We start from the raw sequence: 53,886 nt of genomic DNA, 5'->3' as shown, positions 1-53,886 counted from the left end.
GTGAGATAAAAAGTCAAAAATGTGAAATAAAAAATTTAAAATGTGAGATAAAAAGTCAAAAATGTGAAATGAAAAGTCAAAAGTGTGAAATAAAAAATTTAAAATGTGAGATAAAAAGTCAAAAATGTGAAATAAAAAATTAAAATGTGAGATAAAAAGTCAAAAATGTGAAATGAAAAGTCAAAAGTGTGAAATAAAAAGCTAAAAGTGTGAGATAGAAAGTAAAAAATCATAAGGAGGAATTGATAGTAGTTTATCGTACCACATTGATATTGTAGGAGGATGTACATCAAGCCAAACCTTCAGGATCGAAAGGCGTGCAGCATACGACATGATATTTTACAGTTCGACCAGACGAGGACATGGGGCTGATGCCCAAAATACAGTTTAGGATCCATTACTATTGTAATGCCAAGGAAGTTCTCTATCTGTGTTTGAACAGTAGACCAGGATATTTTAATCAATGGACATTGTCCATATGAAATGAAAATAAGTGCCTAGTTGTTTTTGACACTTCCTGCATGCTGCAGAACATGAGTCATATTTACTACGTATTTCAGGAGTCACATGCAGTTTATTAATTGTATTTTTATTGTGTTTCATGTGATTTGTCCGATCTAGTAATTTTCTTGGCATTATACAAAACTTTGCACCAGGTGCAAGAGGTGCTAAAAATGCAGTCCAAAATGTTTATGTATGCTATTCAAAGACTTGCATTTATTTGTAGCTATAAAATTATCCTTCTTCTTGATTTGTAACTTCCTGGAACATACAAAAGGAAGGTCTGACATCAATTCATTATCTAGACCTATACTTCCCAGATCTGTAAAGGAAAACTAACTTTTACCCAGTCTGTGACAAATCTCATTTGTGAGGCCCAGTGATGATAAGTGATTAGGTAAGGCTAATCCACCCTTTCTTATTTTTTACATTTTAAGATTGCAATATCTTCTAGAAGTTATTTTTCTGGACTAAAAGCATGTTTGGCTAAACCAACGACTAATACAAGAAATAACTAAAATCCAATATACGCAAGTTCTGCTGAATTGCAACATCACAATGACAATGCAACCAGAGATATTAAAGAAATGGTCACATTGGTAGGGACTGCAAAATCTCTTCTGGTTAAAATGTTTGTCTGCCACAGCAGTTTCTTTTTCCTCCACATTAAAATGAAGTGTGGTTCGTGGAAACCTCAACCAGAGTCACTCCAGACAGATGTAAACTGCCATTTGTTAGAACTGTAGTTAAACAATCTGGATATGAGATACTAGGTGAGAACACACTTTACCTGCTAAATTAACAGCTTTACCAGCATAATTTCAGTAATTATATATGCAAATTATATATACACACACGTATGACAGTTTCAATACATTAAATTTACAAATGACCAATTTCATAAGAGCTTTATTTGAAACATTACACATATAAAAACTACATACAATTTATCCCACATTGGGTGAACATTTCCCAACAACATGATTAAAAGCACATTTAAAAACCGAAAACATGGAATGGCACTGCACTGAATGTCCATGGCTGTCACTTAGTGACACAGTTGAAAGCCAGCTTATTCAAAAAGGAATGATTGCCTGAAACGTCAGGATCTGTGGAACCGAGTCTTGTTGGGAAGGTAACCGGGGGACTAATCAGTGACCTCCATCTTCTCTTGTTTGATGTTCTCTGGAGGGAAAAATAAAACGTGTGTAAGGCTTTATGCATATTTAAGTATAAAATGTAACACAGAAGAGCACAATTCAGAGAGATTAGTCACCTGATGCTTTTTCTCCCTTCATTCTCTCCAAGACGCACTTCTTAATCTCCATGCCTATGGCCCTGGAGAGTGGAGGGGGCACAGCATTTCCAACCTGGCAGAAACAGGAAGAAACAATTACATAATCTGTTACAGTGTGTCATTTGAACTGTGATGTACTTCAGACTTCGCAGAGCAGCCATGTTGATATCGTTTGTAACTTCAGTATTAATGTACTTTATTCAAAATAAGTTGTTTTTTGGCCACTTGAGGGCAGCAGACGCACGTGTTAAAACATCAGTTTCTAAGTTGATATGGTAAATTTGTTAGGGAACAGTTGCCTAATCACACACAGAGCAATATGAGCATTCATGTGAAGGGGTGTTTCCAGCAAAGTCTAATATTCACTTTAAGTCTGTTTTTGGAAAATATCTGAATTTTGAGCTGTTAAATGATCTACTATATTCAAAAGATAGTCACCAAATTTTGTCTCTTAAGTTTGGTACAGTGCAGCTATGAAAATGATGAGTTTAAACCAAGTTGCACACGAAAAAGCAAAGCAATGAGCTCATGGATAAATATTTGGCAATCTGTCCTGTGACCCAAACAGTGACAGACCCCAAAATCTGCCATTGTCACGCACCATATTTTGTAACCAAAAGATTTAAAAGATTCTACCTGTCTGTGTTTGTCCAGGATGTTTCCAAAGAAGCGGTAGGTGTCAGGGAATCCCTGAGAGCGTGCACACTCCCTCACACTGACCACTCTGTGCTGCTCGGGATGCAGAACACGGCCCTGAAATTAAAATGCTTGGATTAAGACTCAAAAGTGAAGTAATCTGTTACAGGATATAATAAGGTCAAGCAATTTTGTGTTCATTTTGAAACATTTTAAGTGTTTTTGATTTAAAAATGCATATTTATAGAAAGTTGATGTACCTGCTTGCCCATGGGTTCAGGGTTAGTGACCGTTGTGCTGAAGAAGCCGTCCCACTCCAATCTGCCATAGAGTCCGGCCCAGTGATTGTGGCGGTTGCCAGTGTGGGGCAGACACCAAGGGATCAGGGTATTGAACTGCCTGTCTGCGGGGTCACATGGCTTCCCTAAAACCACAAACATAAATCAGAGATGCCTCCACACTAGAACTATAAGCTCTCTTAGTTTCTATTATTTCAGTATACACCGACATACCTCCTGCACAAGTGCAAACACCTCGGAGTGCACCAGTGCTGCTGCGTCCATTCTTTTTGTCAGGGTGTGTGTAACGCAGTTTCTTGGTCATAGTGCCATCTCTCAGCCGAACCTCAAGGTTGGGCAGATCCCTCCAGTCAGAGCCTGGAGCGAGGGGGATGTGACGCATCCGACCTTCAACCAGAGCACTCATGTCCTAAAAACACAATAGATATATTTTGTTGTTAGAAACTTAACTTTTACCATCAATTACAGAGGTGAGCACAATAACACAGTACAGCTATATTATGTTAATGTTACTACCAAGACAAAAAAGTCCAAGTGAGACAGCTCACCTTGCAGATATGATCTCTGAGGATTGGCTGGTATTGTGTGCCTCTGATCTGCCTCTGGAACCAAGACTGAGGCTCCCCGTTGTAGGAAATCTCCAACCCAGCTGCACCATTGCGAATCTCTGGCAGGTCAGACATGGTGTCTCTGACAGTGATGGTTCGGTAGATTCCTCCATTGCCTCTGTTGGACAGAAAATTTAGTCTTGTGTACACACTGAGCTATATGGGTTTGTGATCCACAATGATGGATCAATAAATAGTAGAATAGGAAATGTTTATATTACCGTGTGACATTACTGACGTATTTCTTTTCGTCCACTACCACGCTCAGAGAGCAAGCTCTGGGGGCAAACACATGCAGAGGCTCAGGATAACGAGGCAGCTCCTCACCCGGAGCAGCAGCCAGGATGATTGCCCTGCGGCGGGTCTGGGCAACACCGTACTGACCGGCCTGATGAGGAGGGCAGCATTCAGCATGTTAGTGGTGTAAAGGTGATCACCATAAAATACCCCTTGCATGTGCGACAGTGAAAAGGGGGCAGGTTGTGTCAGAATTCTAATTTCAATTACATTAATTAAAATAAAAAATATGGAGGTTTTATATCCCCTCCCTCCGAATTTGAGATAGCCAATTCAGTTTCACGCTGCCGTGTCTGACACTGCCAACCGCTATTGGTGGATCTGGGGGAGGGCACATACAATAATAAAGATAACGAGCTTTACCGGGCGAGTTTCAAACATGCCAAAGTTAATGCTATTCCTCCGGATAACAAGCCAAAGCACAAAACTGGTCAGACACGACAGACAAAAGTCACATTAGTCAGACCTACCTGCAGGACACCAAAAGTGCACTGGTAGCCCATGCGCACAAGACAGCGTAGAGTCAACTTCAGGACCATGGAGCTTTTGAATGACACAAAGTTCCTCACGTTCTCAAGCAGGAAGAATTTGGGTCTGTAGTAATCACAGTAACTGCGAGAGAGGAAAAACATCTTGTAAATGTCAGTGTTTGGTCACTAAATCTTTAGAGGTTCATGATCACAATCTGCTCTTTACAGACACCGACCTGAGATAGGAGACCACGAGGGAGTTCTTGAATGCAGAGTAAGTGCGGGAGTTGAAGCGGTTCATCCCACTGAACCCTTGGCAAGGAGGTCCTCCACACAACATCTCCACGTCACCTTTCTGAGGCAGCTTCTGGCCAAGAGAATTTGTCTTCTCTCCAGACATGACCAACTTCAGCAAAACGTTGCAGTCCTCAGTGAAGACTGTGGTGCCAGGGTTGTTGAGCCTGAAGGCCTGTGCTGCCGGCTCCCACATCTCTATGGCCCACAGAGTCTCAGAGACACCTAAAGAAAGCAATGACTCGTATTTTCAGCAATGAAAAATAAAACTGTAGTGCCCAGACATATGTATGTAAACATTTGTGGATTCGAGAACACATTTCATGAGTGGCACTGAAAAAGGATTTACCAGCCTGGTGGAAGCCTTCAGAAAGTCCACCGCAGCCAGAGAACACATCCAGCGTGCGATATTTGGGCATTTTAAGTGTCTGTGGTTCAGTCTGAGAGTCCTGTGGTTCCTGTACAGCAGAAGCCTTTCCTTTGCCTTTACCTTGAAGAGAATAAAAGGATAATTAGATTAAGATTTCAGTAAGCCTAAAACCAGATTTATTGAATTTTCTTATGCCTGCATTTTTACCTTTCCCTTTGCCCTTTCCTTTGCCTTTATGCACAACTGAGCGAGCGTGATTTGGAGGGTCTTCAAAGCTTTTTGACTTTGCACTATAGGCCTGTGAGAGGAAGGTCAAAAGAACAAACATTTACACAATACTGAAGATTTCAAGTTTAGGCATAAGTCTTCCCAATTTAGCTCAACATTTGATCTTTTGATGCACTCTTTAAAAAAAAATGCCAGTATGCTAATCAACTGAAAAGTGATCTAAACTGAATTTCCAGAAAGTATACCAACTGTACCTCCAGGAAATAGAAGCGGTCAGGTCCACCGCTGGAATAGTCCTGGACCGATTCATTCAAGTCTTCGCCATATTCTACTTGACAGCGGCCGAGCACCTCGGCCATGTCGACGGTCACTTCTTCATCACTCCAGTAGAGCTGGTTGATGTCTGTGTGGTAACTGGCTTTGACACCTTTGTGAGTGTTCTCAGGCCTGGTAGTTGAGACAAAAGCCAGTTAACTCTTTACAAATAAATTGTTGTCATTCAGGGTTTAGTCTGTAAACAATAATTCTAGTGTATTTTTACCTGTAGAACTTGTAGAGTCGCAGTTTGACCTCTGAGGCGTCAGGCTTCCCATTGCTACGCCTGTGACAGAAGATCTCCTTGATGCGCCCGATGCGGAAAGGCTCGGGAGCATCCAGGTTTGATCCCTTGATGTAGTCTGAGGACTTCCTGTAATATTCTGGATACAGCTCCTCATCCACATCTTCCTTCCTATGGGAGCGCTTCACTGGACTAGCTGGCTTCACACTGAGAGCAGGAAAACAATGCAACGAGTCTCAGACATATTCCTTATTATACAAGTTTGAAGAAGTTCCACATTTTTAATCAAGTTCCTCACCCGAAATTAAATGCATCAGGAGGCAGGTAGACACCGTCTCCCACTTTAAACTGCAACCCCTTAAAGCAGGCCAGATTATACAGAACCTTTGAGTCGTGGTCTTTGTCCGGCAGGGGCTCAGATGCACGAGGCATTTCCTGTTCCTTCCTTTCATTAGTCCTCACACAGCTGCTACAGTACCTGGAAGCACAAAAATACACACTGTTTAAAAAAACAAAAACAAGAACACATATAGAGTACAGTTTAAATACATGTGTGGATGGTGCTTACTTGAACTTGCAGTCTTCAGATGGAGTGGTCTTGGGAGGCATCACAAAGCGGGCGAACTCTGTGTCGTACCAGAACTGATAGAAGAAACTCTTCCCATCATCATCAATCACTTTGATTTCATTGTCCATGCCGCCCTATAAAACAAAAATAACCACAGCATCAAGAAAAATGTGTGAGAAAATGCAAATTCACCTTCTGTCAAGTAAACTCACCTCCATAAACCAGTTGTTAGATGGGGCTTTATACGTGACGTTAACTTTGCCTTGCACATAATTGAGCTGCATGTCTTCACACTCATCAACAAGGACGAGCTCGAGCGGATCAGAACACTCTCCCAGCACTGTGTGGATCCCACGAAAGAACCAGTGGGCATGGAACATCTTTCCGTGGTTGTCTTCCCACAGTGACGTGATCCTGAGAGGGAATAAGTCATTAGAATCATGCAAACCACCAGTGTTACCAAAATGTTATTAAAGCGTCTAAACACTCTCACCTTGCCAGATACAGAGGAATGGATGGATCCTCTGATGACACTGAGACACAGTCTCCCACCTCTAGCACTTCATCATTCAGACAGACCTTGCTGTAGTACTGCCTCTTCCCCTCAGTCTGAAGGGGGTGGAGACAAACATACATTATGTATACACACACAGCTGGGTACTAAGGCATGACGAGAAAACTTCATCATAACCACCAAGGACGAGGAAAACAAATACCTGGATAGGCTCTCCGATCCATGTCAGGCTGCACAGGGTCTGCTTCTTCCTCTTAGCTTGAGAAACCTTTTTGGCCTTTTCAACTGGAACATCTTCCTCTTCAATGTTCTCATCATCTTCAGCCTCCTTAACTGCCAGATTTGGGCATCTAAATAAAAGTTTTGTGTTGAAAAAAAGGAATTAAGGACTATGGACCTTCATGTACCATGACCTTGTTACAGCACATAAAAGCATCATTTTTGAAAGTTTGTTTCTGATGTAGAAGAAGCCTAGTACAAATGTTTACTGTGACAAAGTAATTACACATTAAGAAACTAAACCTCCACCAACATACATTCATAAGGCTGCAGATTGAACAACTCAGAGATACACTAACCTTCTTTGCTTACAAGCCTGCTTGCTTTTGCCACTTCCTCCAAATTTGATCATGTCCTTGCAAGCTGCACACTTGCCGCAATCAGGGGATTGGCAAACCTGAAAACAGGGAAAAAAATATATGGATTTCAACTGTTAGGAATTACAGAGGACATCTAAATGCACACCACATGCTGCTGAAATAGTGGGGTCTCACTTTCATAACCACTCACCTCACAGACACCACAGCGCTGTCTTTTGGCCCCAGTACTCTCTTTATCATTCTGTTCTATCTGATCAGAGAAGAAGGTATCAAAGATCTGGTACACCAGCGTGGTAGTGGTGGCTTTAGTCGGACCCTTGCTGTCCTTCTCAATCTTAGTTGGGTGACGAATGGCCTGTCTTCTGGCAGCTCTCCTGTCAATAGAATAAAGCTCCTGTTCAGAGGAGAGATCTACTTGGTTTTGCACAAACACCTGATGATATGTGGAGCGATGGCATTATGAAGCCCCTGGCCGTCAACACACCACAGCATCAGGCCATGCAACATAAGAAACGAGCAAACAAAACCAAACAGACACAGTAAAGATGTACAATGCAGAGTTCCTGTTGGATGCAAATGGCCGATTAAGGCTGTCACAAACATTCAGGCCTGCAGAGAGTTACGACTTTGCTCTTATGTGGCAACCAGTGTTATTTTCCCTCTCAATTAAAAGATAAAATGTTTCAACACAGGGTTGACCAAGGCCAAACCTCTGTGTTCCAAAAAGAGTTAATGTAGTTTGTCTCCCTAAATGACACAGACAAGAAACGCAGCCTAAAAGGTAGCCCAGGTGTAACTTAACTTGTGAACAGTTTATAAAACCCATATGGTTCACATCAGAAATCACAACACTGGGGATATCCCATGTTCTAACTCTTAATCGTTACACGACCATCAGCTTATTGTAGCTTGGATTAAGTGCCATGAGAAAACTCTCCAGGAGACGTGGCTTACGTTAGAGGCTTCAACTGATTTTCCTTTTGAGAAAAAAAAAAAAAAAAGAAAGAAAGAAATGGAAATAAAGTTTCAACCGGAAAACTGCTTCCCTTGTCTATCAATTACTTTTAGGGATAATTCCAGCCAATTTGACATACATACTCCTTGAATTAATAGATGTCTAAAGTACCAGAAGAGAGTTTGCATGACTGCAACGTAGAACGAAAAGGAAAGCAAATTTGCATATTTGAACAATTACAAAATTTCATGATTGTTAAATCAAGTTTCTTACACTTAAAAACTTACTTGAGTCCATTTTGTACATTATATACTTACACTTCATATGACAAGTTTTAAGTTGTTTTGTTTTTTTTGTTTTATTTTAAAATACTACCAGACATTATATATTGTTTATAATTAATTTGTATTGATTGTGACTGACCAAGATACTTCTTGGCCAGAATTCAAATATGCCAGATAAAATAAACCACAATGTAAAAGCAAAATACAAAATAAAATTATAGATTAAAAAATTACAGCATGAACTCTGGAATAATGCCGTTTTTGTCCATATAGCCTCTAAATGCTTCACACTAACACACCACCATACAAGCTAAGGATGCATTCACAACAAGGCCTACCTACCAGTACAGCAGCATGCTGCATTAGGAAATGTCAAAGGAATGTTAGACATCAGGGAGAACAAGGAGGGAGGAGCAGAAATACAGGAATACAAGCAAATAAATAAAATTAACTTCACATCTTGAAGCATGTGTGTTGCAAAGGAGCTGCTGCTAATAAACCTGGGTGAAGCTGGAAATGGGGAGTCTTCATTTAAGTATTATATATAGCATGTACACTGCCAATGTTTCACTTAAAGCGGTGATTGCATGCACCGAGGGGCCAAGAATCTGCAGCTTCACATTTAAAAAAAGAAAAAAAGCATGACACCCCTCCTACCCCTTTCGATTGCTGTTTAAATTAAGTATAAACCTACATACTATCCCTTTAAAAAGGCTCAGGAATCAAAGCCAATTCTTTATGGTAAGAAGGAACCAAATCATAATCATCTTTCAGCTGTACCTTTTCCCCAGAGTGACTCCGGCAAGCTTGATCAGGTCTCTCATGCAGGGAGTGACAATGATGGGCTGCTCGTCCGAGTCACCGGCCTCATCGTAGCTCTCCACCTGCTCCACCACAAACTGAGCGTGGCGCAGCAGTGTGTCTTCAGTGAAGCAGTTGAAGTTCAGCCCTGCAGGAGGCACAGTTGTCTGAGGGCCAAAGAAACAGAAGTTGGTCAGGGGTCACATTTTCCTTTATCTCAGAAATGTTACACTCACAAAACGTCAAATGTATGGGCGTGACTGGCCTAATGTTCATACAGCTCCCTCTTAAAGCAGCAAAATGTAACTGCGTGGAGAAAGATGGTAGATTGTCGAGTCTCATATAGTCAAATACTGACGCTTTTGGTCAACAGCTCAGATCCGCTGCCGTCACAAGAAAGCAAAGTCTCTTCACATTGCAAATTTTGTCTAAATTGTTCATCCTCCCATGCCAGAGGCTTTAACAATTTACCGCTGACATTAACTTTAAAAAAAAAAAAAAAGGGATTGGACAAATAGTTAATGGTAGACTTTCTGACAATCAATTGAAACATGATGACTGAACTTTTCTGTGAGTGATCGTCTCTTCTCTTTGTTTCTGTTTATATATTGAGTTCAGCACTTCTGGGACATGCCACTAACATCTTGCCATCAATGTGATATAAAACACTATCTCTTCTGTAGCAGCGACCACTGATGACCCCGGAAAAAAACAAAACAAAAACAGAACCATGTTGAATAGAGACAACATTATTTAATTCCCAAAAGATCGAAAAAGACAAAGATGTTGTGGTCAACAAGTCCTCACCTCGATCTTGTTGAGAAGGTCCTCATAAGTAGCATCACGATTCTTCTGGAGAAATTCCACCACAATCTTGCTCATATAGATCTTCTCCTGCATCACTGCAAAGATGGGTGCGTACTCCTCACTTGACTGCATCAGGATGTAATCAGCAAAAGCTGGATAATGAAGATGGAGCAACCATTAGTGCATCATACAAGGTATAATACATACAAATCTGGAGCAGAAAGTTTAAAAAAAAAAAAAAAAATTTTTTTTCCTCAATGTCTACCTGTAGTGAAACCAATAAGTGCTTTTTCTCCACCATCAAAACCAGTGATCCACCAGGCATTGATGGGTCCAAGCTTCTTGGCAGGAACACCACCTGAAAAGAAAATAATAAATAAACACCACACACATAAGCTAAGGTGAATCCGCTTGGTTGTAATGGATAAGAAGGGTAAAAATACATTTACAATCCACATTAAGTTTTCATTTTGAAAATGTGAGTTTTCATACCATCCAAGCAGGGGTTGTCATCATAGATGGGTTTAACAACACAGCTGAAGTAGAGCTCAACATTCTTCTCAATCAGTCCAGAGTCAAATGGACAAAGATGGCCACGCTTGTCATATACACTGCAAGACATAAGCATCAATGCGATCACAAACAAAATCTCACTCGCTGCTTCCATCAATTCAAGTATTGTTTTTTTTCCTTAACTGGGTAAACTGGCCAAGTATCACCTAAAACACTGAAGACGGTTGGAGAATCACTTACCTGAAGTTTGTAATCTTGTGTTGTGGGAGATCCTCATAGCTCTCAAACCCATCCTCATTTGAGTCAAACAGGGAGAGGCGCTCATCTGTTAACATTTCTGGTTCATCCAGCTGAAGATGGAAAGCACAGAATTGTTTCAGCTTTATAGTACTTCAAGTCAAAATAAAAACATTACACATACACCATTACAACAACCTAAAAAGACTGAAAAAAAATAAATGACGGGTTTCATGTGATAAACTCTAATTATTAGTGTGAAAATGTACATGAAAAATGTAGCTCATTCAAAACATATTGGAGCTTTACAAACAACACACACAATAAAGCCACTACTTGAATGACAAACTCTTACCGCATTATCAGGATCCCCCTGAAAGAACTTGAGGTCTGTGTCATCCAAATACTGTCTGCAGTCTGGACATTTGGGAGGTGGTGTCTGAAAACAAATCCAAAAAACATTTAGTACATGTCAGTACAAAGCATTAATGATTAAAAAAGGTTTCCAGCTATGAGACCGAGGTGAAAGACCCAATTCATTACCTTTGCAGCAGAAACAGGCTTAACCATCTCGCTCTTCGACTCCTCTGGAGCAGCACTGCATAACGAAAAGTATTAGTACGTTCACTATTGTGTGAGCTCCATCACCATAATTAACGTTTGGAGTGTAAAAGACATACCTTTCATCCGAGTCAACTTTGAGACGCTTCTCCTCCCGAGTCTACAATAGATTTTAAAGTATGGGCAATGTTAGATACCAAACTTTGAGATGGTCACTTACTCTTGATATTTAAATATCACTGACATGCATTTAAAAATACTTCACCTCTTCTACAGTATCTTCCTCTTTCTTCACTTCAGTTTGTCCATTAGTGGCTTCTCCATTCAAGTCTTCAGACTTACGCTTTTGACTGTAAAACATATTTATATTTTTTAAAAAAAAGGGGAAAAAATACTTGAATACTTGAACAAGGCATGACAAAACTTGAGGGTTTTTTTTGCTGAAAATGAGTGGAGTGAATGACAAAACTAATATACGCACACTTTGGAGAACATTGACAAGATGGTTGGCTGTTTCCCACTGTTTCTTGTAACTCTGGTACTGGCTGGAGACTCTACAAAGAAGAAAAACAAGATTGCATTTTTTATATACCATTGTTTCAAACCATTTGATTTGGGGGTCATCACCACCTTTAATTGCACCTATTACATCATAAATATCAATAAGAAGTTTCAAACTTGCTTTTGGGGTCAGAATTTGCCTTGCTCCTGCGTCCACCCTTTCCCTTGGGAGCAGTAGGTGACTTGACAGCCTCCTCTTCCTCCTGTACATCCATGGTAACATCTTCACTGTCCTCATCTTTGTGGGAGCCATTTGTGAAGCCATTTGTCTTTCCATTCTGCTCCGTGCCATCAGCATGTGAGCCATTTTCAAGATGAAGCTCTTTCCCCAGCAAAGTCTTTACTTTAGAGATGTACACCTCCTGTGGAAAGTGCATGGAATAGATTACACATCACAGGACAATAACGAGCAGTAAATTTCAACAAGCAGTAATGATTCCTATAACTTAAGAGTCACTAACCATTGAGATCTCTGAACTTTTCATCTTTTCCTCCAGGCTGGTAAGCTGGTCCTGAGCATCAACATGCAGGAAGTCCTGCACCAACTTGAGCTTCTCTTTCACATGATCCTGGAAGGGCATTTTTATAAAAAAAGTATCACGTCAGAAAAGCCAAGTTGAACTTGAGGATACAAAACAAATGAACAGTGAATTTATGATGCATTTTTAAGAATACTATCATAACAGAATCAGAAAGGCTACTTGCAGCAGGTAAACTTAACAAAATGATACCGACACTAGGTTACCTAATTAATGCTTAATGATACAAACTCATTCATAATTGTGCTATCTAAAGTGTTAAAGTCTGAGATTAACCGTCTGAACTGCAAATGCTTTACATAAAAAAAAAAATCCTTAACTTGAAGATGACATCATCAAGTCTGGTACTGATTATCTCTTCATCACACTTTGGGGAGTGATAGTGTTCAAGATATTAAATCCAAATTAATTTTCTAACATGCAGGGCACCTGAGGAGCAGCCCCGGGATTCGTTTCTATATACCATCATCCGCAAAGTTCACCTTTCTGCTTTAAATCGTATGGAGGGACTCCTTCAAAGTCATTAATTATAATTGAATGAGACATTATTAAAGATTTAGATAAGTGAAATCCTACTGAGGGTAATGCTTCCCATTAATGTGGAAGTATACCGTTAACCTACAATCATGTTGAATGGTCTCGGGAGCTACAAACATAGCACTCATCATCAGCACCAAATAGTGACCAGCTGCAGTCACACTTGTTGAGATTACTTGCAGGCTTTTACTGATAGCAGGGAGACACAGAACCCACCTCGTCTGAAGATCCATCCTCATCCAGCACCTCCAGCCTGAACAAGACACAACGAACATGTCAAAACATCGCTACGGCGACTGTTATGTTAATTATCGTGCGACAATGTGTAAATCATCTGCGACCACATTTCCCACCAAGCTTTTAGCAATAAAACCGGAGTGACGGGGAGCTAGCAGAAACATACATAGCAAAACTTCCTGAGTGGCGCCAAATCCCTCACGCTGCTCCATCCATTGACAGGCTATGATGCTAACTGGCTGACGTTAACAGGGGGCTAATGTTAACTCAGTATGCGGCATCAACCCTGACTGTCAAGTGGCAACAAGCTAACGCTAGCTGCGGCTGCTACTACAAACAAAAAGGTAAAGTAGTGGCCCCGGTCACGACAACCAAGGCACGCCTGAAGCAGATAGTTATGTGGTTTTCACTGTTGTTGTTGTTGTTGTGGCTTTTGAACCAAGACAACAAGCTACATGCATGCTACATCACCAGGGCATTATTAGCATTCACGTTACTAATGTTACCGTACCTTTTCCTGACATCCTCTGGCAGAGACAGTGAAGTCCTGGATGGCATGGTATACAGCTAGCTAAACGTAAAAGACAAAAGAGATAAAATCGCTTTAAAATCCGTTAAAACAATGTTCAAACCCGCCGTTGGCGACTACAGTGCGGCTCCACAGTGACTGCCTGTTGTGAGCTGATTCTTGCAATGGATGCTATAAGCAATTCGGGCGCGCGGGCCGTCTTTTCGCGCGGAAACCCGGGTGTTGTGGACTGTACCACTGCAGTGATCTGCGGGTAAATCACTTGAGCGAGGGACGTAATATTTCCTCGCTGTGTGAATCTTTTGGGCGCAAAACACATTTTCTGACGACATATACGATATGCAACACAATCGTGATTGTCATGTGGCTGTGTTTGTCAAAGAAATAATTTTTCATGACATCAACGACCAACTCGACCTTCCCCTACTGTTTGCCTGATGGTGTGGACAACTGACCAAGCGGAAGCAATCTGAACGTTGTTTATTAATGAGCAATAATAGCAATAAATCTGAGATTTGAGATGGTATGTATCTATAGTTTTGAATGGACGCATTTATTAGATAACACCGTGCTTGTAGTGAATAATTGAGTAGTTGCATTAGTGCAGGGTAAAAGCTGTGGAAGAATTTCCTGTTTTACTGTAATGTAACCTTGTGATTATGCTTTCGATCCGGACTGGGCTTCTCCTCGTCTCTCTCTGTTATGAGTAAATATAACGCCAGACATACATTTGAGCGACTTCTATTTTATTTGGCAGATTTGCCGTTTTTAAAAAAAAGAGCATGGAGAAAACATCTTTCAAGTGTTGTTTGCTATATGACAATTTTACCACAAGGTGGCACTGTGTCATTGCAGATGGATTCTTTTACAACGTAGGAGTCTGTGGTTTTTTTTGTGGCTGTCAAGTTAAACCTATAGACCTACATTTATTGAGCAGTGATCCATTTTTTCATACAAGTCATCTTAGGCCACATATATATGGAGTAGGCAGTTGTGTATGTGTACTATATTTACGTAATCTACTGGAAATGATTCACGAGTACGTTAAGGATTTTTTGTACACGTTTTGTTTCTCAGTATGAACTGTAAACTGCTGCAAACTATTTGCAGGGACAACCCCACTTCAGTCTTGTGTGCAGACTTAAATGTTTTTGTGTACACAACTTCACCTACAGGTTTCTCAGTCTGATGTCATATCCTGCAGGGCACTGGAAAGACTTGGCAGACATCCCAGCAGTGCAGCCTCCTGGGGCTGATTCAGCCAATGTTCCCACCCAGGAATCCTGGACGTCTGACAGGAAACAGGCCCAACTCTCCCAAGGCCACTATAAGTCAGCCTCTCCCCTCAACCCCATGTCTCCCCCTTACCCAAAAACCTCTCCCGGGACCTTTCTTTATGTTTCTCTCAGACAAACTATCTTACAAATAGACATTCTTCTTCACCACACCCCATTTTCACCCTCTCTGCCCTCTACCCAGCTTCCCATCATAGCCCTGTCTTGCTTTAGCCTTCAAGCAACTGAGCAATTTTATTAGCTAAGAGAGCCATGATTAATAGCCAAGCAGTATTTGCATGTACAACTTCATGCTTTCATGTTGAAGCTAGTGTTTTCCTGACCTTGTCAGAGCATGTTTGGATTAAATGCAGCATATTGAATACTTCTCAGATGTAGGCACAATGGGAAGGCGTCTCTGGACCTGCAGGAGATCTACCACTGCAATTAAATTTCAGCTCAGAATTAAACTTGAACACACAAAATGGATTCTTTCAGTATTTGATTTATTTTATAAAAAAAAAAAGGAATGCAGTTAACAAAATGTTTATGTACCTACATTAGTGTTTCAGATTGTACCAATTTAACACAGGCAGCGTGCTACTGGACACACAAGGCTATTGCACACGAGACATTTCATACAACACAAATCATACATACTGTACAAAGATACATACATACATACATACATACAAACATACATAGTTAGTCATGTATTTTATCATAAAAAAGTCATCATAGTGAGGCAACACAATGAAGTGATTGGTACACAGATTTAAACACCTCTCCATCTGGAAAAAAAAAATAACTGGGGGAAAGCAAACATCACTGAAGCTGCCAAAGTGCTTTTCACCATTTCTGCTTGGCCATCTAAATGTAAAGGTCAATTTTTTTTAAAAAAACACGGAGAGAGAAGAGTTTTAAATGTGTCTACAGGAAGAAGGTTAGTCTAACCCTGAACAACAGGAACCGGACAATGAAAAACAGGACTTCCTATGGCTGAAGGAAGTTACACGTTGTAGGATGTCAGAGAATGAGGATGAAGCTGACCTCCCAAGAGGGCAGATCTCCCCTGTGTGCTGGAAACCGGATCTTCTCCTATTTTATAGGGGAGGTGTGGATCTTTGGAAAGATGAGACGTGTGTGCATCTTTAGTTGCACAAGACATATGGCTAGCAAATTAGACCAGAATGTTCATAAGAAATATTTGTTCATGGTGCTATTTCAGACTTCACAGTGAGAGTGACCTAACCTGTTCATCCCACTCTCTGCTCGTCAATGACTTGGTAATTCAAAATGATAATCAATAATACTGTCAACAGTGGAGCTCCTGCCCCAAACACTTCATACATACATTCAGCCTAATTTCCCCTTGAGGAAGGCACAAACAGAGACAGCACATTGCTGCTGCGTTGCTACAACACTGTCAGGACGTCGGTCCCATTAGTCAAAGCTGCTGGACAGCTGTCATCGAGTAAGATTCATCAGTGCCAGTTCACTGACGGAAATGTGCTTTCTGATTAGGCCTTCCTCGACGGAAACTGTTAAGATACAAAAGACAGCAGTGAAAGCAAGAGGGACAGATTATTAGGACAGATGGGGGAAGAGGTGTTAGTGATGGAAGCTGGAGCTGGAATATATCATACACATCAGCGCTTACAAATAAGTTAGAATTTCATGCATTAAATGTATGCAGATTATGTAAGTTTGTTGTAGTTAATCAAATGGTTTAAGCAAGGTTATATAGGGAATATATAGCCCTGGTTTTGTTGAGGGATCACTAGTGGTAATTTGGCTTCTGTGGAGCGGAGTGCTGAGTGAGACTGATCACTGCCTCCAGCTCTTTAAAAGTGAGTGATGAGTCTGTAGGCCTAATATATACATATCTATCAATAACGGGAGTAATGTGGTTCAACCTTACGAAGGACAACAATCTCTGAAGTAATCTACAAAGTGCAACTTTGCAAGTTTGCATTGATGCAGTTCTTGAAAGGCCAAAACGACTCACCATAACTATGATATCATGCATGTTGTGTTTCTATTTTTGGCTTTTAATAGGGGTTTACATGTTTAGAAACAAAAACAAGATGACAGCATAAACAGTACATGAAACTCCATAATAATTACTGAGTACCCATGAAAAAGCTTTTTTCACATTTCTGAAAGTTCTCACCTACGAAATCTGCGTTTTTACACCTGCTGCATGGGTGAATCGATTGAAAGCTGATTGTGAATTCACACAATTTTGATTGTAACAAGAAAGAAAGTTTACATTGCAGATGGCTGTGTCTCAGCCGTGCCTGGCAGGTCAGTCCAGGGTGTGCTTGTTTGTTTTTTTAATGTCTCTCCGTCTCATCACAAGCTTTACTTGATCTCATACACACATACACACAACCACACGCACTCTGATGTGTTTGCGCCCTATCAGACACAGGTGGTACAGTCTTGCATGATGGGTGTGGTCTGGTGTTCGTGTTTGTGGGTGCAGTGTTCGAGAGAGCTGGAGCTCTTTAGAGGGACCAGACAACGCTCAGAAGGCCGCCCGCTTTGCAGCACCCCCCAGCAGCACAACACACGCAGAAACTCCTTTCTCATGTCCTTGCTGCGCAGTGTGTAAATTACTGGGTTAAGCGCTGAGTTCAGAGTGGCAAAGCCAAAAAATATGTCTGCATTGTAGAGGATGGGGCAGAATTGTATTCCGCAGAATGAATCTAGGAGGAGGATGGTAAAAGCTGGCAGCCAGCACATGATGAAAACACCCAGTACGATCGTGACAGTTTTCAAAAGGGCATAGGCTGCTGTGTTGGTCGCTTCCTGGTGGCTGTGGCGTACAATCAAATAGATTTTCACATAGAGGATGACAATAGAGAGCAGTATGATGCCCAAAATGGTCACGACAAAGAGGATGTACTTCTTTGCATAGAGAGGCAAAACAGCTGAACATTCATTGAGGTCGTTGATGCAGTTCCAGCCGATGATGGGAAGTCCTCCGAGCAGGATGGCGGTGACCCAACAAGCTCCTATTAAAAGAAACATGCGGCACGTTTTGGTGGAGCCATACACCTTGACCTTGGTGATAGCTAGATAGCGTTCCATAGCTATCGCCAGCAAGCTAAAGACTGAAGCTGCCAGAGCAATGAAAGCTGTACCCTCCCGGATGAACCACTGTATAGGCATCAGGTCAAAGGTCCTTGACCCTGATAGAAAAATGTTGGCTATGTAAGCCGAGCCTGCCAGCAAGTCCGAGAATGCCAGGTTGCCGATAAAGAAGAACATGGCAGAGTGAAACTTCTTGTTGCGGCAGACAGCAATCAGGACCAGCAGATTCTCCAGGATGATGATGGTGCAGAGCACCACGATGACGATGTTGAGAGTGGTGAGCTGAGTGATTTTTTTTTTCTCTATATATATATCCAGATCCTGGGTGGTCATGTTCTTAGCAAAGGCATAGTAGGAGTGGATCAGGCTCTTATTGTAGTACTGGGAATACCTGCTCTTCATGGTGACAGGGTGGCAGAGCACAGCGGCTTTACGGCACAGATTCATTCACACAGTGGAGTCTCAGCTGATAATCATTGCCTTTAAGGAAAGGACAGGAAGAGGGGCCAGGCTGGGAGGGAGACTGCCTGTCCCACAGTCACGTCTGAGGAGTTGAATGTGGGTCACCTGCAGACACACAGAAAGGAGGAGAAGAACTGGGTTACTTATTGTGTTAATTGAATAAACTGTGACTAGGCAAACATACATTTTCAAATTTAAAGGGGCAGCTAGCCTCAAAATCAAAAACACATTTTTCCTGTTATTTGTCGCGCTTTTTATCCATGTAGATTGTTTTGGTGTGAGTGGCCAAGTTTTGGAGATATCAGCCATAGAGATGTCTGCCTTCTCTCTAATATAATGGAATGAGAAGGCTACAAATGAAGAACTCAATAGCAATTTGTTTATCTAGAAAGAATGACCGGGTTACTTGAGATAATACACAGACAGAGTTGTGAGCAGTTTCATGCATGTAGTTTCTCTGTACACCACGCAGAAGGAAACATGCATCTACTCATGGATGAAAGTGCCATCCTGGTCCATTATATTCGTGACAAGGTAGAAATCTGGAAAACTGAGTTGAGTTTTTTGAGTCTTTAAAATGGATGCCCCTTATTATCGAATGTCCTTGAGGTGATCTAGCAGATCAACAGATTCAAAAGTTTGCATCAGTCACATGGCACAGATGCGTGGCCTTGTAGTGAGTGAACACAGTGCACTCTCTGTGTCCATTTGTTACATCCCAAACTGAACACCCACGCAGGCAACAGTTGCAGCTTGTTGCGGTCTAAAAGGAATGTAAAGTAATAATCCAGTAGGACATTTTTATAATGATCTTTCCATGTTTTGGATGGTGAACCTGTGCAGGAATCATCTTCAGGTAGAAGAATAAATAGTCTGTGAGGCAGAGTGCTGGTGCGCAGACAAAGGGCTGCTCTCACTGTCTGATGGGGACATTCCACTAACCCTGTCCGAGCACTCGGCTGTCAACACACGGCATTGTTGTGGGGAGCGAACCATTCCACTCCAGTGAGCTACCTCTTGAAACTTCAGAATAGCTTCAGCCTGACTTCTTCATCCTGACCTGCCCCCTTTCAACCAGCTCACAAATGTCAACAGCAAATCAAATAGATACTGGAGAAGAAAAGGGGTAGCTACACTGATGACATGAGAAAACGCTCACTAAGACCTGATTGTTTAGCATCAAAAACAAATCATAAACCCTTTGAATATGACATGTTGCAATTTTAATGGCCAAGTGTGTAATTTCCGTTGCTAGCAGTCACTAAATCAAAACAACAGACATAAGTAGCTTGGGATCATGGGAGTTGCTGTCTTCAGTCATTCATTGAATAAAATCACAGATTTCTAAGGGTTTGAACATTGTTGGCAACATTTAGGATAATGTAAGAACATAACTCAATAAAATATACAACAAAGATCAGGTAGTTTTTAGACATTTTTTTGCAGAAATGCTGCATATGATATATTTAAGTAGTAATTAAACTAAAGTTTTTCCACATTGTGTGTGTTATTCTGAGGCTACACACACAATGACATCCTGTTTGATGGTGCTTTATGGACATATGTCGTTATTGTCTGACGTATCCAATGACTGAATACATAAAAAAGCTTAGAAGTATGAAACCAATGTGGAAAACCTTTGACCTAATATGGTGTTAAGTTTTATAACGACGCACCCAAACCAATTAACCAAAACTCTGAACCAATAATGTGGCTTCAAGTTACTCAGAGAAGTCTTTTCAAGGAGAAACCTATAAACAAACCTAACAAAATAAACGGACTCCAGCTAAAGGGCACAAAACAAAGGAAAGTTGGAGGCTCTGGAAATCTAATTAGAGGTGGAGCTGGTGTCTTAAACCTGTCAAAAGTAACAGGATCCCTCTGCAGACCAGCTCCAGAGGTAATTGAACACTGATGCTCCCACTGCTCGTCTGCGCTACAAGCCCGAACGGCTGCAGAAGCAGCTCTCAAGTGGAAACTGGGGCTGAACCTCCTCTCTGTTCTGCCAGGCTTGGACTCAAAACCTGAGAGACTGAAAGATGGAGAGGGAACGAGACAAAGCCAGAAGAGAGAGCATGCATGTGGAACGGCATCTGGACACAAAGGCAGGAATCTGAGACATCACTGTGACGTCCACACACACAGATTCATCCAATGTGACGTGTTGCACCACACAGACATTTACCCCGCATGAAATCTAACACACATGGCCAATTGTGACAGACAAAGTAGGGTAGCAGTGCAGCTTCGACACACAGCCGCTATTGGCTGCCTGTAATAACCAGCACGCTGTTTCCTTGAGCAGGAACAAAGAACAATAGTCTCCTTCAGTGTAGAGAGCATTGCCCTTCAGCCTCAATAAAGAGGACAGCACACTTCCATTTGGCTGCTGCAACTGTATCATAGCAAAAATTTATTTACAGTTGAGCACTCTTATCAGAACCACCATATCAGGATGGCTCGTCTCCTCCTCATCCCTTTTAGCTCCATTAATAGACTCCAATAGGAGGCTTGAGGCTGAGCACATGTGCCAGCTGCACCACTGTAATTACATTACGTTACATTACTGCAGCCTATAATGATTTTATTATTGGAGAAGTAAGCAGACAGTCCAACTCTGTACCTCTCCTGTCTGCTAAGAGAAAAAGCATGCTGCTTTTGCTTTGCTTCATCTTTGCTCGTCGCTCAGCTCTGCCAGGTTTTCCCTGGATAGTTCTCTCATGTGTTGTGTACACAGCTCAAGGTCCTACTGTCACCTGCAGTCCTTGGCGTCTGTCATCAAGGGATTTCACTGTGTGGGAAACCTGACGGGCTGGTTTGCCGACAGCACTGTCTCGCCGCAGCCCTGCCCCCTCTACCTGCCGTGTGCCATTCAGATGTTTCCACGGTGATTGGTCGACAGGAGTCCAGGCTTCCTGCTGTGTAACGCCTCCCTCCCCACGACCCGGCGTCAAGGCTGTGCCCTGTGTTCGACCCAGACATCACTGTCACTCTTCCACAACAGACACAACACATTGTCAAAAATGTTGTTCCGCCACGTGGCCTGATGAGTCCTTTCCTAACTAACACAATGGGATAGCAACAGCGGCACACACATAATAAACTTTCCTTTGGTATATCAACAGGAGAGTGTAAGTAGAAAGTAATATCATGTACAATATTACTAGTAAAGTGTTTATAAAATACTTAACGTATACGTAGTACTCTAAGAACTAATTAGTATTTTAGGGTAGGTCTAAGGGTAATCTAAAAAGCTTCACTTTGGGACAACATATTCAAGAACAACTTAAATTGGTCTGAGTTGAGTTGAGTTTTTCCATAACGATTTTAACATTATATGCATACACTATAGTTGTATTAATTTGTTCTAAAAGTAATGCTTATACATTAAATATTTAGATTTTGGAAATACATGTATTAAAAATACTTTTATTGGGGGATTTCATGATGACAGAGACGATGGAAGTTTCCATGGTTTAATAAACAAATGTCAAAGTCCCTCAGGCTGATGTAGGCGATGGTATAGAGAGCTTACAGAAAGACAAATAACATAATATCCTGTCTGGATTTCACAGCGAAGCGCAGACAACGGTTAGAAAAGGTGATGAAAGAAACAAATGAGGACAGGAGAGGAGAGTAGAAACGAATGTTTAAGAGACAAAGGAAGTCGAACAAGAGGCAGACACCTGAGACAGGATATCCTATCAAAAAACTGCATCAACTATAACACAGTTTCTCATCATTTGAGAAATGGTGGAGAGATTCACTTGTGGTTTAATGTGTATCTACAACTTTTACACCAATGCCTACTTTTCACACCATCACACACACATGTGAAAACCATGGAACCACAGTTGCAAACAGCTTCAGACTTGAGCATGCTTTTTTTTTTCTAGCATCCAAACTATGATGGTTGTTCTTGAAAGCTGATTCTTGTTGTCTCCTAATCCTAACAAGAGGCAGAGTCCCCCCCTCTCCATCATGGGACTGACGGCAGCACAAAAGCCTCAGGTGTTTTTCCTTGAAAAACCTGATAAGCCCCAATTAGCAGAGCGTCTGCTCACCAAAAACCAAGGCAACGCCGCCCCATTACACCACCTGCTACCTGTAACACCCCATTTAAACCTGCCTCCACTTTCTCCAGGGGAAAGAAAGCTCCAAACAAAAACGGAGCTCCTAACTGTGGCACAGCATGCATGCCCACATTTGAGCGCACACTTTCACACACATGTACAATCTCCCATAAACACTTCAGCCTAGATAAGAGCAGCAACTAGCCTCGTGTTTGGACGGTTTACATTTGCAGGCTATCTTGTTTGCATCTAGTCATGTATACTGTTTGTGTACCTCAAAGAATTACTCAGCACATTTCACCGTTGAGCAGTGCATGGTCTGAAACATCCTGTAACACATCTTTCTCCATCTGCTTTTCACACTTTGGTTCACAGGCCGCTGAGGTGACAACATGGCACCAATATACAGCCACTTTTTTCACAGCTGGGTCAAGTGTTTCTCAGAATCTGCTCTAAAATGCCAGCAGCATTAGCCTCTAGCAGAAATGTCGTCTTTGTTAGGACAACGATATGAAAAAGTGAATCATGTATATTTTCCATTTTAAGGAGATTTAATGACTTCCTGCGCTCTTGGCGAGACAGCAGGCTTTTCTTCTGGTACAGACTTAATCTCCTCTCATTTTTAAGAACCGTCACAAGGTAATCCATCATGGACACATGGAGAGGATCTGCTGCTGTGATTTGTTCTTTCCTGTTCAGTTACACAGCCTTTAATGCTGATATTAGTGTGTAGCCTATCTCTCGGGGTCCAGACACGGCAAATCAAGAACGAAGAACTACACCCCACCACAATGAAAGCTGACTGTTGGGTTGCCTTACCTTGCCTTTGTCTCTTAGCTGCAACTCAACACACGACAAACACTACAGCCAACTAGCTCATACATTTTGCGCCTGCGTGAGAGGACATAAGTCTTCACACCACTCTCTTGAATACAGCCATTTCTAATTGAGAATATGTCTAATAAAAAGTTGCAGATGGCACTGGCGAAAAAAATACGGAAGACAGGCTCAAGGGCTTTACCTTTCTTTTTCTGTCTCTTTTCATACACTGATTCGCTTAGCTGAACAGCTGATCAGAATGGTTCCTCTCACTGAAGGGCTCGCCGCCGATTCCACTTATTCAGTCGACTGAAAAGCCGCCGACAAGAGCGGACTAGTAACAACAGTACAGAACACACCGCAAAAACTAGAGCCACGGACACTCAACAACGGCCCAGACATTGGGTGTGTCAGGGCCCTAAGAGTGCCTTGCTATAACTGTAAGTGGAATTGGTCTGCACCTTTCTTCTCCCTTCTGCTGCTCTGACTGACCTACAAACCAAAGGACAGTCTTACGGTGGTGCAACTATAATAACCAGCACTCATATGAGAGAGATATAAAAGCATTTCATGGAATAATCAGCTGTGTGTTTGTCGCACTAGGAGGTGTGTGTGTTGCACGGAAGGAGCTGAACCGCAAAAATTATGTTTCAAGGTAAAACCTCTGAGCTCAAACAGGATGTAATCACAAACAAAGGTTTTGGGGGTATTTCAGTAGACGTAATATAAAAGGTGTAAATGTGACCTTAAAGAACAAACAGTAGGCACAGCAGAGCTGCGGTTCCTCTGAGGAAAATTCCATGTCCCAAGTACAGCAGTACAGTCAGAAGATTTCCCCAGTCAAGTGTTGACATGTCAGACACAGGAGAAAACACAACTATTACCACCACAAAGTTTCACCACTGCTACCACAGGATCTTCAATTCTAAAGGAAATGACTAAACCGAAAGATTGCCTACTGAAAAAACACCCACAGTCTTGTTCTACGTTTTTCCATTGCTTAAACTTTATCAGTGCTGACGTATTATACATCTTTACAGTGACTGCTCAGTGCTCCTTTAAGCCGTCACAAGCCACTGCACACATGGGCCCGAAAAGGCAGGCTTTTATTGCATTAAGCAACTCCATGCAGTCATGCTGTGCAACCACAGAAAACACAGGGAACGACCGTATCTAACACTGGCAGGTGGCTGCAGCTTCAGTCTGCTGCTCTATCCGCCACTGAGCCCCAGGGTGAGTAAAAGCTTTTCACATCAGCTCCGCAACACTATTGATTTTTCACAGTCAATTGCCAGGAAAAAGCGTTAATGTTTCCAGTATCACTGTGACTGGAATGAAGAGGATCCATGTTGCTACTGTTCAAACGACCTTCATCGCGGCACAGACTGAACAGTCATGCACAGTGACTCTTATTTAGCCGCCTCTCCTATAAGGTCAAAATAAATGCACAACAGTTATGACTGCCTGAGCTTATCTTAAGCTGTTGCGGTTGTCTCTGTTACAAGACACGCAGCAGACAAGCTCGCTGATAAAACTGATGCTCAGCTGATGCACAGCTGACATGAAGATAAGGTCAAAGTAAGCCCCAAAGCATCAGCCACCTCAGCTTTCTACTAGGCCTGCAGGATATGGGGAAAAAAAATCATTGTGACAGTTATTGTGATTGTGATATGATATACCATGAGTGGGAGTGATCATTGCATCAACATTTCCATTTGCACTTAACAAACGATTGAAATCATGGTGGTGTGACTTTCATTTGGGTCTATACTAAACAAATATGTATAAAGCTCTGCAACACTACAGTACCTCATTATAATGCTGTTTGCCAGAAATCATACCTTCATCAAACAATTAAAACTTCTCTGCTCACCACATTGCGATTCCGATAATATCTCAATTAACTGTGCAGCCCTGCTTCCTACTGTTGTACAAAGCAACAGTTCTGGTACCCAAAATAGAAATAGATTTACTTCAAGATCACAGGACTCCACCTACTACTCCACATTCACACCCCACTTCAGTAGATTGCGAAAAGGTCTCTTTAGCAAATCAACAGTCAATATAGAAGCTAAGAGAGCTAAACATGAAATCACTCGTGTTTTTTCTTATTTATTTGACTAGATATTTACAGATGTTTACAGATATTTCTCAAACACCGGCGATCAAGGTAGTAAAACTGAAACTCTTGACACATACGCTGCAAATGAGTTGACAGGATCTGTTGTTCTGAAACGCCAGCGGCCCATGAAATCACCAGTCAAACGAAAACAAGGGGAATTAGGGGGAAATAAGCAAGCAAACAAGAAAGCAGAGTGTTTCAGTGCCGCACTGTCTCTTGCACGGTCGAGAGCAGAGCAGACAGAGATATGAGATGGAGGTCTGCAATATCTCTCAGTTTCTATCTTAGAGAGGAACAAGAAAAAAACAGAAGAAATCCTGGCAAAGAAATGTCTGTTACTTGCCAAACAGTGTCGCAGGCGTACACAAATCACATCCTTGTTTGTGAATAAAAGAAATACAGAAGCATTCGTCACTAATTTGCATCGGTGTCACGATACCTGCATGATGAAAGAACAAAACAGTTCCTTTTTACCAACAGATTAAACGGTTTCCTCTTGATTTTCACTCCACGTTTGAGGTTTAATTTTAGCTCCAAAAACAAACCGACTTCTCTCTTTGTCCGTTATTATGCTAACATAATCATGCTTCATTAAAACGCTCTATAAGCTGCTAGATATAAGGGGAGTGTGTGTCCTCAATACATGGGGTTTCATCATTTAATTAGGGATTGCCCTTTCGCTCGTCAAACAGTTTGACAGTTTGGGTACAGCCTCTTCTGAGGGGTCCGGTCTGTCAACACAGTTCAGTCAGGAACAAAAAGCTTTGTTTTTTTTCTCTCTCTGTTTCACAGTGACTTGTCTTGTTTTCTGTTCCTCTCCTCAGTTAGTTCATCTCTGCCACTTTGCAAGCTTTATTTATAGCAGCTGTTCATGTGCTGTTGCTCTTAGAGTGGCAGTGAGAGGAGCTGGAGACAAAGAGCTGCGTAAAGAAGGGCATCATAGAGCCTCAGGAGCCATAACCCGCATGACCGGCAGACACCCTACCCCCCCCCAGTCTGCCCCAATGGGGGGTGGGGGATCTCCAAGGGTGGCGCCTCAGAGGCAATTACTGTAATACCTTCACCCTCGAACCATTCCTGTCAACTTAAGTCACTATCTTCCAATTTATTCATTCTTTTAAATATCATGCTATTTTGCATATTTTCCTTTCATGCTGCTCCCTGATTTGGAGAGCCAACATTCTCACTCTAACGGCCCCCTCCTCCCCTCGTATATTTTAAACTTCACCGCAGACATCAAAAGACAAGGCCACAAAGAGGTGATTAAATGCACATCAAGATGGATTTATTTAGCACACATCTGGGGCAGACATGTTCTTATAGTCCCCTATTAAAGACTTCATTACTGCACATACTGTGCAATCAGCTCTCAATTCAGGAAACTCTGCACCCAGAAACTACCTTCTCAGAACTGCGTATGCCACTTAAATCCTTCCGTCAGTGCTGAATGTGAGATGTTTCATGTTGATTTGCTGATGAATAGTATCGGTTTTACTTGCCATTGTTTCTACAACATGCATGTGCAAACGGAGATTTGCTCAGCTTGAAAAAGTAATCTTTCCTCAGCATTCACACCTCACATGGAACAGCGGTAATCGTGTTAAAATTGCTCCCCTATGAATATGTCAGGTTTGTTTGTGTATCAGAAGGCTAGTGTTAACCACATGGTGACATGGTGTTGTTAATGCAGACACAGGACACGTGCATGCTGGCTGTTTTGCTGCACAAGGAAGTTAGATCAGATCTAGCTTGCCTTTATCAGAAACCTCAGATCTGAATGCTTGATTCAAGTTTCAACCACTCTGCACCTCTCACACCTTCCCATGTTCTTGTCTTTATAATGAGGTCTCCTCTAATGAATGGCTTTGAACCCTCTTTTAGGTCTCTTTTGTCCTGGCTGCCTGCTCCTATTCTACTCTGTTGCCAGAACTTGAACTCCACCCCTTCTCAGGTTCTGTTGCGTCGTTGGGAAAGTGTGAAGTTGCCGTGAGAGAGCTTGCGATTGTTTGGTGCATGGCATGCCAGTGAACACGAGACATTACAACATACTATATCCGTGCAGTTGTGTAGGTTGGTAGTGTGAACATCATCACAGACAGTCAAAATCAGAAGACACAGTGGAGGAGAGTAGGCGAGGTGCTGGCGACAAAGCACTGCACAGTGGAGAACGATACTATCTACACAGGCTGACACACAGGGGCACAAAGCCGCCCTGATTTCTTCTGGCCACTGATAAGATGATGAATTGATGGAGGCCCTCCATCTCTCCTCATGGTCCTGCATAGGAAAACAACTCCAGACTCCTCTGGCAAAAAGAGAACCATTAAACACACACTGTTGTTGGAGAAAAACATGGTTGCCTGGAGAGGGAACATTGTTGTGTCCACACAGTCTACAGTTCTTTCTCGGTATTTTATACAATTTGAGTATTTCTTGCTTTGGAGAGCAAATTTATTTATTGAAAAACTCCTCTCAACTCCTTTCTGGCATGAGGAAACTGTATTTTAAACTGTGAGAAATATGTGCAGGGCCAGTACAGTTACAACCTGCTTTTAAAAGAGAAATGTATGTGTGCATGTAAAGAGACCCAAGGGTGTTTTACATTTTGGACGGATACTATGTCTGTTTTACCTCCTGGCAACATGAACACTTTTACAAAAGAAAAGGCCCCACTTTAAACAACTTCTCTTTTTATGCTGCTTCAGTGAGCCTTAAGCAAGGTTTGAGTAGAGCGACTTGCAAAAGGATATTTTGTAACAAACAGGTCAGAAAGTGAGTGTTTCTGTGGGTTAGATTTTCAGAAGATATAAGACAACAGCTACTTGACATTGACCAAGGCGGTCATTTGAGCGGTTGTCACTTTAATTTGAAGTAAGCAGAATCCACTTCCACACAATCTGTCCACTGCAATGGAGCAGTCTGGCCTCTGTCATGACCCAGCTTGTGTTTGGCTGGAGGTTAATTCCTGCATGTCTTACAGCCTGGAAAGACTGAAGCTGAGGCCTTTACAGGATAAACAATCTTAATAGCTCTTTCTAACAAAACAGACCGTCACAGTTGGCTATTTCGCCGTATTTTTAAAGTCAGAAAGGGCTCATTAGGAGGAGAGACCAAGTTAACATTCATTTCCAAACAAAATGAACGGCTTCGACAGACTCTCAACTGGCTGCATGGAGGCAATTCAAAATCCAAGAAAACTGTCTCCAGCATACTTCTGGATCTGGGGAGGTGGGGTTGGCGTGAAGTAATCCTGTGGAGTTTTCCAGCTGCACAAACAAAGCTGACTGGATAACAAAGGCTTCCAAGAGAGAAGAAGAGAGAGGAGGAGGAGGAGGAGGTCTCCAAAACCACAGCATCTTCATGTGTACCTGTCCTAAGATCGCTCAAGAGTTAGCACTGAGAATGACCAGAAATCAGGAAACCACGACATGACCACACTGATTAAGCTACAACTGACAGTGCGAGGCTGTTCCCCTCCAGTTCATAAATCACACTGTATAGTCTAAAAGGAGCATGCAAAGTGCTGCTGATCTCACCCAAAGCCACAGCAGTAACCAGAAACCTTGCATTCAATCTACTTGTCATTGTCTCTGAAAGATGTGTGATGTTCCTGTCAGCGGAGCAACGCTAAGGCATAAAAAAATGCCTGTCAGCGCACTAAAAACCATTTGCTGCATTATTTCCAACTGGCAGCGTTGTGAAACGAGGGCTGGTCCAAGCTTGAAACGTGACAGAAGAAGAACAGACTTATCCCAATCACTGAAAGCGTCAGGAAATCCTGGCATGCTGCTACAAGCATCAGCGCCTGGTCATGGGGGGTCTTACAGTTTGTCTAAGTCCCTCAAGTGGAAAAGGAATGTAACAGGAGACTTTAAAGCTAATGGAGTCTTTCGTTGGTTAAAACGACTTCCTAAAATAGCCATTTTTTCTCCAGCAAATATCAGCTTATGTAAATGTTTATTTAATAATCAGAACAGCACTGACAGCATCTTCTCGCAACTCGGAGAGGTTGTTTAGAAAAGGAGAGACAGATAGAGCGAGTAAGTGTGCGTGTGCATTCCTCTACCTGCCAACAAAGAGCGAACACAATCCTAACTGACATCATATTCTCAGTTCTGTTTATAAAATAGGTAAAAAAGCAGTGGACGCCATATTCATTTCTCAGATCTCAGACACTCCCAGCTCTTGGCTGTGAATCATAAAGCTACATGCTGTCAGCTGTGTGTTGTGACTTGCGCTTCGGCAGCCTGCGAACAGAAGGCGTTTATTTTGCTCCAGCTGCCACACCCAAGGAAAGTGTTTTTCAGGCACATAAGGAGTACCAGCTAGAACTCGGAGCCCGTGGAACCCAGCGCACTGTCTGCAGAACACTATTAATATCACCGAGACGAGCAATGTGTAAGCACATGCACTGTCTCCTATGATCTATCGCGGTTCCTCTTCTCTTTTGAAAGTTACGTCTTGACCTCCGACTGGTTTTATTTAACCAGGTAGAAGCCAGGGTGCCTCTGGCAGGTCACTCCTCTGATCTTTCATTGTTGTCACCCGCCCAATCTGGCTGAATAAAGTGATGAGTGTAGACAACAAAAGAGAAGTCACTCTCCCAAAGGAAAAGCCTTCTCGCCGTTTCCTAAAAGCAGAGCGCTCTCAGGCCTGAGCTGAAACCCGAGCGTACGTCAGGGACCGACAACACCCACCCACCGCCCATCCCCTCCTTCAACCCCCTAGTGACCTGCTCCATTAAAAAAAAGTCCCGCAAATCCAGTTCCCACCGCTGAATTACCATTAATTTATTTATCCAGCCATGCACTTATACATCTATTTATTTATTCAACTCATCTATTTGTCTTCATTTCTCACGCTATCCCCGGCAGTCCCCATTGAGAAGGGTCCAATTACAGCAGTCGTCTTGTGGAGGAAAGCAGGGAGCACAGTGAGCTGGGTCAGCAACATACAGATCCTGAACTCATGATGTCATGGGCTGCGGGACTGAGCCAGTCTGCCTGCGCTCGAACATAAAAGATTTTAAAGTCCCTCCATACAGACTGGTGAGACTAATACCATGTGTGCTCCACGTCTGTGCAAGGCTGCATGCGCCTGGAGCTGTGAAGTGTCTGGCCAATAAGTTGTTCACAGCACCCTGGGGTTATTCTCACCCAGGCCAAGGATGGTGAAGGGTGTGAAGAAGCCTGCGAGCAGGCTGGTGGGGTTTGCGGGTGTTGTTCTGGTGCACTGAGCCATGTGGCCACATGGGCCAAACGCAGACGGCCGGCCGGCTGTATCATGCCCGCGTCTTCAGCCAGTCCAAGGCATGCTGGGAGAAGAACCTGAGACCTGAGTCCAAACAAACCAAGCTGCTCTTGCACAACACCAGCGTCAATGAACCTGCTGACAGGGCCTTCAACACTTGATAGTCCTCTAATGCTGCTGAGCGTGCTTCCTCTTTACCCCCTACTCCTGATGTTATCACAGTAAGACGTTTGCTTAATTCAACAACAGGCTTTGCAGCAAACGCGTGCATTCGAGCTGAGGTTTCTCGCCCTAAAACCTCAGCTGGGCCCTGAGATAGTGCTGCCATAAGCATCTGCAGTTTCAGACAGCCTGCTAATGAGCACAGACCAACCACAGGATGGAGGATGATGGATGGGGGCTTTTATCTGGGCAATAAACATTAGCTCCTCCACCTTATCATCTTATCTCACGGAGATTTGAGGATTCTCCCACAACAGGATGCCTCAAGACTTGACTGCTGACACCTATGTATCCCCCTCTGCAGGGTTTAGTCTGTTAAACACAAAGAAACAACACCGCTGTTTGGCCAATACAGCCTTGCATTAGTGATAGGGAAAGATAGCAAATCCAAAACCACCAGTTTACACTTAAAAACCACGTGTACATAATGAAACTTCTACTCATTTTCATGTGTGACAACAACAAACTGTACTCTGTAGAGACTTTGCTCGTTAAAGCTCTGCGCTGCTTCCTCTGGGCAGCACATCACCAACCCCATGAGATTAACTCCAGTATATGGGGATAATGGGGGCTTTTGTCTTATTAATACATCCTTTCAATACAATGCCTTCTTTAGAGTGACGGATGAACAAGCCTCAACAACATCGGAGGGGTCAGAGCGGGAGAAGAAGGGGGGGGGGGGGGCACAGCAGGCCGCGCAACGGCTCCGAGGAGCTGTGTGTGTTAATGTGTGTGTGGAGGCCCCTGAAGAGGACGCGCCCGGGGTGCACGCAGCTCATCTCAGCCTCCAACAACAGATATACAGACAGTATGATGCAGGACACCGCACTGACCCCCCCACCCCCCTGTATGATCGACAGCTGAAGCCCTGCGTGTTAATATCTAACACCACACTATGTTATTCATTAAACACACAAACGCAGCTGTCACACGGTCTCCAAATATTCACCGAGGCTGCGGGCTGCAACGGAGTTCGTGCTGGGGGAGCAAAAGTGCAGAGGTGGTGTCACTGCTGTCATGAGTCAATGTTACAACATGTTATCGTCAGTGGCGACTTTCAGTTCATCATTAACACGAATGAGTGATCACTGACGTAATGAAGAGAAGAGTTTACGCGTGGAAGATTTTTTTTTTTTCTTCATTTTTAAAACTCAAGAAGTGAACTAATAATGTGAAAACTGTTTGGGCGCAGCGCTGTAGCCTACAGCAGAGGAGAGAAGCATCAGGCTCTTTTGTTAGGTTGCTGCAGCACATGCAGACTGTCAGACTACACAGTATTTTTGAGAAGGTGCCACTGCTTACCCCATGAGAGAATGAGTGGAGAGCAGCGAGAAGACGCTCCGACAAATATTTGTCTCCAAAATGTCCTCACATGTGGCCACCAGTCCGCCACAAAAGGCTGCGTTAAAAGTTCAGCTCTTCCCTGGTGCTCCGGGGGTCGAGAGGCAGCGATGACAATCAAAACTTTGGCGGAGGACTAGACGGCGTGTCTTGTCTGGTCACTGGTAGATCCATACCGGGTCTGTGCGCCACCGCGGAAACTGAACAACGATCACCAGAAAGCGCGGAGATTTCCAATAAAATGAGGAGCGATGAAGACTTCTTCACAAAAAACAAAACAGCGACCGCACTTTCTCTTTTGTCGCTCTGATCCAGCAGACCGTCTGATTGTCCCCCTGCTCTCTGAAAACAACAGCTCCACGGGCCTGTGGAGCGTAAGGGAGGCGCGCGCACAATACGCGGTCAAACGCACACACACACACACACACAAACACACACCCACACACACGAGAGAGAGAGAGAGAGAGAGAGAGAGAGGGTGTATGGAAACGTCATATGCCCATAAAGAGTCTCGAGGTTCAGTATCGAAATAGCAAAAGAAGCAGCAATTAATATGGAAAATACTTTTTAAGACTATTTCTGGACCCTTTACGCGCTCAGCACACAAATGAAGTCCAGATGTTCCACCTCTTCACTTCCGCTCTCCTAGCAGATCCCAGCATGAAGCATGAGTCCACACTTAAACTCATCCTGTCCTGGCTCAGTTTCCCCTGAGAGCAGTGGCCAGCTGCAGATGCATATCCACAGCTCTGTGTTTTAAATTAATACATTCTCTAGTGAAAAGTAAACACAACGATCTGACCTGCTCTAAACTTAACTGCTTTATTTGTTGCCTCTGATGACTCATTGCTAGTTTTTTTTCTTCCTTTTATTTTCTCCCTCAGGACTCTAGAGGTGTAATAGGGAGGGTGAGGTGAAGGTAAGTCAGGACTTGTTAGTCACCTGGGCTGTGCCCAGGCAGACACACAGTGGTGCAGGTGCTAGTTCCAGTTAAAGAGTCTCATTCCAACCCCAAAGGAGGTAATAATGTCCTCGCAGTCATTACCCTGAAAGCAAGAGTCATCCCAAGTGGCTATGATGTCATGTGTCTGTGATAAGGAGCTGTAATGTTGTTGGAGTATTAATTGGCTATCTCTAAGAGCTCTCCAGTTTCTGAAAGAAATTTGGATTTGCTTAAAGGGACAGTGTTTTGATGTGAGATTTCAGCCGTAGAGATGTCTGCCTTCTCTCAAATAACATGGAACTAGACGGCTCTCAGCTTGTGGTTCCCAAAGCGCCGAAGAAATGCTTTCGAAAGACCCAACAGCAGTGTTTCTTCACCCTAATCATGACAAAGTCTCTCAAGATGATCCAGCTATTTATTGTGAGCAGTTGCATGTAGGAAGTATTTTCTGACTGTCTCACCGCACAGGAGGAAGTGTAGCATACATCTACGACGATCAAGCGGCCTAAGCTAGCCAAAATTAGAGCTCAACCAATGTTCACACCTGCTGCGCTGTTTCCAGTACAAGCTCATCGTCCATGTGTAAGCTTCTTTCTGTGCGGTGATCCAAAGCGCCCAGGAAGTGCGCTGGGCTTTGAAGGGCGATTTAACATAGTGGCCAAACCATGTCATTACAACATCACGTGACGCATATAAGACTTTTTCACAGATTGCATTGTGAAAGAGGCAGCTGTAAAACGCTGGATACATGTTTTAGAGGGTGACAACTCACAATTATAGCGTTTAGGTCTGATAACATGTGGAGAGTCTAGAATAGCTGCACCGTTACATTTCTTTTATTCCATTTCAAGTTAGCGGAGGGCTAAACTGGAAGGTAAGTGCTCGACCTGTAAAAGTCAGTCTTTGGGCTGTACAATCTGGAAGGTATGTGGAAGGTTCAGGTAATTTTACAGCCAAGAAATTAAGCTTTCATAATAATATAATGCAATACAGATAACTGCATTTTCTGACATTCAGTGCAGAAAATGCTCAAATGGAAATGTGTGACAAAACAAAACGGTTGAGCAGCGATGATTCAGAGCTTGACACGAAGACGTATTTCCTGATAAAATGACCAGTTTCAGGAAGCAGGTGGCGCCCCTCAAGTGTCATGCGTGTGGTCTTCATCTGATGAATGACATCAGAGCCCACTAGACAGGGAAAACACCTGACTGCTCATCATAAGTTTACCTATGGGGGGGAAATGAAACATCCTCATACATTAGCAGTTCCTCAATGAGTCTAAGGTGCGTCTGGTCTCCATCAAACAGTTTCAACAACTTTGACTCATGTCGTGTCGGCTGATGGTGGAGAGAGGATCAAGATTGTGCAACTACTCTTACCGCACTCATCCCTGCCGCCCCCGCAGCAGCAGCAGCAGCTGGTATGTGGAAAGTGCTCACTCTAAAGAAAAGAGAAGAACAAGTTGTGAAAACAAATCTGTCAACTTTGCAATACTTCTATTCGTGTTGCCAAAATCTTTTAACCTGCAATCTCAGGAGATGGAGACAGTTTTAACGGTTTAACTGCTCGTCTTTGTGTTTCACCTTCTGTGTTCTCAGCTAAAGTGCCGGCAGGCTGGATGATCAGCGTGAAATGGATGTGTAGCAGACAAGCTTTACGAACTGACTCCTCACTGTCAGTGGGTTAATGATGGGACTCTTTCAGGAGCCGCTCCACCGAAAGCTGCCCCACTGCTGTGTCTCTCACTAAGCTTTTAGGGGAGGGGGCAAGAGCCCTGACCTCACTTCCTGTTGGGGCTCCTCACAAGCATTCCATTGTCTGTGAGAATGCGCATGGGCTCAGGGGACGCTGCACATCTGGCAGCTGTTATTAGCAACCGCCTGCACCCCCCCCCCTCCAAGGAAGATTACTACATGTGGTGGTGGATGTGCACCTCAAAATAAACTCTCTGGGATCGTATTGTTTCATGAGCCACTGCTGTGTTGTCACAACTTGAACAGAAGGTTGGGCTTTATTATTGAGTTGAGTGATTTGCATTTTTATCTCACGGACGGGCCTTAAAATGACACTGTAGAAGAAAGTCTCTACAATCATGAGGAACGATGTTAAAGCAATAAATAGACATTTGGGGAAATATGCTAATTTGCTGTCTTGCAAAGAGTTAGATAATAAATACCTCCCTCGTGTCTGACAACCAGCTTTATTGGGGAAAACCCCCCTTTAGAAACAGAAAAACTTTCACGTCCCCCACCCCACAATTTCTATCAATCATTAACAGTGATGGAGGATGTGACTGTTAAAAAGGATCAGAGTTTCATTTCAATGAAATAAAGGTCAGCATGATAGCAACAGCAATGTTGTGTCACATCCATTCAACTTAGTTTCACTCCACATTTTTTTCACTGGTCATCCACCACCCCACTGCAGGGGGGCCCTGCATTGGATCTGTGCCCCCCCCAGGGGGTCCACCCCCCAGTTTGAGAACCACTGGCTTAGCACAAAGGCTATGAACAGACACAGTTATCCTGACTCACAACACTGAAACTATCCATCTTCCAGCTTGCTATCTAACACTTTATTTCTCCCTTTTTTATTTTGTGCAAAAACTGAAGTGTAAAAACAAATCAGTAATTTTTAGGGTATAACCATTTCTTCCTAACCTCACCCTGCCTGGTACAGTTCGGTGCCAAACTCAGTACTTTTAAGGGCACCAACTGAATTACATCAGCATTGCCAGGTACCTTTTCACGTGAAATCAATCTGTTCAACATTTTGGTACCTGAAAGTGTATCTTCGTAAGAGGGTAAATTAGAGCATAGAGAGAAAGAGAGAGAGTGAGATTACATCACCCCTGCAGTTTATTCAGGGCAATGTGGTGGAAAGTTTGGTTACACACAAACAAAACTTCACACCGGCAAAACACTCGCTGCTATAGCTATATATGGTATATATCTATAGCTATATATGGTATATATACCAGGTCAAACACAAAATACATCCAAAAGCTATAGGGTGTAGTATGCTTGATAGCCTGAGAACCACATCAGCCAAGTCAGCCGCAGCTAACTTTTACACACCTTATTAATTCACTAGATGAATAAGTTGTTGTTGTTACTTTATAGCTTGATATTTTTAGTAGCATTAACCAACACTCACTGGTACTGTTGGGCATCGGTATAGGATTCCAGGTATTATACAGGAAGTGGTTTTGATATGAACGATACTCAACTGTATCACCTGCGACTGCTCCTTACCAAGAAATAGTCACCACGTAGAGCGGTGAATTATTCTTTTTAAACAAAAACACGAGTCATTGATGTTCTGGTTGGTGGATTTTGTAAGCCAGGCTGCAGGTGACATCATATTTATACAAACATGACAGTGGCCGATCTAATTCTCGGCAAAAAGAAAGAAAGAAGAAGAACCGAAGTTTCAAGGAGTTGAACTTTCTCTCAAAGGTATCATCATCTCGTTCACACATCACAGACTACAAAGCTAGGAGCATTCTCAGTGGCTGTGGTCACCCGACCCAAGTTTGAACCCACCAGAAGTGGGACAGTAAGCAGAATTGAAATCAGAGACTGAGATGAGTGCAGCGACAGAAAGTAGACAGTGAAGTGACAGAAAGTAGACAGTGCATCAGACCTACACAAATAAGACACTGTATTGTTGTATCAGTCATCTCTGTAGATGATCTCAAGACCCCAAAAAAGGCAGTGGCTGAATATTCTAGTTCCTACTTTTAGATGCAGAGTACACAGGGGATGTCATTAACAATAACTCGAACTGTTCTCAGGCTCTGTGTTGTGTGACACAGGGACTTTCCATCTTGTGTGCATTTCTATACAAAATGTCACAAGCCAATGCAGCTGTCAATATGTAATATGTGACTACAGAGGTCAACCACTAAGAGAGCCAACAAATCATTGCGTGCTCACTGTTTTCATGTAATGAGTCACTGGTCTTTTTCTTATGTGTACATATCTATCCAGACAAAACACATCTCAAGATAACAACTGTTTTGATGTCAAGCAGAAAATGCACATAGAAAGCGAGTTGTAATGGGAAAGATGCCCCTTCACTTCCTTCTCTAAAGAAAAAAGCCTCCCAGGCATGAAAAAAGTCTGTGAAAACCTTCCTCTTTTTCCAAACAGATGTTAGCCGACGTGTGTATTTTTAGTGCTGTAAACGTTCTTCAGGTCATGTGCATTAGAGTTGTTAAAGTCAGTCGGCGCTGATGTGATACGGATGACATGACTCTCAGAGGATTGCAGCTCACATCAAAGGAGAAGGAAATGTGCTCAGTTTGCATCTGAGGAGCCGTGGTCGCCACTTTTCTGTGCAACGTGATCGAATGCACGATGGCGACAGATCTTCTTTGCATTTTAAATTAAACTGGCGGCGAACTATTTTTGCTTCCTGTGTCATGGGTTTGTGGCCTCTTCTGAATCTACACGACTCCTTTCTATTTTTTGAGGCAGCTTTCTTCGCCTCTTTCTTTTCTTCAAGCGTTTTTCATTACCTGGCCTGTTCAGTAGTTTAAGTCATCACAAAGAGCACTGGAATTGGTAGCTTTCCCTAAAGAATCCTGCTCTTTGCATGTTCCCCAAGCAGACATGGCCGCCTCTTTATGGAGTTGGTTGCATAAAGAAAAAAAGAAAAAATCTCTCTCACTGCATGATCAGGGAAAGGAGAGACATGGGATACTGACCAAACACTGTTTAATAACAAAATAACGCTTAAAGCAGCTTTAAGACTTTTTATAATTGCTTGTAAGTGTGAATTATATCATAATTTTAAATAAGACATACAAAATAAGCCAGATCCTAACAAGCATTAAGTCCGCTGGAGTGTAGAGATGCATTTCTAACACCTAATTTAGTTGAAAGATATTGTTTTTACCTGCTTGGATTTCTGTGAATAAAAGGATTTAACGGTTATTCCAGAGGGACTTGGTGTATCTCATCTCCCCAACACCATTTTGAAGTCATGATGCCATATCTCAAAATGACAAATAAATAAAAAACAAGATAATGTGCAATTGTGGACGAGGCTCTTCTGGTCATTAGGACATCATACTCCAGCTTAAATGGTTTAAAATGGCCCCCAGATATCTGTCTACCGTAGTCACCATGCATGAAAGGGTGAATCAGTAGTGGCAAACTGCTTCTTTATTTAAAAAACAGGACCTGTTATGAAAATTGCTGAATCGTAAAATGTGTAATGTAGGGCACTGTGCGTACAGTTAATTGACACAGACAGTATGTTTGGCCGCAGAGGTTTTATTTCCCCTCTCAACGCCAAACAGCACAAGTGTTGCCTGGAGTCAGGGTGGCTTATCTCTCTCTGTGCTCCAAACAGTGGGCTTAAGTGCTGGCTGTGCCACATGTCCCTGCTGTTCACAGGTTTAGAAGAAATCCGTCCACCCTGCATTCAGACCTGCAGTGTTGGCTTACCGCTTATCTCCAGAGCATCAGGCTGCTTTTTTTCTTCCTGGACAAAAGAACTCAAATTCTTTTTACATTTGATCTGTTTTCTATGCAGGGGTAAAGTCTGAATCACCGTTCGCCTTCAGGTCACTTTATACTGTATACTCACACAAAGGAACTGCAGACCTCTTGTGTCAAGTGATGGATTCAACATATTTGTCCGTATGTTATGATTTGTGATTTAACTTCCATTGTTTTTCATTGGTCTTTCTGTGTTGCATTTTATCCTGTCATTAACATTTATGTATATATTTGTCTCTCTGGTGCTTTTACAATTGTTTATGTCCACCCCTCTGCTGAGGCATGTCTCACAGGAGTATAGAGTTCCCTTATTTTTACAGACAGGCTTGAATAGAGACTGTTCCCATGGTCCACTTCTGCAACTGCCTGTGTACTGGTTACCATGCTTGAGTATTAGTATTGGGTGTCTGTTGTGTTCACTGTCCTGTGGTCCAATGAGGAGGAGAGTGTTAGTGGATAGTCAAGTGAGGGGGTTGGGGGGGGGGAGTCATGATTTTTGTGGCTTCCTGCAGATTAGTATGGTGTTTATAGAGCCTTGCTGAAGTACCCTTAAAAAAACACATTCAAATCCTCACACCCATTATTAGAGTCTTTTCCATTAACATTATAACTGAGAGTGCATGTTTTCAGCTGGAGAAGTCATAGGAGAAGTGATGCAACTCCTTTCAGCACTGTGGTCAAACAGTCATTTTGTGGCTGGAGAGGTGTCTTTCCTGAGGAGCAAAACCAGAATGAAGGATGAAGGTTTCTGTTTAGCGTTTAGCGGAGCAGCAGATCAGATCCTTGTCATTTAATCTTTAAAGGCATCACAAAGGGCACGGCTAAAAATCTGTTGTTTTGACCTGAAACCATATGGCAGCCATCAGTGGCTCCTCGTGCACTGGCAAAGAAACCCAACCCTGACATTTCTTTCTAATTCATTGACCAGAAAGCAAGTTCAAAAGGTTAGTCATAGATTTGCATGTGCATGTGTGTGTGTGTTTGTGTGTGTGTGTGCATCTGCGTGTGAGTGTTCGTGCAGTTCAAGACCAGGAACAGAAACGTAACTCATTACCAAGAATCAGTCATGTTTTCTTAGTTTACATTGCTGTGTGCTTCACACCGACACAGATATGCTTTGCTGTGCTGTCACATCTGTGATAGTCATACAACATCTGTGCTCATTGTCTAGCCTCAGGGCTGTGAAGTTTCAAAGCGTGCTACGTGCTTGTCGAGGTAAGAGTGTGAGACTTGGAGCACAGATGTCGCACCGCAATCACTCAGCACAACAGGAAAAAAAACCCCAGACCTGTCTTTTATTTGTGCACTCATGCAGAACATTTCTGAAGATTTTACGGGCAAAGAAGAAGGAGCCGATGGAGCGGTATGGTAAGGGAGCTGGAAAGGGAAATAGAAAATAGACGGATGCGTGTAAGCAGAGGAGGGAAGGAAGTGAAGTGAAGTTGGTCAATAGAGGGTAAAATAAGCTTTCAGTAACCAGGTCAAGCGTGCACCTATTGGAATCTTGCCTGGAGAAGCTTGCATGTTGTTCTACTGAAACAGGGGGCCAGACTCAGCGCATTGATCCCTGTCTTCTTTTGCCTGAGGCGGAACGCTCAGTATTTGTTTGTAAAAGTGTGTTTACAATAGAGTGTTTGTGCAAACACATTCGTCAAAAGGTGCACATTTCTCTCCCGGAGCAGGACTTATCGTCTGTTTCCTGGCACTTGATTGCCGGGGTCAATGTTGGGGGTCATCAGATAAGAAGGATCAGGGCCAGGCCATTACGTTAATCCAGCGGTTCGTACCAGCACCTCTCATGACCTGCACTCCTCTCCTTGCCATCAGTTAAATGTCATTGTTCACTGAACCAAGTTATGTCGTCAAAGTGGTAAAATGTATACAAGAAAAGAAAAAGAGTGTGAGGAGGGATAGCAGGAGGGCAGTGGGGGATTAAATTTCACACTGTCCTGATACAGCCTGAAGCACTTCTATCTTTAAAGCTCTCACACACACACACAAACACACACACACACTGAGCATGACCCAGACCCGGCCTGGATGTGGCCCGGACAATCATGGACATGGAATAGGAGACCAGATTTTCTGCAAGGACCATGACACATTTGCACATTTTTGTTTTATTTGTTGCCAGTATCACTGACACAGAAAGACTTAAATGCACAGATTGTAATTTTCTGTAAGTAGTGTGGGACCCTGCTAGATGTTGTTGTCATAGTTAAACAACCACCATTGCCAAGAAAATCTGTCTACGTGACTCGAAATGTTCGAGAACGGGTTAAAGCGACTGCCGACCAAAGGAAACGCGTCATTACCTTGAACACATTTTTCTGTTGGTTTGAACACTGTTAGAAACTTTTCCAACACAACTCAACCACATATATAGACAAAGGTCGAGCTGTTCTGGGACATTTTAATGCAGAAATGTTATATATTATATCTTTAAAGAAGGAAGCTGACATTGTCTGAAGTTGCTCTTTCACACATTCAATACATAACAGGATATCGCCTGTGTCAGTTGCATTGTGACCTACAACACACTTTTATAACCAAATGCTGAGTTTAGGCGAGGGGTGTCTGGGCAGAGCATGCAGGGGGACAGAGACTCATCTGTAATGATGACTGTTTTTGCATTGATTTCAATACTAAATGTATTTAAACCTATCCGCAAGATCAAGTAAAGAATGGAAAGCAATATACAGGCAAGCAGAGAGGGGTACGAAACAACTACACCCCATGCAACGTAATCAACGTCTCCCACAAGCTCTTTGTGAATTCTGCTGTATCCCACATGAGCTCAATCAGCAATTATGCAGACTTGGCAGGGTAAAGTCTATTTAATGTCCAGGCCAACTGATACGGACATTTGCCTTTACACGTACAGCTCCTCCGGGTAATATCAGGGATAATAAAACCAAATGGTCCTAGAAAACAACTTATGATTACCATAATGCATGCTTTATGAGATGATTTTCTCACTAACAGGTTGATGAGGTAGGTCATTTATGTAAATCATTAATAAGAAGAAGTGCAATCATGTTTTGATTGTGTTTTTATAGTGTGTTTTTATTGTGTCATTTGAAGTAACCTTTGAACCAGACTGAAACCCTCTGAGGTTTATTGGCTGCACACTGTTGCCTCCCCTGTGGTCAAGCTCCACACGCCACCCGGGAGGTGATGCTTTGATCAGCTCACTGCACACATTCTTCCCATCATCATCTCACTTCCCTCCCCAGTGTTTGTTATTGACTGCAGCTGGAACACCTCCAGCCGCTCAGACCTCGCTCCACCAAGGTCGTGCAGACTAAATCCCGCTCCACAAAGCAGGAACAGCCATGACTTTAACACAAGTTAGCATCTGCTGTCTTAGCGGCAAGAAGAAAAGTTCCATATCAAACGTGTCATTACATGCGTGAGTTGTTGTTTTGTCTCGGTTGAATTTTTATTGTGAATACATTGCATGTCATGGGAGATGATTTCTTCCCTTTTTCCCTGGATGTTCTGTTTTCCATGACCTCTGACACCTGTATGTAGAAGATTACAGTCGAACTGAGAAGCATCACTTCTCTGTTATGAGAAATCAAGCATGTGACATTAATTTAGTCTATGAACACGCAGGAAATAAACGTTGTTCATGCATCGTTGAACCAATCAGTATTACAGGTTATTTGCAGAAACAATATTACATAAAAGGTTTGCAAACAGGTATACATTTATATTATGCATGTAATTGTTGCCAGGAGACCTTGAGCTTTATTTAGCTATTGGTAAACCCATGTTACGGCACCGCACAGTCAAATTAAAAAAGTCAGGTTTGAACATTACCGTATAGGTTCAGGGTTTTAATCTCCAAATAGAAACTGGTAAGACAAACTGTACAATGCAATACACAACATTTCTGGCATTACTTTCTCACATCTTGACATGTCACATTATTTCTGATGACAGCTGTTTGCACTGTGTTGGTGGGTTTAATTTGAAAGGGCATGTCACAAAGTAAAGTTGGTTTCAAAAGTGCAACTCTCCAAATGCTTTCAGTAAGGGGGGATCAGGGTAGAAGGTGGAGACGGAAAACTCTGGCCTAGAAAATTGGTGATATTGATACAGCTGTACTCTAATTGCATGATGACCTCACTGGTCGCATCCAATCAAGTGCAAAATGACTTAACACCCACAGCAAAATCTGTAATAACTTCTGCAATTAAAAGAAAGTTACCAGATAGCATGAAGAAGGAATCCAAATACTTTCATACAGATTAAAAGCACCACTGTGGTGGCACAATATAAACAATACTTAAAAAGATAATTAACTGCAGCTCCAGATTCCACAGCCTTGCTCAAGAACTGGCACCCCATCCCACAATATCCCATCACTAAATAATCACTGCTTGGTAATGACATCCAGCCGTCACTTTTTCCCTGCTGAAGTCCATGATGAGCCATGATGACTAAAGCGCGCCGCCCTCTATTAGATTTCTCACTGAACACATTTCAAGGAGCGCTAACGTCAGTGGCTCTGTCAGCCCTGGATACAACACATCTGTGAGTGAGGTTTTCATGTGATGATGACTGTTAGCTCATGCTGCTGCTTGCCAGCTGGGCTGGTACCGCTTGGAGATTTGTGAGTCATGCCATGACAGCTGAAAGGTGCAATATGTAAAAACTGTAAACACACACACGCAGGCACGCAACAGCACTTAACTTTTTTTATACGAAAAAGGAACATCCTGCTGCTGTTCAATACTTAAACTCATACTCATCATGTACATATATTTATTCTTTGATGTATATATATTTAAGTTCTTGCCTGTGCCTTAATTCTTTACACTTCATATTTTTATATTTATTTTTTATCTTTTCTTTTCACACTGTGGGTCTGAGGGAAAGGCTTTTTGATCCTCTGTATGTCCTGTACAAATCGCAGAATTGACAATTAAGTTGACTTTGAACTGGCCATCTGTCAAATAGATACTCCAAACAAGTAGGGGGCAGCATATTACCAGAGTAACCTCTAACGGCTGCTGACTCTTTTCGAGCAGCATGTTCTTAACCTAGGGCTGTCTTAGCCCGAGGCTAAGAGCTGAACTTGAGATAACTTCTCACACACAGATTGTTAACCCAGGGTTAACCAGGGCTATACGATTCACACTGCCCTGGGTTAAATGTCTGTTGGAGCAGACAGTAAGACACTGGCCCAGAATACTTTTTCAAATAACCTTGTGTAAGAAGGATACATTTTTTGAGCATCACTACCCCATCATAATCAAGATTTGATTCATTCGGTCTGATAACCTTTGGAAAATCAAGAAGAGCTTCACGATTAAATCATTTTATCCAACTCAAGTTAGCCGGGCGCTACACCGAAAGTTAGCCGGCTTGGTCGACGTCTTATGGGCCCCAAAATGCGGAAGATTCAGGTAATTTTGTACCTGGGAAAGCTGAACTGTTTTTTGGCGTCATGCTCCACCCAACAGCTTTTTTCACCAGTGGAGTGTTGGTGTACGACTGAGCACATCCTCCAAGAGCGATGTAGAGCCAGTTTGACGGCAGGGATACACTGTCGAGGGGGTTTACAGCGGATACAACCATGACTTGGTGGGTTTAGGAGAGGCCTGAAGAGGGCGAGAAGCAAGAAGGTCGACCTTAATCAGCGCCCAAATCTGGAGGCCTGAGCTATACTATCAGACTATTTCCTTTTGAGGTAAAAAGTGGTATTACGAGACAGTGCAGGCCAGAGCTAGCTGGTTACCATGCTGACTTAAGTAGTATCTGTGCACAGTGGTATTCAGAGACCGCAGCGTCATCATCACACTGCAGGTTTGATGGGGTTGTGTCTGCTGTGAAAAAACACATAAAGAGTCCTTCCTTCAGGCAGTTGGGGTGGATGATGGGAAAGACTTGAGTGTCCATGTTCAAGTGTTTGACGGTAAAATGCAGAATTTGGCACCGAGGCAGCTGCCACAGAGAATGCTCCATAAAACTGACGAATATCGCTGCCGGATAACAAAAAGAGAAATGTGGCTTTAATTAACAGCTCACACGGATTCTTCTATGACTGGCAGTAATCTCGCTAAACTAAAACAGACTGAATTAGACATTCTTCCTTTTAGTGAAGCTGAAACAGGACCACAGTTTTTACTGAACTCGAATGATGTTGCTAATCCAGACCCAAGATTGCTTTCTGATGTTGTAGCCACACAAACACACACAAAATCAGTGTCGGTCATATTTTTGGAATACTAATTCAGCGCATGAGTGTATCTTTTTGCAATCATTTCTTTCAGTTATTTGTAATCCCTTAAAAATACTTAAATAGGGTTTCATTTTGCGGTTCTAAATATTTAGCCAGTAAAAGTGTCACCTTTTTAAATGATGATTATCTAATTTCTGATGATGCTGCTCAAATAAATTCACACTGCTCCCTGTAAAAAAAGAGCAGGAGGGTCCCCCTGTACTAACTGTGGGACTTTGATGACTGTTTTGAATAGCTCCTCCGGCTCCAGCTTTCTTCTTCTCCGACTTTGTACTTCTTGTGAATGCTCTTACCTAATGATTCGCACCATTTACCTCAACAAGTTCCAATAACACTGCAAAATTGTGGGTCTCCAACATGGAGAAACAGCCCTTTAACCTCGGGGGACCTGGAGGCTTAAAGTCAAAGAAACTTGCAGAAGGAAAAGACGGATCGTTCATTAGCTCTCCAGTTCGGCTCCTTCTAGAGGTGAATTGATTTAACGGCCTCTGTGAAATATTGCTCTTATCCTGGCCTCAGACCACTCTTGCCCCCTAACCCCTTCCTCAGCCGACCCTCCACCCCCTCAGAGCAGCCCCGAATTCCAGGAAAAAAGTTACAGCGAAGTCCTGGCTTCCATAAATCACAGTTGCACTCCCCAGCCGCTCCCTGCAGAGCACCGAGGGAGAAACATCATCCCCTTCCCTTTCCCTGACCCCCTCCAGCTACACCCCGCTCCTCTGACTGTTTTAATGCAGCACAGAGAGGCGGATGAGAACTTCCTCTCCATTTTATCACAACCTCTGTAGTTCTCACTTTGACTCACTCGCTGTGCACTCTGATCTTTATGGCCCCGTCTGTCACACCACAGTGGCGTCAAAGTCATGCTGCTTCAATCAGTCTCCCTGCTTTATTTACCTGTTAGTGTTTCTGCATGTGGTCATGGTGTCGTTAGGCGTTTATTGCCTGCAATCCACAACAACGGTGCCAGTCAAGTCTGACTGACGGTGTTTTTATAGCTAGTACAGCGGCAAACAACAAAAAACTTGACCGAATCCTCCTGCTGGGGGGCTGCTGGAGGGAAGCTCATGTTACTGGAGGATTATACAAATAACTGATGAGGACAGACCTGCAAAATTTATGCTGGGAAAATGTTCCATGACACAACACACTCTAATGGAAAAAAAAAAAGTGTTACACAAGCATTGTTCTAGAGTACAAGTGGAAAGGTTTTGTTTTATTGATTGGCCTGTGTTTATGCCTAAAAAAGAGCGTGCGACTACAGTGCTGTAGCCCAACCCATGTGAGTGATAGACCTGTCTCTGCTTGCCCATTAGACAAGGTGAGCTGATGAATACACAGGGTTAGGTTCACATATAAATGACATGTCAATCACATGGCTCGGTTTCTAGGACAGTAGGGCCGAGGGCGCTGACAGGAACTCTCAGCACGGCTCTCATGAATAGCACATAAACAGAGAACATCCGTAAACAGTTTGGAAGACCCGTTTGGACTTTGTTCCATAAGGGTGGGTGGAATGGAGGGATGCAGAAGGAGGACGAGGACAGGAGGGGCAAGAAAGTGAAGCACTGCAGCTGATACTCCCTCCATGGCGGCCGGGTTGGGAGGAGCAACATCAGGCTGCCTCTGTTCTCCTTTGGGACGCTCTGCCTGTACAAACAAACCGACCCCGGGCCTCCGGTCTAATGGGAACCAGACCTGCTCAAGGACCAAATCCCCTCTTTCTCCTTCCCTCCTCTTCTTCTCCCGCCCTCTGTATGACCAAAGCTCCGCCGACACACACTCCAGCTGAAGGACGCACTTCAATTATCCCAAACAGACCTGAAAATATTCCCCGCTCCTCTACCGAGTTTTCCCACACAGCAACGGTTCATGACGTTCCTAGTCTCTCCATCAGCACTGACCTTCTTGACCCTGGAGCAGCCGGACTCCAGCGACCCGCACTTATCTCCACAGACACACTTTCTCTCACTTTCACATGCTTTCTCTATCACTCCTCCTCTCTCCCACTCCACTCTTATCCTCCATCTATATATCAGACATGTGCACGCAAAGCTTTCCATTGACTCATGTTGATACTGGTGACCTGTTTACTGATCCAAGAAATATTTCTCTTGACCCAGTTTCATATGACAGTAAGGTACATTTTCCCCGCAAGTGACAGCATATATATAGATCCCCGCCAACAACGCTGATGCCAGAAGAAATGTTGACAGTGTTTGTTTCTGCAAACCATGGATACTGTACGCTGCAACTTTCAATTCTTTCGGTTCCGTTTTCATTTCATTTTTATCTTCTATCAATGTGCTTATGGTCTGGTCAGGTTTAGCCACAAAATACACTTGGCTAAAGTTAGGAAAAGATCATATTTTGGCTTATCTGGTTTTGTCTCTGGAAATTACCCAGACTTCTCATTAAAAATTCCTCTTTTTTGGCCGCAAGTTGTCTCGACTTCTTGTCTTACCACTTACACTGCTGGAAAATGTCCAGATGTCTCGTTAAAAATATCCAGGAGTTTCGTAATTTTGAAACACCATCAGTGGTCTCACATAGCTGTGTCACCACCCTTCTCCGAACATGCAAGTCAGCATGTACACGTGTAACTGAAGCATGATATGACATGTATTGTAGAATACATATGAAGAAATCTACAATGCTAACGTTTTACTCTGGCGGCTAGACCGCTTCCTAACCTGTGGTCCAGAGTTGGAGCACTGTGGCGATCGGCTGCGTGCTAAGAGCAGCTCATCCCTGGCTACAAAGTCTGAATGTTTTCATTGTGAGGGTTCAGAGTTTATCAGTGAATGTCCTCCCAGTCTCACTGCTGTCTCTATCTGAATGTTCTGTTTCACTAAAGTATGAATATTGGCCCTGAGTCAGACGGAGGGGAGAAAAGGCTCTTAAAAACACATAGAGCCTCCACATTGACTACGCGTCTGCTGCAGAGAGGACTGATTGTGATACAGCCTGGTGACAGCGGGCCTCACAGACATGTGGTGCTGTTTAAATTGCATCACTTTATCAGTGCATTCTTTTTCCTGAACGAGATAAAAAATACATGTTAACGCTTCCTTCTGTTACTCCTTTCTGTTTTTTTTAACTGTCCAATGCTGGCTTGTGGAAGTGCGTGTGCAAATGAATACAGCTTTCAAGGCCATAAAAGCTCATTATTTGTGCGTGCTAGAATCTGTGATCGAGTAAGTGACGCCAAGTGCCTGGAAGTACGGCAGATTTATGGTGGAGAATGGACCGTGTCTGAAGAGTTGGAACAAATTCACAAACACTGGATATGACTGTTCAGCTCTGTCTCCCTCCCACACATCTGGGCACAAACCCGTCAATGTTCCCTTCGGCAAAGATCTGTGATGAGCTGAGCTGTTGCCCAGCTCAAAGTCATTTCACATTAACCCCCCCTCCCTGTACACACAGACACAGACACACACACACACACACACACACACACACACACACCCTCGATTTGATTTCTGCCTGGTCTTGTGTGCTCCCCCTGGGTTTTCTGCATTTCTCTTGCTCTGTGGAACTGCTATGGGCTTTTCTGGCAGTGCTCACGTCTTTGTGCCGTGCATGCCAGGAGTGGCCAAGCCCAGACTCAGCCCTTTGGAGCTGAAGTGAAAATCTGCAGACTCAGCTCAAAGCGAGACCTGCCGGTAACAAACGTGTTGCAACTCACTCACTTTTGGCTCCCAGAAAGAGTGGGAGGTGTGCACAAGATGTGAAAAAAAGAGAAAGTGTTGTTTACAACATTGGGTGCTCGGCCACATACGATGTGTGGACTAATAATCTGCTTGAGCTTTTGGAGAGCGTGCTCTTGTAGGCCTCCGTGTTTGCATGATATAGCTCCGGGATACATTTAATTGGTGAATTATTGATCTGCAGTAAACATGCCACAGTTTTGATGGATGGAAATGGAAATGGATCAATATTGTAGCCCAAAAAACTCTCTGAACAAAACATCCAGCAGCTAACATTACAGTGTTTGGAGTGGGTATTTCTTCATATGTCATAGGCCAAATGTAATAAAAGATAAAGATAAATAAAAGAGTGGTTTTGGACTTTTGTAAAAAGTACCTAAATTTCCTACTTGAGAGTGAAAGTAAAGCTATTATGTTAAGATGTTACTTTGGTAAAAGTGAAAGTCAGCAATATGAAAAGTCTTACAGTATCTGATTTAAATATGAAATAATAATAATAGTAATTAATTCATTTTTCTGGCAATAAAAGTACTTAAAGTTATAATATGTAAATACGACTAGACCTTTCTTATATATTCTGTTGAACTGGGTACCCAAATGTTTCCAGCAATGTTCGAATCCAGAGAGATGAATACTTGAATCTGATAAATTGTCTCAGATGGATAATAATGCATTGTGGGTAATGTAGGCGCCGGGTTTTGTTTGACTCATTATGGACAGGTTAAAATCTAATGATCAAAATCGATACAGCAGAACAAGATATATTGCCTTTTTTCATGCATTCTTCTTCCTTTTCAAATCCTGGTGCCTACATTACCCACAATGCAACTTAGCTACTGTGTGTTCGTGTGTGTGTGAGAGAGAGAGAGAGAGACTGTAGGCAATTTAACAGATTATATGCAGTTTTCTCTGGAGCCGAGAAAACGCTTTATACTGCTCTTTTCACATTTGCAGTAGTTCTCCCCAAGACCTAAAATTGGTGAAATTACCCTTTAAGTACAGTACTTGGGACTAGATGTACTTAGTTACAGTTCATCTGTGGCTTTCCCTGTATCAACATTGAAACATAGGCTACTTAAATCTTGCAATATAATCACAAAGAAATAGCACGCTATCCTTCATACCAGGTGGGTGTGTCGAGCCACGAGTCGCGTCAGAGTTGGTTTATATTCCCACTGTCATTTGTTGAGGCAACAGAACTTTGGCAGGAAGGGACTGACAAACAGTCAAGGTCATTGACCCACTTCAGGGAAAAAGCCACCAATCAGTTTGCGTGTCCCTGACGTTTCAAATTAATGATTATTCCCTGATGTAAGGAGGGACAGAGCAGTCTTTGTCTATTATTGGACATGTACACGCCACATCTTTGTCCATTAATGGTTAAATATACAAACGTCTTTCGTCATTTGTTCAAAGCGCCTTCCTCTTTGCTCCTTTCTTTTCTAATCTGATCTCTTCCTCCACATTGTTCCACTGCCACGTTGCAGCCGTTTCGAGCTGGGGAAGTAGAGACACCTGGATCTTGCTACTTTTCCACTGATATTGTTCTCCTTCCAGAGTGGTCATGTGACGACAGTGATGATGTGGTGTGGTCTGGGAGTGAGAAGCCAGTAAGTATGGGGACTCCACACCCCCATGGCCCCTCGGCGCTCGCCCCTCTCTTGAATCAAATGTGCAGAGATGTGTGGGATTACTCTCACAGGAGGAACTTGAACCCTCTGACTTCCTGCCCGCTGATGAGGTCACTGGTCTCAGTGGGAGTGTCTGTGAAATGCCTGCTCAATAACAGCCGACTGACGGCAAGGCACGGCGGGAGAAGGAGGAGGATCGAAGAGGAGGAGTGGGACGTGTAGCGAGGGTGGAGGGGTAGATGACAGGTTGATGTGGGGGGTGGAAGAGGAGGAGGGGGGGTAAAAGACCGTCCAGTGCCTGTCTCTTGTGAGCCTGAGGCAGTTGGCGGAGCACAGCATGTGTTCATGTTATGGAGAGGACCCAGCTCTCTCTTTAAAAAATTACACAAGGGGGGTGGGGGTGTGAAAGCCACATAGCCAGGAAAATCTCACAAAATGGCTGAGAATGTTCCCGTCTTACAAAACTCTGTTTTTTATTAATCTCATATGCGTCAGTTAGTCATTCAGAGGAAGTGCGTGGATCTAAAATCAGATTTTTTTTGTATTCGTTTGTGGGTTCAGATATAGATCAGGACATGTGTCATAATGCCCTGAGGCTGGCCTCATTTATAACCAACAAAATGAGGCCTTCAACAAGCAAACAATGATTGTCTGTTGAGCTTTGAACTGCCTTTTTAGTACTCTTTCACAAAAGGGAAAAGACTTATTATATAAGGCACGTCTAACTTGTGGTATCACATGCTGCTCCCTGTCAGCTGGCCTGCCTCTCGCTGGCTCCCGGCTGATGTCAGAGCACTCTTGATTAAAGACTGGGTTGGTCCCAGTGAAGGTCAGGTTGCTCTGAGGTAACTTCTGCTCCCTGAAAGCAGCAGGAGCTGCTGTGAGGCTAACGAGGGAGAGCACCTGGTGCGCAGTGCCTCAGGCTACGGCCCTATAGGTAGGGGTTAGGGGAAGGAAGGGAGGGGCAGGATGGTGATCGTGCTCATACAAAGCCATCTTGTTTCGGCCAGGCTCAGATGGAGAGGCTGTGTTGCCAAGGGTCCAGAGCTCTACATCCTGCCGCCCAGTGAAAGACCCAGTCTTCAAACAAGTCGCATGAACAAAGAGCCATACAGGCTCTGTGCATGAGCACCCGTACACCACCCGCCGCAGAGAAAGAGCGCACTGTATTTCACTATCTCCCATCATCTCTGTTTGCCACCCTCATTCAACTCAGTATTTCTCAAGAGGTCATGGTTTTGTACCCCGACTCTCAAAAAACAATGTAATTAAGTCATTCTCTGTAAAACACACACAGCTTGGTCCAAACACACACAGTCACTCCCCCGTCATCGACTCCCTGAGTTTCACCCTTGGGCAGCAACAGCATAATGCCTTCCAGATGTTGAGATGCTGTTCTCTCCAGCTTTACCAAACCTTGGAAGTCATTGCCCCTCTCTCATGGTGTTAACGGTGCCCAGGAGGCCTCTGACGGGGGAAGGGGGCATCTCAAGACCTTTTGAGCTCCTACTGAGCCCACAAAAAGACCTCTGCATCCTTTCCCTTTCACAGGGTAATCGCTGATCTGTCTTCTCTTTGGCTTTCAAATGAAAACCTGCATGAGGAACATGGGTGTGGTTTGAAAAGACATCCTGGTCACATTTGAGAAAAAGGTGTATTGAAAAGCAGCATAACAAAGTCCCCAGCAGCTGGTCAGATGGGTAGCGGTGATAAATACTATTAGGTTTCACTTGTCTCCATCCTCGAGTTAGACCTTTGGGTATCTTGTGTCAGCTGCTCCTCATCAAATTTTTACAACCCTTCCAGTCTTTTTCTTTTTTCTGTGAGCTTCTAGGGTTGAAAAAAAAATCAATGGTTACTCTCAAGAGCTAGCTTGTGTTACCATCTTCCCCTCCTTCCCCTCCTCATGACCCTCGCTAAATGATCTTATGTCACCGTCTCACATTTATGTACCATGCAGTGTTCCAGGCTGTGCTCTATTAATCTGTAAAAGGCCAATCATTAGGGCCCTATCTGTTTCTCAGTATGGACTCTAAAATGCCTCTGGGACATGGTAGACAGCCACAGTCCCTTAGGCCATGTTTTTTAAAATGCTAATCTCCTCTTTAAAGCCAGTGATAGAGCAGCTCATCTTGCTGCTGTAGAAACTTATTTATTCACGCTCATTTCCAATCGAGTTTCGTGGTTGTTGGATGATGAAAACCGCCTGTGACACCAGACTGCTTTCAAAATTGGTTTTGGGGTGTTTCTGTTATTTTGGCAACTTGCAGCATAGCAAGGACATACTATTCTATATATGCTAGCATGGCTGGGGCAAAGGGACATGAAGCGAAACAACATTTTAGCTGGCCAGTGGATCCACTGAGGCCATGGGTGAGCCCCAGACTCAAACCCAAAGAGGAGAGAGTGGGCTAGGAAAAAGCTCCGGGCTGAGGAGCTCTGTGAGAAAGTGTCCATCTGCAGCACGCTGGACTCAACCCAAAACAAACAAGTTAAAATTAAACCACAGAAAGACAGCCAATCTCCGTGTTTAAAGTTCTTACAAACAGAGGATTTACCGTGTTACCATTTCAAAGGTCTGAGAAATTGTCAGTTTTGTGGTTTATCCCACCGCAATCCAACCAGCGATGTCTGGAACAGCTACGCCGCTGCCTGAGGCACAGCTGATTCCCGCATAAGGGAGGAAGATAGAAGAGAAAAGTTTAAAAGAAAATGTTATGAAATTTTCACAGGTGCTATCAAGAAAGTTGTGTAAGTTGTAAAACAACTTTTATCTCTTGCATTCATTCTCCAAACAGCAGAAACATCACTCATGCTTATGTTAATTTTGTTTTTTAATACATTGAAGTTACAGGGACAGTGCACATTACTGACAGAGATTCCTGTAAATGTGCCAATTTAGCCATTTTGGATCATTTTCAGCTGTAGCCACTGGCCAGGTGTAATAATCAGTATCGTAAAAACTACTCAAAATGCATACTTAAGTAAAAATAAATATATCGTGTTAAATGTTGCCACGGCAGAAAGGAAAGTCACCCGTACAAATAGTCTTAAAGTAGCTGATATTATGTATGTATATGCTTTGTTGTTGATCCAACAAATTATTAAAAAAAGGAACCACTTTGACTCTGAGGCAGCATGTTATCTGTAAAGTGACGAGCAACTAAAGTTATCAAATAATTGTAGTGGGGTAAAAACTACAATACTGGCCTCCGAAATGCAGCAGAGTAGAAGTATAGACTAGTAATAAATGCACTTCAGGGAACATCCATAATACATAAAACATAAGACAAAGCAAACATCAAATGGTTTGCATATTTTCAGTAAAATCATGAAACTATTTTTGAAAAATATTACACAATATGATATG

General features: G+C 43.0%; 2 protein-coding genes across 3 annotated transcripts; both read right to left on the bottom strand.

The window, feature by feature from the left end:
* Positions 1-1,394: 1,394 nt before the first annotated feature.
* dnmt1 (DNA (cytosine-5-)-methyltransferase 1) lies at positions 1,395-13,965 on the bottom strand. Of its 2 annotated transcripts, XM_084371582.1 has the most exons (35): positions 13,784-13,965; positions 13,252-13,288; positions 12,421-12,528; positions 12,081-12,321; positions 11,880-11,952; positions 11,664-11,748; positions 11,518-11,558; positions 11,381-11,435; positions 11,193-11,276; positions 10,841-10,950; positions 10,580-10,698; positions 10,353-10,445; positions 10,088-10,239; positions 9,260-9,447; positions 8,822-8,836; positions 7,431-7,614; positions 7,220-7,317; positions 6,844-6,991; positions 6,621-6,736; positions 6,340-6,541; positions 6,128-6,261; positions 5,858-6,037; positions 5,542-5,766; positions 5,255-5,447; positions 4,980-5,070; positions 4,752-4,892; positions 4,345-4,627; positions 4,109-4,250; positions 3,563-3,729; positions 3,282-3,459; positions 2,947-3,142; positions 2,695-2,858; positions 2,435-2,551; positions 1,778-1,871; positions 1,395-1,686 (listed from the first exon to the last, which is right to left on the bottom strand). In XM_084371582.1, exons 1-35 carry the CDS (start codon positions 13,828-13,830, stop codon positions 1,649-1,651), a joined length of 4,539 nt encoding a protein of 1,512 aa, XP_084227708.1. In that variant the 5' UTR covers positions 13,831-13,965; the 3' UTR covers positions 1,395-1,648. The 2 variants fall into 2 exon arrangements, with proteins under 2 accessions (XP_084227708.1, XP_084227709.1); XM_084371583.1 differs by lacking the exon at positions 8,822-8,836.
* A 1,597-nt stretch (positions 13,966-15,562) lies between these two features.
* s1pr2 (sphingosine-1-phosphate receptor 2) lies at positions 15,563-32,889 on the bottom strand. The gene is made up of 2 exons (XM_084371581.1): positions 32,425-32,889; positions 15,563-18,741 (listed from the first exon to the last, which is right to left on the bottom strand). The coding sequence occupies exon 2, from the start codon at positions 18,619-18,621 to the stop codon at positions 17,500-17,502; it is 1,122 nt and encodes a 373-aa protein (XP_084227707.1). The 5' UTR covers positions 18,622-18,741; positions 32,425-32,889; the 3' UTR covers positions 15,563-17,499.
* Between the last annotated feature and the right edge of the window lie 20,997 nt (positions 32,890-53,886).

Source organism: Pagrus pagrus (genome assembly GCF_965226575.1).
Source record: "Pagrus pagrus genome assembly, chromosome: 13".
NCBI lineage: Eukaryota > Metazoa > Chordata > Actinopteri > Spariformes > Sparidae > Pagrus > Pagrus pagrus.
Note: the sequence above shows the minus strand (reverse complement) of the source record. Positions and strands in the feature narration are given on the sequence as shown.

Bases quoted from the DNA above. Each gene is read 5' to 3' on its own strand.
- dnmt1 (XM_084371582.1), bottom strand. From the start codon at position 13,830: ATGCCATCCAGGACTTCACTGTCTCTGCCAGAGGATGTCAGGAAAAG. The intron at 11,953-12,080 runs GCAAGTTTGAAA...TCTTCTTTGTAG, and splicing joins GGCAAATTCTGACCCCAAAA to AGTCTCCAGCCAGTACCAGA. The intron at 10,951-11,192 runs GTAAGAGTTTGT...TTCCATCTTCAG, and splicing joins AGGGGGATCCTGATAATGCG to CTGGATGAACCAGAAATGTT.
- s1pr2 (XM_084371581.1), bottom strand. From the start codon at position 18,621: ATGAATCTGTGCCGTAAAGCCGCTGTGCTCTGCCACCCTGTCACCATG.